At 36.4% G+C, this 68,332-nt stretch overlaps 5 protein-coding genes and 1 pseudogene across 10 annotated transcripts; 5 read left to right on the plus strand and 1 right to left on the minus strand.

Moving 5' to 3' along the window:
* The first annotated feature begins 4,467 nt into the window (after positions 1–4,467).
* On the plus strand, positions 4,468–6,376 carry LOC149018256 (caffeic acid 3-O-methyltransferase-like; annotated as a pseudogene). The gene is made up of 4 exons (XR_016173172.1): positions 4,468–4,877; positions 4,966–5,276; positions 5,771–5,835; positions 5,937–6,376. The product of XR_016173172.1 is annotated as a caffeic acid 3-O-methyltransferase-like (transcript).
* Positions 6,377–16,460: 10,084 nt separating this feature from the next.
* Positions 16,461–18,578, plus strand: LOC149018257 (caffeic acid 3-O-methyltransferase-like). Its single transcript, XM_089154323.1, has 4 exons — positions 16,461–17,155; positions 17,247–17,557; positions 17,996–18,060; positions 18,153–18,578. The coding sequence occupies exons 1-4, from the start codon at positions 16,752–16,754 to the stop codon at positions 18,453–18,455; spliced, it is 1,083 nt and encodes a 360-aa protein (XP_089010449.1). The 5' UTR covers positions 16,461–16,751; the 3' UTR covers positions 18,456–18,578.
* An 11,331-nt stretch (positions 18,579–29,909) lies between these two features.
* Positions 29,910–31,861, plus strand: LOC149018258 (caffeic acid 3-O-methyltransferase-like). Its single transcript, XM_089154324.1, has 4 exons — positions 29,910–30,377; positions 30,466–30,776; positions 31,267–31,331; positions 31,424–31,861. Exons 1-4 carry the CDS (start codon positions 29,974–29,976, stop codon positions 31,724–31,726), a joined length of 1,083 nt encoding a protein of 360 aa, XP_089010450.1. The 5' UTR covers positions 29,910–29,973; the 3' UTR covers positions 31,727–31,861.
* Positions 31,862–37,599: 5,738 nt separating this feature from the next.
* LOC149018259 (caffeic acid 3-O-methyltransferase-like) lies at positions 37,600–39,464 on the plus strand. Its single transcript, XM_089154325.1, has 4 exons — positions 37,600–38,079; positions 38,171–38,481; positions 38,960–39,024; positions 39,130–39,464. Exons 1-4 carry the CDS (start codon positions 37,676–37,678, stop codon positions 39,430–39,432), a joined length of 1,083 nt encoding a protein of 360 aa, XP_089010451.1. The 5' UTR covers positions 37,600–37,675; the 3' UTR covers positions 39,433–39,464.
* A 3,436-nt stretch (positions 39,465–42,900) lies between these two features.
* On the plus strand, positions 42,901–46,193 carry LOC149018260 (transcription factor bHLH80-like). Of its 5 annotated transcripts, none has more exons than XR_016172908.1 (5): positions 42,901–43,705; positions 43,786–43,929; positions 44,023–44,088; positions 44,242–45,205; positions 45,369–46,193. XR_016172908.1 is itself a non-coding variant. In XM_089152566.1 (5 exons), exons 1-4 carry the CDS (start codon positions 43,244–43,246, stop codon positions 44,264–44,266), a joined length of 714 nt encoding a protein of 237 aa, XP_089008692.1. In that variant the 5' UTR covers positions 42,902–43,243; the 3' UTR covers positions 44,267–44,310; positions 44,416–46,193. The 5 variants fall into 5 exon arrangements, 3 of the variants coding, with proteins under 3 accessions (XP_089008690.1, XP_089008692.1, XP_089008691.1); XR_016172909.1 differs by having other exon boundaries at positions 45,379–46,193; XM_089152566.1 differs by having other exon boundaries at positions 42,902–43,705; positions 44,225–44,310; positions 44,416–46,193.
* A 1,879-nt stretch (positions 46,194–48,072) lies between these two features.
* LOC149018261 (transmembrane 9 superfamily member 1) lies at positions 48,073–60,088 on the minus strand. The gene is made up of 12 exons (XM_089152567.1): positions 59,753–60,088; positions 56,111–56,303; positions 55,913–56,017; positions 55,739–55,756; positions 55,549–55,643; positions 55,297–55,449; positions 54,936–55,070; positions 54,584–54,750; positions 53,646–53,740; positions 53,085–53,458; positions 48,918–49,191; positions 48,073–48,608 (listed from the first exon to the last, which is right to left on the minus strand). The coding sequence occupies exons 1-12, from the start codon at positions 59,837–59,839 to the stop codon at positions 48,541–48,543; spliced, it is 1,764 nt and encodes a 587-aa protein (XP_089008693.1). The 5' UTR covers positions 59,840–60,088; the 3' UTR covers positions 48,073–48,540.
* Positions 60,089–68,332: the final 8,244 nt, after the last annotated feature.

Genomic DNA, 68,332 nt, shown 5'->3' on the forward strand with positions numbered 1-68,332 from the left:
ATCTCATTTCGCCCACCCTTTCGGTTCGCTGACTACCGACACACGCAAATTTCATTTCGCTGAAATTAAGTTCCTTGGATATAACTATAAGTCTCGACTTTGACCTTCAGTCATTTTGATCATATTAGACAATGAGTCACTTTTTATATTATTTTTAACATAATTTTTATTTTTCAAACTAAGTCATTTTTAGTTCCAAAAAATCATTGCTTTTTTTTTTTTGGACTAAGGCGAGATAATATATTATAAATAATAAAAGCTAGTATATAGAGAATTAACATCTAACAAATCTAGACCCCAACTTCTCATCATGAATATTGACATCTTTCTTTTGCCTCCGATGTGATATTTCAGAAGAAGGAGGGAAAAAATATATTAAGGACAAATAGCTATGTTTGTAACTAAAATATAATTTTCTTTAGGGATAATTACTGTTGCCCCCTTGTACTTTGATTTTATTACTAATAAAACCCTGTTCTTTATGAAATTACTGTTGCCCCCTTCCTTGTAACGGTGTTAAGTAGCCGTTAAATTTGAATATGTAATGTCTAATTTACCCTTCATTAAAATTAAGAAATCAAAAGACAATGATACCCCATTTATAAAAACCAAATTAAATGTCAATTTTACCCTAAACTTCATTTATTTTGAATTAATGAAATGGACAAAATCCAAATCCAATTTGGTTTCCCACCTTAACTAAACTTCATTTATTTTGAATTAAAGAAATAGGCAAAATCCAAATCCGATTTGGTTTCCCGCCTTCACTAAACTTCATTTATTTTTAATTAAAAAAATGAGCAAAATCCAAATCAAATTTGGTTTCCCACTTCACTAAACTTCATTTATTTTGAAAATATTTTAGGTGATATTCCAGTTTCCAATTTGAGTTGAATTCGATTTTCCTTCTTCCTTGGTTTTTATTTGAGTTATCATTCAATCATTTTTTCTTTATTTAGTGGTTTCTTTTTTAGAATAAAACGGATTATAGTTACTTTTTTCTCCACAATTAATTAAGGGTACTACTGTAACTTGACAAAAGGGTAAATAAATAAAGAGATAAATATAAGGGTATTTTGGGGTTTTTGAGAAAATATAAAGATGCCACATCATCAGAAAACTAATGGAACTTAATGGTAAGGGGGCAATAGAAATTATAGACAAAGTTAAAGGTTGGATTTGTAATTTTGAAAAGTACAGGGGATACAGTAGTAATAAAATCAAAGTAAAGGGGGGCAATAGTAATTATCCCTTTTCTTTAACTACGAAAAAAATATCAATACTAAATTATCGTTGATTTACTTATTAACAAAGTTTTGAATAAGATTTTTTTTTTTTTGTTGAATAAGGATATCAATGGGAGGGATTTTCAATTTCCATCACCAAAATAACGGGAGAGGTTTTCAATTTCCATCATCAAAGTAATGTGAGAGTTTTAGAGATCAATATAGAATTATGAAGTATGAATTTATTTATGTTTAAAGCAACATTATCAATTTATTGATTATTTTATCATTTTGTATGAGTTTGAATCATCTTATATTTCTATGAATTTTATTTTTAGTTTATTTATGATACTTTTATTTTTATTATTATTATATAATTTTTTATGAATTTACATTTGATATTTTAGATCCAAGGATAGGACCAATTAAGGCTTGGGCTAAGATAGGGTCAATCAGGCCAGAGACAAGGCTAATTAGGGTCAGGGCCAATCAGAGCTAATCAGGGCCAATCAAGGCTAGGGATAGGGCCAATTAGGGCTAATCAGGGTCAGGACCAATTAGGGTAAGAGACATGGCCAATTAGGGCTAATCAGGGCTAGGGACAGGGCTAATTAGGGTCAGGGCCAATTAGAGCCAATCAGGGCCAACCCATCCCAACCTGGCCCAATTAGGGCCGATTAGGGCGGGAATGGGCTTGGCTTGGCCCTGTAGGGCTTAGGGCCAAGGACAATAATCCTTGGCCTTGAACTAGGGTCAGGGCAGGAATGAGCTCAGATTAGAACATATAGGGCTGGGTTTGGGATTGCAAAAGCCCGGCCCAGTGTTGCACCTACTCTTCACCAGGAGGCACCTCAGAAGTAAATCTTTTTAAATAAAAATGGTTGTTGGTAGTTGGTTCTTCCCTTATACCGGCTGGGATTTGACTTCCCAATTGCTAGTTTTGCATGCCCTATGGCTATGTTCACGATATACTCAATATGTCAATCTAGTATGTTCACCATTTAGCATATGGTTGAGGCAAGCATACAATAATGGGAAATAAAGGATGTGTATCCTACTCTGCTACTCAAATGAAGGTTTTATCTGGTCTAAAATAAAGAATTTAGGGGCAGACTTTAGATAACCTTAGAAGTCATGAAAAAGAATATACATGGTGTAGACATCATGTCTAGTATGTTTACCAAAAAAAAAAAAAACATTATATCTAGTACGTATGACTTTAAATAGAGTTGATTGAAAAACAAGAATTCATGTAACTGACTTCGTTTAGTTGGGATGATATTTATTAACATTGTCATTGTTGTTGGTAGGATTGAAATGGTAAGGGAGTCAAAGACATATGGATCCCAACTCTGCTAGTAGGGTTTTAACAATCCTACCATTGATAGCCAAGTAAATGTAGGTTTTGTCACTCTTGTTTAAGGCAATATAGCCAAATTCCCCTAATTCACTCAAACCTTTGTGTTCAATGTCTTCTAGGTTTATTAGAGTTGTGATCATTCATTTTCACTGGTAGATGATTGTGCTTCCCTAATATTCTTTTGCCCCTATTCATTTATGAGGTAGACTAGGATTTTTTTTTTTTTGGGGGATGGGGGGGGGGGGAGTTCTTAAGGTTACCATGCTTCAGACGACAGTAGGCTTCATAGGTTTATCTCAAAGAAAGCAACCCATTAAATCAATCTCTGATAAAAGATCCAGAATTCCCTTAAGAGAGAAAGATGTGCTTTGAAAAACGGATAACTTCAATCCTAGCAAATACGTTAAGAATCCTACTAGGAAATAAAGGATGTGCATCCTACTCTTAGGATGAAGGTTTTATCGGGTCATTTAAACTAGAAAAGTTTAATTAACAAAGATGACTTTCAATTTGGGAAAAGTTCCTATCACTTTCTTTACACATTTTAAAATTTTTCTATACAATTACTTGTCACCTCATGACTTAAGTTTAAAAAATTATTTCTTTAATAATCTCGAGTAAATTTTTTTTTTATTTTTTAATAATCTCGAGTAACTTGACAACATCAATGACTGTATTTTAGAAAATAAACTTTCAATATAATCACTAGCGACAATCAATTGTCACATCATTACATGATTTTAGTTTAAAAAATTGATATCTTTTAATAATTTGGAGTGATTTCACAAGCAATGTAAGAGTGTCAATTGGTATGGTTTTGCTATGGTACCAACTTTGAATATCGAAAATTAGAACTGTACTGTGCCAAATTAATACAGAATGATACGGTTTCGGTATTTGTAAAAATGGTTCAGTACGATTTCTGTATTAAATCGATGCGGAAAAACGGTTTAAACATTGTATCTAACACAATACAATTTTGGTACAAATGAATCTATACCACTTTTATTAGTTCATTAAGATTCTAAAGAAATTGTTATCAAACAATCGATATAATTAAATATTAATAGAGACAAAACAAACAAATCTAATTAATATAGACAAAACAAGTAAATCAAAGAAGAGGGGTGAACAATGAAGGACGAAATGAAAAAAACAAAAATGAAACAGAGAATTAGAGATAGGATAAAGGGAAAGTGTTTTAATTGTAAAATTTTATTTATATCCTTTAATTTGGTACGGTACCAATCCGCTACGGTTTCGATACATACCGACAGTATGAGTACCTGAAACCGGAACAGTAGTGAAGAAATTCGGTTTCAATACGTACTGCACCAAATTTTGAATGGTGCAATATGATGCAGTTTTAGATAGCGCGGTTTCGTGTGGTTAAACGATTTTAATACACAATTGACACCCTTAAATCAATGGCTGTATTTTAAAAAGTTTTTAAAATTTTTTTTTTCAACATAATCACTAGCGACAATCACTTGTCACATCATTACATGAGAACAAGATTTCTTTAAAAGGTATAATAGTCTTTGCCATAATATAATTAATCATTCTATCATTCTGATAGAATATGACCTATGTATTTTACAAACGGGGAAAGTAGATTGCCTCTATTTTGGATTGCTGATGCAATTTCTTTGAAATGTAAAATAGTCTTTGCCATAATATAAAGTTTTATATTGAATCATCTTCCTCCAGTACCAAAGGTGATCACCCTTTGGCGATGATGTCAAAGAGAATGAGTAGATTTCATTAGTACATCTTAAGATAGAAAATGATGGAAACTTGTTTCGATCCACTATAAATAGGGTGTTCAGAACTTAAAGCCATTCAAGTCTCGTCTACAACTTCTATTCATTGCCATATTGCCCAAGGCTTGCGCTTCTCTGGATCCAGCAGTTCGCAGCCATGGATGAAATCTTTTTAGCATCAGAACTAGCAACTGGTTCCATAGTTCAAATGGTGTTGAAAGCTGCCATTGAGCTCAATTTGCTGGAGATCCTAGATAAAGCTGGCCCAGGAAAACAGCTTTCAGCTGTAGAGCTTGCTGCTCAGCTCCCTACAAAAAACCCAGATGCCCCTGAAATGCTTGATCGTATGTTGCGTCTCTTGGCCAGCTATTCCATACTCACTTGTTCTCAGATCACTACTGAAGATGATCGAGTTCAAAGGATCTATGGTTTAGCTCCTGTTTCCAAATACTTGATTCCAAACCAAGATGGAGTTTCATTATCTCCTTTGCTCCTCATGCTTCATCACAAGGCCTGCATGGATAGCTGGCGAGTTGATACAACTCTACTTAATTTGTTTTCCTTTTTTATTTTCTTCTCATGGCTTTTTATTAATATCTTGACCTGAAAGATGCAGGTACCACTTGAAAGATGCAGTTCTTGAAGGAGGTATTCCATTCAACAGGGCCCATGGAATGCCAATCTATGAGTACCTTGGAATGGATCCAAGGTTTAATGAAGTTTTCAACAAAACAATGGTTAACCTCTCCATCACATTGATGAAGGAAATACTTGAAATTTATGATGGGTTTGAGAAGGCAAATGTGGTGGTTGATGTGGGTGGTGGACTAGGAGAAAATATTGATTTAATCACTTCCAAGTACTCTAAGATTAAGGGCATTAACTTTGATTTGCCACATGTGATAGCTACTGCTCCTTCTTATAATGGTATTGTTCTAGATTTACTGGAAAGATATCTTTGGTGTTCTTAGACAAATGTTGGTGTTCATATTGAATGATGTTAGATTCCTTTATTTGTGTTTTATTTTCTTGGATTTTCGGATGGAGTTTTGGAGTTAGCTTGCCCTAGTGGGATTGCCACCGTTTGTCAACGTGTGTCACCCAAGGGATGAGGGCCATGATAACTTGACATCATCTTTACCTTTCTCTGGCCTATCATTGGCGATCTGTCTAAGGACTCAATGGTGGCAACTAAGCATGATAGTTGTGCTCGTTGTTGGATGTAACCCAACACCTTACTACATGAGTTGATAATAGCCATGCGCCACCTTGAATATTTTGGGGTGTTAGAACACCATACTCACACATAATAATTGATCAACATCAGCTTCTATCTTTCTATTTCAAGTTCTATTTTTTTTTTGGGTCAATATTTCAAGTTCTATATATTGACTGTGATAGGTTTACAACTTTTGTTTCAGGGGTGGAGCATCTTGCAGGAGATATGTTTCTGGGAGTTCCAAAAGGCTACATCATCTTGTTGAAGGTGAGTATCCCCAGTTCATGACTTAAACATTAAAATGAGAATCATTTAGGTTCACTATTTTTATTTCCTTTATCTAATTGTTGTTTCTTGAAACTTTGAAGATGATACTTCATAACTGGGGAGATGAGCACTGTGTGAGTTTATTGAAGAAATGCTATGAAGCACTACCAGAAGATGGAAAGGTGGTGGTTGTGGAGACTCTCCTTTCACCTGTGCCTGAAACTGATTTGTTGTCTAGAGCGGCTTTTCGAGCGGATTTGCTCATGATGGCTCAACACACTGGAGGAAAGGAGAGGACAGAGAAGGACTACGAGGCATTGGCAAAGGAAGCTGGCTTCAGTGGTTGCAATTCATATCTTGTGTTTTTACCTCCTCAATCTTGGAATTCCATAAAACAATTTGATATTTCTATTGGTTGTTCCTAATCAGCTACTAGCTAGAACGCATTTGTTGTTTTTCAGTTGCATCGTTTAATTCTTCTGGTTCAATGTTAACTCTTTCATCCAATGCAAGTAACTTTTTTAATGGAATAATCTTTTGAGAGCCGATAATATTTTTTTTGGAATACGCGACTTTGCATACTTGAACCACGATCCCTTCATTTGGAAGTGAGTCTAACCGGGTCGAGCTTCAGTGTGGCGCATTAACTGTGCAGCACTGTGAAGCCAATGGTTGAGATCGAGATCTCGGTCGAGATTTCGATCTTGACTGTCGGCTTCACATGCTGCACATAAATGCGTAGCATTGAAGTCACACTATGTCTAACCAGCCAAACAATCTTACATTGGTGAGAGCTGATAATATTTTTATACAAGGATATCAAAAGCAAGTGAGGAGCAAAAACAAGGAATCCACTATGGGTCCCACATGTGGTATTGACATAATTGACATATTCAAAGGGCCAAGCCAACGGTTTTAGGGACTTGTATGAAAATTGGTGTATGATTAATAAAACCTTGTGGGTCTCAACTCTCAAGCAAACCGACTTCAAATCTAGCTTGATTCAAAGGGTGGTTTGGGTTACAAATTAATTGGCCTAGCAAGGTCAAGTAAGGATCTGGTTTAACCATGTCTGACCCTATGGTAATTGAATTAAATAAAAAATTATATAAATTGAGCATAAATAGTTTACTAACCCACAAATACTCAAGAGCTAAAGTGCATGGACTATCCTAAACAAACATTTTTTTTCAAAACTCCAAGTACAAATGAATGAGTTAACGTGTATACACATTTTAATAATGACATAATGATATATTATTTGTGTTACAAATTCCTTTTTAATTCTTCAATGATAAACTATGAAGATATTAATCTTCTAAAGACAGTACTTTCCCTCAAAGCATCTAAATTTACTAATAAAGTGTCATAAATACACTTAAATGCATAACTTCTTCAGCCGGCTCATTTTATTAATTTTTTTTTACCAAAACAAAAAAAATAACGATTATATTAAATAAAAGAGTTTAGGTCAAAAGACCTATCCATCCAAGAGGAATTCACAATAAGCAAAGGTGGTATACCCACCAGGATTTATCCAGAGATAACTTGCGAGCATCCTTAGCAAGGAAATCCGCGAAGCCATTGTCAAGTCTAAAAATATAACTAAAAACCCTAGGAAAAATGACTCTTTCAAATATCTACAACTAACCGAACACATCCAATCTAGATGATTGAAGACCTTGGAGAGCACTAACACGGTACATCTAATGAATATACAAATCAACCGCTCCTAAAGAGGAGCCCAAAATGATGCCATCTCTAATGGCTTCAAGTTCAATTAAAGTTGTTGAAGCACTATGTCCACATCTGCTTTGAATTGCTACAAAATCACCATTATAGTCCCACATGATGCACCTTCACCTCCTTTGTGTGAAGTATTATCCTATGATCCATCAACAAAAATTTGAAAAAGAGCAAGTTCTTTAAAAAATAATATGATTAGGCCTTGGATAAAGTCTCCATGAACCCTTTGAAATTCTATAATATGAGATTTTATATCTACACATAGATAAGAAAAAGTAGTCATTGTATGAATTATGGAGGCATCAATCCTTCTAAAGAGTGCTGCATTCCTAGTATTCCATATATACTAAGCTAAGGCACTCCACATCTGATGCACTAGGGTTAACTTGTCATAATCATTAAACTTTATTTTGATAAAATTTATCCAATCAAATAAATTTGTCCCTAAAAAATTAGATGTATTAATACGTAGGTGGATAATCTCCAACACTATTTTGCATGATGCCAATTTAATTTTATTCATTGTTGTATTCTATTTTTCTTATAATTTACCATCAATTTTTTGAGGAAATTTTCGAGATCATATCTCATGACCATATATGCTTCGGTGTTCTTTTTCAGTACCATTCACAATACATACATCCCTACCTCATACTCTTCATCTATTCTACATGTTTAAATGTAATCCTATCATACTAGACTCTCCACTATATTTTGGAGTATCATTTTGTCGTTTACAGTCCCCTTCTAATGTGTGTGGAGAGACATTTGAATAGTTTTTTTTTCCTCGGGTGACATCTCTTCCTTTGTTTTTTGATAGTTTGTGTGGTGTTTTTGTGGGAATTGAAAAAACTAATATTACATTCTAAAAACTCACCCGGGGAGAGAACTTAAAATTTTACAATATCCATAGAAAATATTGGACTTGCTAGCTGGTGGAAAACCTTCCATATTGTCATGGAAAATAATATTTACTAAAGAGTGAAAGGGTAAATTGTCAAAAAAACCATGAAGACTAGGTATGACACATTTTAAACCTGGTTTATTAAAAATTAGGGGATCCATAAGGAAGAAAACATGGATAGGACAAGAATTAGATGAATATGGAAATAAGAGAATGATAGAGAGCCAGCTCTCTTTTTTTTATTTTTTTTTATTTGTTTATTTTTTATGTGGTGGTGATGGGGCTAAAAACAGATAGCCAGCCTTGGTTCTTCAGAAGCATTAGATGAAACCAAATACTAGAAAAGGTCAGAGAAAGTGGAACAAAGCGAAACCCCAGAACCCAGAAAAACAGGTGGACGGCTAGTCTAAAAATAGAAGAATTACAAGATTTCAATCATCATGCAAGAAAAGGCTTCATATATACCATGGAAAAAACCTTATCCTAAGAAAATTTTAATTCTTTCTTTGTAAAATAAAATTTTAATTCATGACATCATATTTATAAGATGTAGATCTTTGCCAAGTTTTCAACAAACACTATAAGTACTGAGATAGTGAGATATCTTCAAAATTTCTTGTCTTATGGAATCACCAATATTTTATTGTCCATCAGAATTTTGATTACACAAGAAGTTTAGAAACCCCTATCAGGAACCATTTTTGGACAATATTAATGGGAGTTGACATGAAACCATTTATGTGTTATTTTTTCTCTTTCAAATATGGTCCAACTTATTTTAATCTAGGGGTGTCAATGAAACCATGTTGACTCAAATCCGCCCAAACGTTCTCTGAACTTGGCCCATTTAAATTAATCAACCCGAAGGGCAAGCTTGGGTCACAAATTAATCAACTTGATAGGGTCGTGTTAGGTTCAGGTTTAGTCTTCGGTTGGCCTAGCCAAACCCGACCATTGTGTTAGTTTAATTTAATTAAAATTATTTAAATTAGTTTAAAAATTGAATATCCCTAACCCTAAATATCTAAATATATTCCCATAAATCCCACATTCCCACATCAATGATGTTGTATGTTCATCTTTTTTCCTGCTTTTCTCTATTACTTTTTCTCAAGACAAGGTGTTACAAACAATTCCATCATCATTTCTGTCGATAACTTTAGATGTATGATTATAGCTTTTGATATATTGGGCTCATACGTAATCTTCTAAATGAACCTGGTTATGAATGGTTTTTGCAAGTTTCATGTTAATAAGTAGAGTTTTTTGTAGGATATCCACTTAAGTGGGTCTATAATTTGTGATTGCCCACTTAAGTGGCTAATTGCGCGGCCACTTTCATCACTTTGAATAATTGCAAGTTACCCACCCTTAACAGTCAAAGCTTTGATGGTTAAGGTTTGTTGTTCATATGACTCATATACCCTTCTAGTGTAAAAAGACCTAGTTGCCCTCAGATTACTTTCCCTCCATTTTACCGTGTCTTCACGAAGAAGCTTCTTCAAATCAACTGCACCACCACATCCTCCTCCAACTGACTCCAGTGACCATATGGTAACAACCTTCAACAAACATCATCCACTACCGAATCGTCGTCCTCCTCCGACTATGGTGACCAACATCCATCATCATAGCCTACACAGCCTAACCTGCAAGTAACCCCCACTCTCCTTCACCATTACAACCTGCGACAAGAGAACAATCATTTTAGAACAGATAGGGGAAAGTGGGGCGGGGAAAGGAAAAGAACTGTATAGAACTCTTCCAGTATCGGAGGAGCGTCAGCGATAACCCTAACACCATTTTCTCTTCAACCTAACCTCTACAACTAAGTGCGCAACCTAACCCTTTGCTTGCAACTTTTTCAAACACCCATAGGGGCCTTCGATCAACACTCACCGTGAGCTACAACGTCTTTCATTGACGATAACAGGTATGGTAAAGGTTAGTTGGCATATCATCACACACACACACACCATTGATTGTTTGTGTAGGTTCCATTGTTTGGCTATGAAGCTTGCAGTACATTGTGCACACATTGTGCTCGACAATTTGCCTCTATGAGCAACTTGTGTGCACATGAGCACACCGTGCATGCAGGGCCCCCACGCAAGGCCCCAACCCCAACGCATGCCCATCACACAAACCCCCTCACCCCCTCGTGTGCGCCTAGTTGGCTAGCAACACACAATGCCACAACACAGGCACAATGGCCCTCCAACACCCCCCTCCCCATGCATGCCTAGCACACACCGCCAGCACCAAACCCCAACGCACCCCCAAGCCAGCACCATTAACTCAGTAGGGACTAGCAAGAGACCATCAATTGCCCCCATAAACTCAAGCCCCTCTACTGACCCTACAGATTTGGAGGAGGATGCGTCAACCCACCAACCCCCACCAGCTTCAAGTCCTCCACCTAGTCCATATGAATTCAAGATAAGTGACATATTTAAAGATGTCTACGCATTCATGGCAACTCTAACAAAATGTGTTGACCAAGAAGGCTTTAAAAGTCGTCTGATTAAGAATGAGAAGGGTAAGGTGCTTGCTGTTTGCAAGGCTCTGCAGATGCAGCTGAAGACCATATGCTTCAAGGACCAGTGTTAATGATCAAATTATTGCTGTGAAAATATACCACCTCTACATCTATGTCTGAGGAAAGTTATTCCCAGATTGACACTGAGAGGGGGGGGGTGAATCAGTGTCTTAAAAAATTCACTTCAATGTGAAGCTTCTTTAATCTCGAAACAAGATTAATTAGAACATTCTCGTAGCTATCAACTGCACAAGGACACGTCCACCACACACCACTATGTGGCTGGGTCTACCAAACAGTGTACCACCACTCTGCAATCAAGGCACTCCAATATGTGCAACAAAGAAAAATAAACAAAAAACGCAATGCACCAGAATTTACGTGGTTCGGCCAAATTGCCTACATCCACGGAGTAATACCCTACCTAGGGTTTCGTATATTACTCAATACACTCTTAGATATTTTGACTGCTACAACAGTCCAGGAACACCAATCCCTGCTATAGTCTAAAATGCAATTCAGACAAGGGCACCAACCCCAACCCCCTAGACAAGCTCCAACTTGCTAGGTCACAATGTAAACCAATAATTCAAGTTCCCCAAATTACATTCATGAGCTAGATTCTTCATCATTAAACATAACCTAGAAAATAATAGACAATCACTTGTGAATACGGGTTACCTCAACTTGTGTAAGATGCATGGTAACAATACTTGTTTCTCTTTTTCTCCAACTCTTTTTTTTTCTTTTCAATCTTTTTCAGTTTTCTCTCTTTAAAAAAACCATACAACCATGTTCCCTTCTTTTCTTCTGCTGCTTCTTCTTCCTTCTCTTTCACTTTCTTTCTTGTTCAGCAAAACAAAAGACTTCTTATTCCCAAGCTTCAGATCTCCAAAGCCAACCAACGTCTTCTGGTTTGACCTCCACGCTCTTCCCAAGCTCCTCAAAACGTCCTGCCTCTTCTGCTGGAGTTTGCTCTCCTTTTATAGATTAATTTAACTCAGAGTTTGAATCAAACTCAGAGTTCCTATCTGACTTAAACAAGGAGTGTTTTAACGTACAAATCGGACTAACTTAGAGATCTCCAATGAACAATCCCACCGTTGGATTTGAAGATCAAGAAGTCATGAAGCTCTCCTCCAAAAATCGGCTCAATCGGACACTGGATGACCATCCGATGAAGATGTTGATCAAAACTGGATAGAGACCCTCAAAAACGGGATTCTTGAGTTTTCTTTATTTGAATTGGATTCTTTCTCTCGGAACCTTTTTGTGTGTTGTTGTACCATATCAAAGCCCACTTAAGTTGCCAACAATGACAACACCTTCATTTTAGGCCAATGGAACAACAAAGAAGTACAAAAGTAGGTACCCAGAATGCCTTTATTTGTTTGCATTCACATCATGTATATGTTTTAACTTTCTGACTCAATTATGTATATCTATATATAGGGAATTCAAGTGGGTTGGGAGCCAGGGATGACTAGGGCATCAACTAGGAGGAGGGTTCCATGTCGAAATACTACTACCTTAAGTCAGCCACATAAATTAGAGTTCATAGTGGGAGATAGATTTAATGACGTGTATGCTTTTAGGGCTACATTTGAAAATGTCAAGCAAGAAGGTTTTCCAAAGGAATATGGTCCACAATGACAGACATAGGGTGGTGGCCATTTAATTGCAAGGCAAATGGTTGTCCTTGGAAGATCTATGCAGCAAAGATTGACAGAAACAACAAGTCTGAGTATAGAATGCAAGTGAGGGACTACAACAGAAGAATGGCTTCAAAATCACTTGATTTTGTTGATTATTTGTTGTAGGTCAGATGAATGGGGTGTTGATGCAGTGGAGGAGAAGATCCGACAGTTTTCTGGCAAAAAATCCGACAGAAAATGGATTCAAAGCAGCTAGGAAAGGAAAAAGATCGAGAGGGTCAAGATGAACAAGATAATCGTCTCGACTCAACGAGACCTCATACTTAAATGGAAGACTCGAATTGAGATTTCAGTTGAACCCAGATCTCAAACAGAGATCTCGGCTGAGATTGGGAATTCTTTGGGCTTTACATGCAGGAAAGAAATCAAGAAAAGGTTCAAAAGAGGAGGGTAAGCTATATATTCCACCAATTTATTTGAGATTTGAGTCCGGCGTTTAGTGCATAGAAAACTATAGGGTGGTCAGAGATATGGCTGTAGTCAAAAGGGTGTGACATCTACATCTCTTTTGCATAGGACGATATGCTCTCAGATCTTAAAAGAAATAAGTACCCTAAATCTTTTTCAGGCTGAAACTTTTTTTAGTTGTAGAACTAATAAAAGGTTTCTTCGCAATTATTTAAGCATAGTTGTCGAGGTGACTGCCTTTGCACCCAAGTGCTTTGACAACTAGGGTTGCCTTGTTATGTCTCTTTGCATCTAAACCTCTCCCAATACTTTAGGTCACTTAGATCCTGTGAGTAATATACAATTGTGATACTACAACAATGATCCTTTTGTAAAAACTACCTGTCCATCAGCTAAATTTATCTCAAAATTTTTAACGTTTTGATTATATACTTGCAAGGATGTACCACTTTACTTTTTTTATTTATTTTTTTTTTTCTTTTTAATTTTTATTGTATATTGTCTTACTTCTATTTGTTTTTGGATTGCAGCTTACTTGTTCAGTTTTGGTTGGTGTAGCTCTTATACAATGCCTCTGAATGTTATTGTCACTCAGGCTTGCCACTTTACAATGCCTGCTCTTGATGTCGATTTCTGATTGTCAGTTAAAATTGTAGTCCATAGAGATTAAAAAAATGGAAATGGGATTTCCAGCTTACAGACTTCCTTCTTCACAAAAGATGCTCTTCATGATGCTAAAGAGAGTGGCTGAAGTTGCTAATCTGGGTTCTCACAGCAAAAGAATGGTAGCATACTAGCATGGGGAGCAGTTTTTGGCCTTACGGATGTCCAAGCTACCATCATACTTCTCTTTATCCTATTTAACGAAAAATATAATCAGCCTATTTACCAGGCCCAACATATATACAGGTCTATGGGCTTTTAAGTAAAGTACATTGTTTGGAAACTAGTCCTTAAGTAATGTTCCACTTTTTTTTTTTTTTGGTAAAAAAGTAATGTTGCACTTGATCCCTAGCTCACCTTCTTGCTAGGGTCTGAGGGTCTCAATTTGGTACGTTAATTGTATTTGATATGATATGATACATGATACCAATTACTTTTTTTTTTTTGATAACGGATACTAATTACATTTACCCCATACCACTGCCATGAGGAGTTCCAAACAGTATAGTTATGTCATACTGTTACTATTAGATTCATTTAGTATAAAATCATGTCAGTATTCGGTATGGTATTGGTATCATATAGGTCATTTGTATCATTTTATCCATGCCAATATTGTATCATATATCAAGTAGACATGTATGTCATGCCAATATCATATCTTTTATATTTGGAATTATATGGTATGGTATAAGCATCATGGTTTTAGTTTTGGTAAGTTGTATGAAATAACACCCTCATTAGCGAGTCTAGATCCTCCACTTGCCAAGGTAAAGGTCTGTGCTTCCTTCACACTTCTCCATCACATAATAATGGTGAAACCTACCTATGAATGTTGACAAAATAAATTAGACGTTGGTCCCACGTGAACCTCCCTTCTAATATGTGGTAAAATAGTGTGAGGAGAGCACTCCTCACCAAGAGGCACCTTAAAATTAAATTTTTTTAAACAAAAAAGGTTTTTAGTAGTTGGTACTTCCCTTATATTGCTAGGGATCCAACTTCCCACTTGCTAGTTTTGCATGCCCTAGGGCTATGAGTTCACGATATACTCAATATGCCAATCTAGTGGTTGGTATGTTCACCATTTAGCATATGGTTGAGGTAAGCATACAATAATAGGAAATAAAGGACGTGTATCCTACTCCTAGAATGAAGGTTTTATCTGGTCATTTAAAATAGAGAACTTAGTGGTAGACCTTAAATAACCTTAGAAGTCGTGAAAAAAAAAATGCATTGTATAGATATCATATCTAGTATATTTCCAAAAAAAAAAAACATTATATCTAGTATGACCTTAAATAGAGTTGTTTAAATATAATAATTTATGTAACTGACCCTGTTTAGTGGGAATGATATTTATTAATATTGCCATTGTTGTTGGTAGGATTGAAATGGTAAGGGAGTCTGAGACATATGGTCCCAACTCTGCTAGTAGGGTTTTAACAATCCTACCATTGATAGCGAAGTAAATTTAGGTTTTATCACTCTTGTTTTAAGGCATTATAATCAAATTCCTCTAATTCAAACAAAACTTTGTGATTAATGTCTCCTAGGTTTATTAGAGTTGGGATCATCCATCTTCACGGGTAGAGGATTGTGCTCTAGAAAGAAGAAAAAAATTGGAGGGGGGGGGGTGTTTCTTAATTAGCTTGGTCTAATATTTTGAGTGATGCATCAACTTTCCCACTAGTCTTTTGATAGTAGCCTTAATCAGCTAGTTACAATCTTTATTCTTTAGTCGACAATAGGCTTCATAGGTTTATCACAGAGAAAGCAAGAGAAAGATTTGCTTTGAAGAATGGATAACCTCAATCCTAGCAAGTATGTTAAGATTCTTACTAGGAAATAAAGGATGTGTATCCTACTCCTAAGATGAAGGTTTTATTCAGTCATTTAAAGTAGAGAAGTTAAGGAGACTTTAGATAAGCTTAGAAGTCCTGAGAAAGAACATACGTGACGTGGGCATTATTTCTAAGTACGACCTCAAGTAGAGCTAATTAGAAGGCAAGAATTTGCATAGATAACCCCATTTAGTTGGGATGAGATTTATTAATATTGTTGTTGTTCTTAGTAGGATTGAAATGGTAAAGAATTTTAAGACATCTAGATCCCAACTCTGGCAATAGTGTTTTAACAATCCTACGAAGTCAAAGCAGGTTTGTCAATCTTGTTTAAGGCATCGATCATAGCTAGATTCCTTACCTTCACTCAGAACTTTATGTTCAATGTCTCATAGGTTTCTTAGAGTTGGGATTATTTATCTTCACGGTAGAAGATTGTGCTCTCCCAAATATTCCTTTTGCCACTATTCATTTTTGAGGTAGATATAAAGGGGGGGGGGGGGGGGGGGGGGGGGGGGGGGGGGGGGGAGAAGAGAAGAGGGGGGGGGGGGGGGGGGGGGGGGGGGGGGGGGGGGGGGGGGGGGGGGGGGGGGGGGGGGGGGGGGGGGGGGGGGGGGGGGGGGGATTAACCCCGGGGGGGGGGGGGGGGCCCAAAAAAACCGAAGGATATGTCAATGCCGTCGTGGGTAGAAGTTCCGGAATCAGCTCCTCACGTATTGAATTTCAATAAATTGTTTTTCTTCCGAAGTATTTTTATTAATTGGGACCGATTTAAGACAATGAGCCAGCCAGTTGTCCCTCTTGGAGACTTCTATACACAATTCAAAATCGTATCAAGAGGTTTCTTATGGTGGAGCTGACCCGTGCCCTTTTCCTTATTTCAGATGGAAGTTTTATATGAAATCATCTTCCTCCACCAGAGGTGGTCACCCCTTTGGCAAAGATATCAAAGAGCTCGAGTAGATTCCGTTATTCATCTCAAGATTTAAAATGATCGAACTTAAAGCAATGCAAGTCTTGTCTATATAAGTTTCTTTTGTTTGCCAAATTGCCGAAGGGTTACGCTTCTCTAAATCTTGAACCCATCCATCAGAACCATGCCTTCAACAATAACCCACCAGTTCTCAGCCATGGATGAAGTATTTTTTGCATCAGAGCTAGCAACTGGTTCCATAGTTCATATGGTGCTGAAAGCTGCTATAGAGCTCAATCTGCTAGAGATCCTGTCAAAAGCTGGCCCAGGAAAACAGCTTTCAGCTATAGAGCTTGCTGCTCAGCTCCCTACAAAAAACCCAGATGCCCCTGAAATGCTTGATCGTATGTTGCGTCTCTTGGCCAGCTATTCCATACTCACTTGTTCTCAGATCACTACTGAAGATGATCGAGTTCAAAGGATCTATGGTTTAGCTCCTGTTTCCAAATACTTGATTCCAAACCAAGATGGAGTTTCATTATCTCCTTTGCTCCTCATGGTTCATCACAAGGCCTACATGGATAGCTGGCGAGTTGATACAACTCTACTTGAATTGTTTTCCTTTTTTATTTTCTTCTCATGGCTTCTTATTAATACCTTGACCTGAAAGATAATGCAGGTACCACTTGAAAGATGCAGTTCTTGAAGGAGGTATTCCATTCAACAGGGCCCATGGAATGCAAATCTATGAATACCTTGGAATGGATCCAAGGTTTAATGAAGTTTTCAACAAAACAATGGTTAACCTCTCCATCTCAGTGATGAAGGGAATACTTGAAATTTATAATGGGTTTGAGAAGGCAAATGTGGTGGTTGACGTGGGTGGTGGACTAGGAGAAAATATCAATTTAATCACTTCCAAGTACGCTAAGATTAAGGGCATTAACTTTGATTTGCCACATGTGATAGCTGCTGCTTCTGCTTATACTGGTATTGTTCTAGATTACTGAATCATGTTACATCCCTTCATTGGTGTTCTAATATTTCCTTGGATTTCCTGCTGGCTTTTTGGAGTTACCTTGCCCTCGTTGGATCACCAGTACCCTTTGTCCCTGTCCATCGCACCACCTGTGTTGCTCAGGCATGAGGGGCATGATGACTTGACATCATTTTCACCTTTCTCTGGCTTATCATTGGTGATCTGTTCAGGGACTCTACAATGGCAACTAAGCACTACAGTTGTGCTTGTTGCAGGATTTAACCCAACACTTTATGGCATGATGGAACTGAAAACAGCCATGCACCACCCTGAATATTTTGGGGAGTGTTAGAATGCCATCCTCAACACAAAATAATTGATCAAGATCAGCTTCTATCTTTCTATTTCAAGTTCTATTGATTGTGATAGGTTCACAACTTCTATTTTAGGGGTGGAGCATGTTGCAGGAGATATGTTTCTGGGTGTTCCAAAAGGCGACATCATCATATTGAAGGTGAGTTTGCCTAGTTAAACATTAAAATGAGAATCATTTAGGTTCACTATTTTTACTTCCTTTATCTAATTGTTGTTTCGTGAACTTTGAAGATGATACTTCATAACTGGGGAGATGACCACTGCGTGAGTTTATTGAAGAAGTGCTATGAAGCACTACCAGAAGATGGAAAAGTGGTGGTTGTGGAGATTCTCCTTTCACCAAAGCTTGAAACTGATTTATTGACCAGAGAGGCTTTTCGAGCAGATTTGCTCATGATGACTCAACACATTGGAGGAAAGGAGAGAACGGAGATGGACTATAAGGCCTTGGCAAAGGAAGCTGGCTTCAGTGGTTGCAGATTCATATCTCGTGTCTTTTCCTCCTCAGTCCTGGAATTCCATAAAACAATTTGATATTTCTATCAGTTGTTCCTCATCAGCTACTAGCTAGAACCACATTTGTTGTTCTTCAATTGTACCATTTAATTCTTCTGGGTAAGATGTTAACTCTTTCATGCAATGCAAGCAATTTCTTTAATGGGTTAATCTTTTGAGAGCTGATCATATTTTCGTACAAGGATATTAAAAGCACTTTGGGTCAACAAACATGGCATCCACTGTGGGTCCCACATGTTCCCTTGTCGTAAGTTACACATTCACTGGGGACAAAGGTTTTATAGGGATTTTTATTTGCGGCAGCAGCTGCCTGCTGCTGCCGATGGTGAGGATTATGCCACGTAAACATGAGTAAATCGAACGGTTGTAAACTAAAAGGGAGGGTATGTATGTAAATACAAAAATTTACTTTTACATTTGAAGGTTTGAAAATGTTGAAATTTACAAAATGACATCCCTACCTTTACCGATGAATCCCCAATTCTTCGTACACCTTTCATTTTTAATGGTAGCTAAGATGAAACCAGTCACCAACACCGTTCCTAAACGCATCCCTGAAAGCTCCGGCATTCTTTTGATGTTCTTTATGGATCACTTTGACGGAACCCCACTTTCAACCCAGAGAGGATTCGATGAAACCTTTCTGGAGATGGCGTCACTGGTGGTGCCGGAGATCAGTTTTCCCTTGAAATGTTTGCACTAATGGCGTCTTTCGGGGATAAATCCGGTTGTTCGGGATCGAGATTCGCCGGAGTCTTCGAACTCGCCCCATGATTTCGGAATTCGACTAAACCCTTGGTACCGGCGGGAGAAACCTCGAGCTCGCGAATCATATCAAGAGCAAACTCGGTCCGATTCGTTTCTCCGGAATCGGATGGCCGAACTCAAGAATTGGGGGAGAAGTGAAGGAGGGCCCCTATAACGGCCGATCGCATGATAAGAAGATTATATGGTCGAGAATGCCGATGATTTTGTAACTCGGTTGATGTATTGACATGATAACAATACTTCCGCTCTGAGCGATTCGTTGAAGAACCTTCACAACCATGTAAGCAGTCGTTGAGTCCAAACCCGAAGTGGGTTCGTCGAGGAACAAGATGATGGGATCGTGAATCATGTCGGTTCCAATCGAAACACGGTGGCGCTCTCCGCCAGAGACGCCTCTATGTCCTTCATCGCCGACCACCGTCCTTGCCGCGTTTCTCAGACCAAGCTGGTTGATGAGAGCTTGAACCCTAGTTTTCTTCTTTGATTTTGACACAGAATGAGGCAGCCTGAACTCGGCGGAGAACATAAGCGTCTCTTCCACAGTTAGCATCGGATTCGTCGAATAGAACTAGGGATGTCATTTTGTAAATTTCAACATTTCCAAACCTTCAAATGTAAAAGTAACTTTTTCGCCTTTTAGTTTACAACCGTTGGATTTACTCATGCGTACGTGGCCTAATCCTCACCATTGGCAGCGGCAGCTGCTGCCGCAAATAAAAATCCGTTTTATAGTGGAGATCCTCTCAACCCATCCATGGACACCCCGACTCACGTTTGTATGGGACCACCCACACGCACATGAGAGTGGGTCAGTAGTGTGGGTCCCACACTAATGGGAGTCTGGGTGAATGAATGGAGTGTTAGGCTAGGGTGGAGAGGTTTTGACTCAAGGTTTCAGGGGTAGTCCCAAAAACATTGTATGATCAGAGTCAAAGGATTTCAATAAAACTTTGTGGGTCTCAAACCACCCAAACTGACTTCCAGCTTGAAATTGAAAATATGTTTTCGACTCAATAGGCGGTTTGGGTCACAAATTAACTAGCCATGGCAAGGTCAAGTGGAGTTTTGGTTTAGCATCAAGCAAGGTTATCCACTTGTTACTATCTATCTCTTGGAGCCCCATTAGACATATAATCTGTTCAATTATTAAAGTTAAAAAGGGTGAATTAGAGGATGCAATTGCACAAATAATTATAACAACGTAGATAAAATGTGTCTAAGGGAGAGAGGGAATTTAAATTTGGGGTATTGTGTGGTGTGTCTCATTACAACTTGAAAGAAAATTTTATGAGATAGTTGAACAACCAATATTTCATGTATGGAGCTGAATGTGGCCAGTAAAGACAATATATAAGCAAAGTTGTGTGGTTGGATGAGAATGTTAAGATCTAAGTGGGAATAATAGTGTCAAATAAGTACTATGCAAATTAAATCTAATAATGGAGTATTTATCATGATATATTTAACTTAATTTCTTTTCCATCCACATATATGGAGGTGTAATATCAGTATGTTATTAAGGAGTGTCGCTAATTTTGATTATAATTATTGTCTTCATATTGAAATAGAATAGATGAAAACAAATTAAAAAAATATGGAAATTTGTTAATAATGTCCAACAAATAAGAAATGTTACTCTAAATAACCTCATAAACTTCTAGAAGTCCTATTTATGCTTATGCATTTATGAAATATATATATATATATATTAGTAACAACAATAAGCTCGTTCCTTGGTGTATTGGGAACTGGAGGATAGAGCACTAATTGAAGCCTAGCATAAATATTAAAGCAGATGGCTTTCCACATTTTGTCATAGGATCTAGTTCTACCATCTATAGTAGTGTGACGTATACTACTCAAAGTCTGAGAAGCATGTTGAATAACATGGTTTGAGATCTCGGTCTTGACCTAGATCTCGGCTTGCCAAGGAACTGAGTTTTCAGCTGAGTTTACCAAATCCTGCTTAACTCAAGTGCATCTTGAGGGGTTTTAGGGCTTAGGTGGGGTTGAAACTTTCTATTCAGCCTATTTTAGGTGTTCTAAACATAATGATGGCCTTAGATTTGTAAGAACACAAATATATATATAAAAGTTCCAACTCGACCCTAACTTTAAAACTGAAATGCTGAAGGGATGAACATACAGACTTATAAAACATGAAATACCACACCATTAATTGATATAAATGAAAATGTAAAGATTGAATGTGATAATTGACATCAAACATGTTTAGCTGTTCACCATTCCACACTATGACATTACAACATGAGAGTGTAAGGCTACAAGCATCTTGAGTACAAGGATGAAGTTAAATAATTGACTAAGTGACTAAGTAGCTTCTCCTCCTCCAACTCTTGCTCCAACAGCACCAGCACCAGCTCCACCAGCTTTAGGTCCTATAAGTCCTCTATGTTGTTTAACAAACTCAGTCAAGTTATCAAGAATAACAACCCTTACATGAGGGGAAGCAAAGCACTTGGGTGTATCCATATAATACACAATCAAGTGCCACTTGAACCTTAATTTTCATTATTTATTAATTTTAATTTCTTACAAAAATATTTTTTTTAATTTCAAAAAGTACAAAAAATAATAATAAAAATAAAGAAAAGAAAAAAAAAATTTGTTCCATGAAAGTGTAGATTGGACAATGATACGCAACATACATTTAATCCACACTCAAACACCTGATGTAGAAAATATTACTTGAAAAAAAATTAAACTATAGAAGAAACTCACCTTCTTTGAATAATGGCTTGAAAATCACTTGATTCTTGTCAATTAGTGGTTGTTGATGAGCTGAATACAGTGTTCATGCAGTGTATGGGAAGATCCGACAGTTTTCTTGCAAAGCACTTGAAGCAGCTCGGGAAGAAAAGATGTTAAGAAGGTCAAGATGAGACGGGATATTTTGTCTCAACTCAAAGAGACCTCATATTTGAAAAGGGAAAACTTGAACTCAAATCCCGAGAACCCAGATCTAAAACCGAGACTTGGCTGAGATGGAAACTCCTTGGGTCTTGCAAAAGAACTTGACTTGGTTTTGCAAAATATTGAGATCTCGCGAGACCTCAAACCATGTTGAGTAATAGTTGGAGCCCTTTCTCAATCTAGCTCATTAGTGATCATACAACCATAAAGCTCCCTACCCTTAGTCACAACCCAAAAAATAAAATAAAATAAAATAAAACAAAACAAAATAGAAGAAGAAGAAAAATTTAAAAAAAAAAAAAGAAGAAGAAGAAGAAAATATAGTTTTTTGAGCAAGATTGTAGTATGATTTAACTAGTAATGTATGTACATTCCTTTCTTCCCTCTCAACTCAAGAGATAGGGAGCTATAGTTCTTGAGCAGATCTTAAAGGAAATTGGTACTCTAAATTTTTTTCAATGTTGAAACTTCTTTTAGTTTTAGGACTAATAAAATGTTTCTTTGCAATTATCTTTAAGCATGGTTGTCAAGGTGGACTGCCTTTGCACCCAAGTGCTTGGACAAGTAGGGTCCCCTTGTTATGTCTCTTTGCATCTAGACCTCTCCCAATATCTTAAGTCACTTAGATCCTGTAGCATATAACTGTGATACCAAAACTGTGATCTTTATGTGAAAACTATCGGTCCACCAGCTAAGTTTATCTCAAGGTACAGTTTTTAATGTTTTGATAATACACCTGCAAGGATGTACCTTTTTTTATTTTTATTTTTTATTGCATATTGTATTACTTTTATTTGTTTTGGGATTGCAGGTTGCTTGTTTAGTTTTGGTGTAGCTCTTATACAGTGCCTCTTATTTTTTTTTTTTGATTTTTTTTGATGAGAAGATTTCAAACTAGAGATCAAATCTATGGGTTATTTTATATTGTTTGGTGTGGGGGTCCTCTATTTTGCGCGGTTTGGGGTGGTTTTGTCTGTTCCTCCTCTGTTGTTTGGGGGATCCATTAAGCTACTTAACACAGTGATATGGGTTTGTTTGTGATATATTTGTGATATAAAGGGCTCTATGGAGTTAATAGACACTTCTAGTGCTAGTTTAACAATCCAATATTGTTGGAGCAAGGGGGAAGGGGACATAAAATTTGCATTGCTGTCGCAACATCTACCAAAATAGTTACTGCATGTATAGGCCAAGCCTTGGTTGTGGGTTTTAGCAAGAGAGTTGGTATATCAAGGTGATTACTCCAAATCTCTCAGATTTCCAACCCTTATTGTGTTGCCTTGACAATGTCTGCCTTCAAGCCAAAAAGAGTTGCCTCTAGATCATTAGTTATATTTAATTTTCCATAGTTAACAAACTAGACATGTCCTTCCTAATATATTCCTATGCTCCATTCCATGCTCTCTAGCCGTTTGTTATGTATTCCTGCACATAGCAAGACATGATCATTAGTATTCATTAGATAATTATAAATATTACCTATAAATTGTTGGGATTCTTTTAAAGGGTGTTGCTTAGATGTTGCCTCTGAACCAATACTACCACCATCTCTCAAACCTTTTAATGTTATTGTCACTCAGGTTTGCCACTTTATGATGTATACTCCTGATGTTATTTTATGATTGTCAATTAAAACTGTAGCCCATAGAGATCTAAAACTAGAAAGAAAAAAGAAATGGGATTTCCTGAGCTTGATTATCCTATCCTCAATTTATTCCATGTGTGACATGCATCATGAGATAAAGAAATGTGTAAGCAACCTGACGAAATATTGGTATAATGTTCTCATAACAGCTAGTAGTTTTCAATGCTTTAGTATCCAATAAGACGTCCCATCTTTTTTCATAATAAAAGAAGAGAAAATCACAGCAGTGACCCCCTCTAGCTTATTCACTATGTAATTAGAACCTTAAAATATCCTTGTGGGATATATAATTCAACACTCCCCTTAAAGTTAGGTGCATATATATCAAGTGTGCCCAACTTGCACAAAATAGGATTAAATAACTACCCAACCAACCCTTACCATGAACAATTAACCAACTCAGCATCTATCTTCACAAAGCGCATACTAATCTTTCAAATCTCCTCCTACATGGTTTGGTCATACTTCTCTAGATCATAGACAATACTAATCACAACTTTGTTATCACAATACTAGTATACAACATCAAAGGGAGATGAAGAAAACCATAAGATCTTGGAGTTAGCTTCGAAGTCACAGTGACTCACAAACACCCATATGTCATGCCATAGCTTGAAGTTTTGTTTTAGTGCTATACCTTGTTACAACTTACAACACTTCGTTTCTTGCTGTGCCAAGTGACAAGGTTACCTCCTATACATGTACAATATCCTAAAGAATATCCACCTACAAAGGCTTCAATATAGAGATGATTATGCAGTTACAAAATGACCCCTTGTCATGGGTTGACTTCAACTCATGGGAATACAGTGTAGAGCCACAATATAAGTGGAATGGTGATCATGCATACTGTTAATACAACCTAGAGGGGGGTTGAATAGATTGCAACTAGTGGACTTGCCCAATTTCTTGGTTTGATTGTGATTTCAAGATAAATTGAAAATTCAAATGATTTTTAAATAATGCAATCAATCCACAAGACAAATATTTATAGTGGTTCAACTTTACAAGTCTACATTTACTCCTCTCTTGGCCTCAAAAGAGTATTTCACAAGTGATTCTCTTTCAATACAAGGGGTAGAGATCAAATCCTTTACAATCTATGTTTATTAGGGCAAGAGAACCTTTTACAATCTTTATTCTAAGTAGGGCAAGAGCACCCTTTACAATCTTTGTTCTAAATAAGGCAGGAGCACCCTCTACCAATTCTAATTCAACCCATACTATAATTGAACAATCAATACAACTTGAAGAAGTAAAGGATATTACCTAATAAGGGAGTGATACTTTACCCCTTGTGTAAATGTGATGCAATGAGGAATGTATGCTCAAGATAATGAAATGCACCACCAAGAAGTCCCAATGGCCTTCAATAACTCCAAGCTTGACAGCTTTGGAATGTCCTTCAAAGTTGAATGGGGTTGGAAGGCAAGTAATCAATGCTAATTCACCAAATGATAGCTTTGAGAGTTGTGAGGGAGTAATAGCTCAATAGACAAGGTAGGAACTCTCAAATGAGGGTAGTTGGGTTTATAAAGAAGTCATTCAATTGCTTGGCCCAACCTCCCAACGAATATAAAATTTCAGTGAAATATTGCTCCAAACGGACGGCTGTCTGGTCAGACGGAGCTCCTTTTTCAAATTTTATTCTTTAAAATATACCCGTTAGGCTTATGTCAGGACCAGACAGACGACCATCTAGTCAAATGGAGCTTTGTCTCAAAAATTTTATCCATTAAAATATACCCATTAGGCTTATGTCAAGACCAGACGGACGACCGTTTGGTTAGACAGTTGTCTGTTTGGCTTAGACAAGCCAGATGAAGCATCGTCTGACTTAGACAAGCCAGACAAAGCACCATCTGGCTTAGACAAGCTAGAAGAAAGCTATCCTTCCTTCAACGATGTTCTTGCAGATAAGGATCAAGAAACTGCAAGGCACGATAATGGGAGATTGATCCTAGCTTTGTTAGCCACATCAAGAATGTATTGCCCGGTGATGTGGTTTTACAGTAATCCTTGAAACGGGTGCAACTTTTGATCTGGGAAGAATTATGGAACCTAAAACATATCAAAATAAACGGTTTGTCGAGCACTACAGCCTCCCTACCTGGGTTTACATGGTAAGCAACATTTTGACCACCGTATTCCATCGTTTAATGGGTTTTTGGGGCATTTTTAGTGTCCTAGTTAGATTTGGATTTCTAATTTTAGTCATTTTAGCTTTATTTTGTTTTACCCTAGTATTTTTAGGGTTTTGTAGTTATAGATAAGTCTTACTATTATCTTGTATGGGGATTCACATTTTGAATAATAATTCTCATTTTATCAGAGTTCTTATAATTCTTTATTATACGCTATACTCTGCATCACTGGGGCCTTGGAATTTTTTCAAGCTTTATAGTGAAAGTAGCTTGCCTTAGTAAATTGTCATTGCTGTTATCCCTTCATGTCCAGCATTGGCTCCAAAGAGCCTGGATATTAACATTGCAAAACGATCCAGAGCTTCTTACAGACTTCCTTCTCACAAAGATGCTCTTCATGATGCTAGAGAGAGTGGCTGAAGTTGCTAATGTGAGTTCTCACAGAAAAAGAATGCTAGCATGGGGAGTAGTGTTTGGCCTTACGGATGTCCAAGCTACCATCATAGTTCTCTGTATCCTATTTAACGAAAAATATAATCAGCCTATTTACGAGGCCCAACATATCAGGTCTATGGGCTTTAACTAAAGTACATTGTTTGGAAACTAGTCCTTAAGTAATGTTCCACTTGCTCACCTTCTTGCCAGGGTCTGAGGGTCTCAATTTGGTAAAAGGTAAAAATGGTATTTGATATGAAACATGATACCAATTACGTTTTTTGGGGATAACGGATACCAATCACATTTACCCCATACCACGAACAGTATAGTTATGTCATACCATTACTATCAGTTTCAGTTGGTATAAAATCACATCAGTATTCGGTATGGTATTGGTACCATAGAGTTCATTTGTATCATTTTATCCATGCCAATATCGTATCATATATCAAATGAACATGTATGTCATGCCAATATCATATCTTATATATTTGAAATTATATGGTATGCTATAAGCATCATGGTTTCAGTTTTGGTAAGCTGTATGAACTAACACCCTCATTAGTAAGTCTAGATGTTCCACTTGCTAAGGTAGAGGTTGGTGCTCCTTTCACACTTCTTCACCACATAATAGTTGTGGGGCCTACTTCTATATGTTGACAAAATAAATAAAAAGTAAGTCCCATTTAGACCTCCTTTAATCTAATATGTGATGAACAGAGCACTCTTCACTAGGGGGCACCTTAAAAGTAAAATCTTTGTTAAACAAAAAAAATGTTGTTTGGTAGTTGGTACTTCCCTTATACTGTTGGGGATCCGATTTCCCACTTGATAGTTTTGCATGCCCTATGCCTATGAGTTCACGATATACTCAATATGCCAATCTAGTGGTTGGTAAGTTCACCATTTAGCATATGGTTGAGGCAAGCATACAATAACAGGAAATAAAGGACGTGTATCCTACTCCAAGAATGAAGGTTTTATCTGGTCATTTAAAATAGAGAACTATTAGTGGCATACCTTAAATAACCTTAGAAGTCGTGAAAAAGGAATATGCATAGTGTAGACATTATATCTAGTATGACCTTAAATAGAGCTAATTTAAAGACAAGAATTCATGTAACTGACCTCGTTTAGTTGGGATGATATTTATTAGGGTAAATATCACTTACCTCCCCTCTTAGCTGGACAAATAGCACTTACACCCCCTCTTAGCTGGATAATATCATTTACCTCCCCTCTTATCTAGTAAATATATCAAACACCTCCCCTCGGTTTACTTTCTCGGTTAAATTTAACTTTTACCGTTAAATATTTTTCTAAAACCCCATACTACCCTTGGCTAAAAATATTTTTTTATTTTAAACCCTAAATTATTATAATCATCCTAACAGTTAAAATACTAAATTACCCTCAATTAAAATAATTATTAAAAACTAAAACATCATAGTTAAAACCCAAATTATCTTTAATTATTTAAAACCCAACATACCCTTCTTTTTTTTATAAATTTATCAAACAATTAAAAAAAAAAACGTACTACTATCAAGTAAATTAAAAATCCAATTAAAAAAAAAGGTATATTGATATAAAATTTTAAAAAAAAACCCAAAATAGTAGTACGTGTTTAATTTTATCAACATACCCTTTTTTTTTATTGTATTTTACTTGATAGTAATACGTGATTTTTTAATTGTTTGATAATTAAAAAAAAAAAAGGTACATTGGGCTTTTAATAATTAAAGATAATTAGGTTTCAACTATGGTGTTTTGGTTTTTAATAATTATTTTAATTGAGGGTAATTTAGTATTTTAACTGTTAAGGTGATTATGATAATTCAAGGTTTAAAATAAAAATTATTTTTAACCAAGGGTAGTATGGGGTTTTAGAAAAATATTTAACGGTAAAAGTTAAATTTAACCAAGAAAGTAACCAGAGGGGAGGTGTTTGATATATTTACTAGGTGAGGGGGGTAGTGATATTATCCAACTAAGAAGGGGTGTAAGTGCTATTTGTCCAGCTAAGAGGGGAGGTAAGTGATATTTACCCTATTTATTAATATTATCATTGTTGTTGGTAGGATTGAAATGGTAAGGGAGTTAGAGACATATGGATCTCAACTCTGCTAGTAGGGTTTTAACGATCCTACCATTGATAGCCAAGTAAATGTAGGTTTTGTTACTCTTGTGTAAGGCATTATAGCCAAATTCCCTTAATTCACTCAAAACTTTGTGTTAAATGTCTCCTAGGTTTATTAGAGTTGGGTCATCGATCTTCACCGGTAGAGGATTGTGCTCCCCAAATGTTCCTTTGCACACTATTCATTTATGAGCTAGACTAGAAGTGTTTGTTTCCCCCTTTTTTTTTTTTTTTTTTTTTTTTTTTTTTTTTTGGGTGGGGGAGTGTTTCTTAATCAGCTTGGCCTAATATTTTGAGTGATGCATTAACTTTCCCACTAGTCTTTTGATAGCAGCCTTAATCAGCTGGTTACCATCTTTATTCTTCAGTCAACAATAGGCTTCATAGGTTTATCACATAGAAAGCAACCCATTAAAATCAATCCCAGATAAAAGATCCATAGTTCCCATGAGACAGAAATATGTGCTTTGAAGAATGGATAACCTCAATCCTAGCCAGTACACTAAGATTCCTACTCCTAGGATGAAAGTTTTATCCAGTCATTTAAACTAGAGAAGTCAAGAAGACCTTAGATAAGCTTAGAAGCTTTGAGAAAAAAATACATGACGTAGGCATTATTGATTGAAAGGTAATAATTCGCATAGTTGATCTCATTTACTTGGGATGAGATTTATTAATATGGTTGTTGTTGTTGGTAGGATTGAAATGGTAAGGAATTTTAAAACATCCAGATCCCAACTCTGTAACAGTGTTTTACTAATCCTACAATTGATAGCCTAGTCAAAGCAAGGCCTGTCAATTGAGGCATCATCATAGCCAGATTCTCCACTTCACTGAGAACTTTGTGTTCAAACGTCTCATAGCGTTTCTTAGAATTGGGATCATCAATCTTCACCGATAGAAAATTGTGTTCCCTAAATATTCCTTTGCCAGTATTCATTTATGAGGTAGATATAAATGGAATGGATAGAGTTCTGAAATAAGTTGCTCACGTGTTCACTCTCAATAAAATCTTTTCCATCCGAAATAATTTTATTTATTTTTAAGCCAATGAGCTAGCCAGTTGTCCCTCTTGGAGATTTCTATACACAATTTAAAATCGTGTCAAGAGGTTCCTTAATGGTAGAGCTGATCCCGTGCCTTTCTCTTTATTTGAGATGAAGTTTTATATGATATCTTTTCCCTTCCACCGTGGCTGATCATGTGCTTTTCTGAGTTCAGGTGAAGTTTTAAATGATATCATCTTCCTCCACCAGAGGTGATCACCGTTTGGCGATGATATCTAAGAGCACCGAGTGGATTCCGTTAATTCATCTCAAGATTTAAAATGATCCAACCTTGTTTCTTTCCACTATAAATAGTGTCTTACGAACTTAAAGCAATGCAAGTCTTGTCTACAAGTTTTTTTGTTTGCCAAATTGCCGAAGGATTGGGCAGCTCTAAATCTTGAACCCATCCATCAGAACCATGCCTTCAACAATAACCCACCAGTTCGCAGCCATGGATGAAGTCTTTTTTGCATCAGAACTAGCAACTGGTTCCATAGTTCATATGGTGTTGAAAGCTGCTATAGAGCTCAATCTGCTAGAGATCCTGTCAAAAGCTGGCCCAGGAAAACAGCTTTCAGCTGTAGAGCTTGCTGCTCAGCTACCTACAAAAAACCCAGATGCCCCTGAAATGCTTGATCGTATGTTGCGTCTCTTGGCCAGCTATTCCATACTCACTTGTTCTCAGATCACTACTGAAGACGATCGAGTTCAAAGGATCTATGGTTTAGCTCCTGTTTCCAAATACTTGATTCCAAACCAAGATGGAGTTTCATTATCTCCTTTGCTCCTCATGCTTCATCACAAGGCCTGCATGGATAGCTGGCGAGTTGATACAACTCTACTTAAATTGTTTTCCTTTTTTATTTTCTTGTCATGGCTTCTTATTAATATCTAGACCTGAAAGATGCAGGTACCACTTGAAAGATGCAGTTCTTGAAGGAGGTATTCCATTCAACAGGGCCCATCGAATGCCAATCTATGAGTACCTTGGAATGGATCCGAGGTTTAATGAAGTTTTCAACAAAACAATGGTTAACCTCTCCATCTTAGTCATGAAGGGAATACTTGAAATTTATAATGGGTTTGAGAAGGCAAATGTGGTGGTTGACGTGGGTGGTGGACTCGGAGAAAATATCAATTTAATCACTTCCAAGTACCCTAAGATTAAGGGCATTAACTTTGATTTGCCACATGTGATAGCTGCTGCTCCTGCTTATACTGGTATTGTTCTAGATTACCGAAAATATATCTTTGATATTCTTAGATAAATGTAGGTATTCATTTTGAATCATGTTACATCCCTTCATTGGTGTTTTATTATTTCCTTGGATTTCCGGCTGGGTTTTTGGAGTTACCTTGCCCTCGTTGGATCACCACCCTTTGTCCTTGTCCATTACACCACTTGTGTTGCTTAGGGCATGATGACTTGACATCATCCTCACTTTTCTCTGGCTTATCATTGGTGATCTGTTTAAGGACTCTACCATAGTAACAAAGCACTAGAGTTGTGCTTTTTGCAGGATTTAACCCAACACTTTAACACTTTATGGCATGATCGAGCTGAAAACAGGCCTGCACCTCCCTGATATTGACATATATATATATATATGTTAGAACGCTATACTCAACACAAAATAGTTGATCAAGATCAGCTGCTATCTTTCTATTTCAAGTTCTATTGACTGTGATAGGTTCACAACTTCTATTTCAGGGGTGGAGCATGTTGCAGGAGATATGTTTCTGGGTGTTCCAAAAGGCGACATCATCATATTGAAGGTGAGTTTACCCAGTTAAACATTAAAATGAGAATCGTTCAGGTTCACTATTTTTACTTCCTTTATCTAATTGTTGTTCGTGAAACTTTGAAGATGATACTTCATAACTGGGGAGATGAGCACTGTGTGAGTTTATTGAAGAAGTGCTATGAAGCACTCCCAGAAGATGGAAAGGTGGTGGTTGTGGAGATTCTCCTTTCACCAGTGCCTGAAACTGATTTGTTGACAAGAGAGGCTTTTCGAGCGGATTTGCTCATGATGAGTCAACACATTGGAGGAAAGGAGAGAACAGAGAAGGACTATAAGACATTGGCAAAGGAAGCTGGCTTCAGCGGTTGCAGATTCATATCTCGTGTTTTTTCCTTCTCAATCTTGGAATTCCATAAAACAATTTAATATTTCTATCAGTTGTTCCTCATCAGCTACTAGCTAGAACGCATTTGTTGTTTTTCAATTGCACATTTAATTCTTCTGGGTAAGATGGTTAACTCTTTCATGCAATGCAAGTAATTTCTTTAATGGAATAATCTTTTAAGAGCTTATCATATTTTTGTACAAGGGTATTAAAAACACTTCATGACCACAAACATGGAATCCTTGGAATAATTTACACATTCATTGGACAAAGGTTTTATAGTAGATATCTTCTCAACCCATTCACCCAGACTCACATTAGTGTGGGACCACCCACACACATGATTGTGGTCAATACTGTGGATTCCACACTAATGTGAGTCTGGGTGGAGTGGCAAGCTAGGTGGAGAGGTTTGGACAAGGTTTTCGGGGTATAGTACCAAAAATGGTGTATGATTAGAGTCAAGGGGTTTCAATAAAACTTTGCGGGTCTTAAACCGCCCAAACTGATTTCCAACTTTGAGATTGAAAATATGTTTTCGACTCCAAGGGCGGTTTGGGTCACAAATTTATTGGCCATGGCAAGGTCAAGTGGAGTTTTTGTTTAGCATCAAGCAAGGCTATCCACTTTGTTACTATCTATCTCTTGGGCCCCATTAGGCATGTAAGCAATTGCACAATGAATTGCACAATGAATTATAACAACATAGATGAAATCTCTCTAAGGGAGAGAGAGAATTTACATTTGGAGTATTGTGTGGTGTGTCTCATTACAACATGAAAGAAAATTTTATGAGACAGTTGAACAACCAACATTTCAATTTTATGAGACAGTTGAACAATCAACATTTCATGTATGGAGCTGAGCTGAATGTGGCCGGTAAAGACAATATATAAATAAAGTTGTGTTGTTGGATGAGAATGTTAATATCTAAGTGGGAATAACAGTGTCAAATAAGTAATATGCAAATTAGATCTAATAATGGAGTATTTATCATGATATATTTAACTTAATTTCTTTTCTGTCCACACATATGGTGGCATAATATCAATATGTTATTAAGGAGTGTCGCTAATTTTGATTATAATTATTGTCTTCATATTGAAATAGATTAATAGATGAGAACAACTAAAAAAATATGAAATGTTACTCTAAATAACCTCATAAACTTCTAGAAGTCCTATTTATGTTTTGCTTTTTTTATATGTATTTTTTATGAATAAATTATCATTACTAAAACCCCAAGAAGAGGAAAAGGAGAGAACGTACAATAGAAGATGACTACAGAGTTGATGCAGTGTATGGGAAGATCTGATAATTTTCTTGCAAAAAACCTAAAGCAGCCAGGGAAGAAAAGAGGTCAAAAAGGTCTAGACTCAACGAGATATCTTTTCTTGACTTGACGGGACCTCATATTTAAAAGCGAAGACATGAACTCAAATCCAAGAAACCCAGATCTAAAAGCAAGATCTCGGCTGAGATGGGAACTCCCTGGGTCTTGCAAAGGAACTCGACTCAGTTTTGCAAAATATCGAGATCTCGTGAGACCTCAAACCATGTTGAGTAGTAGTTGGAGTCCTTTCTCAATCCAGCTCATTAGTAATCATACAACATTAAGCTCCCTACCCTTAGTCACAACCCAAAAAATTAAATTAAATTAAATTAATATATATAGTTTTCTGAGCAAGATTGTAGTATGATTTAACCAGTAGTGTAAATGAATCTCTTCCCTCTCTTTTGGGTTGGGAGCTAATGCTCTTAGATCCTAAAGGATATGAGTGCCCTAAATCTTTTTCAATGCTGAAACTTCTTTTAGTTTTAGGACTAATAAAACAGTTTCTTTGCAATTATATTTAAGCATGTTTGTCAATGTGGACTACCTTTGCACCTGGGTACGTGCTTTGACAACTAGGTCGCCTTGTTATGTCTCTTTGCATCTATACATCTTCCAATACTTTGGTTCACTTAGATCCTATGAGTAATATACAACTGTGATACCAGAACAATGATCTTTTTGTGAAAACTACTAGTCCACCAACTAAATTCATCTCAAGATTTTTTATGTTCTGATAATACACCTGCAAGGATGTACATTTTCTTTTTTTCTTTTTTTATCCTTTTTATTTTTATTGTATATTGTATTACTTTTGTTTGATTTTGATAGCAGGTTACTTTTCAGTTATGGTGTAGCTTTTATACTGTGACTCTTAATGTTGTGTATGTGTGTGTTTTTGTTTTGTGCCTTTTTCTTTTTTCTTCTTCTTTTTTCTTCTTCTTTTTTTTTTTTCTTTTTTTTTTTTTTTCTTCTTTTTTTTTTTATATGAAAAGAAAAGATCCATTAGCTACTTAGCACAGTGACATGGGTTTGTCTGTGATGTAAAGGGCCCTGTGGGGTTAATAAATGCTTCTTGTGCTAGTTTAACAAGCCATTGTTGGAGGATGGGGGAAGGGAACATACAATAGCTAGAATTTTATGTTGATGTTGCAAGATCTACCAAAATAGTTACTACATGTAGAGGCCAAGCCTATGTTGTGGGTTTTCGCAAGAGAGTTGGTATATCAAGGTGGTTGCTCAAAATCTCTCGAATTTCCAGTCCTTCTTGTGTTGCCTTGACAATACCTGCCTTCAAGACAAAAAGAGTTGCCTCTAGATCATCAGTTATATTTAATCTATGATAGTTGACAAACTGAACATGTCCTTCCTTATATATTCCCACGTTCCATCCCGTGCACATAATAAGACATGATATTACCTATAAATTGTTGGATTCTTCTAAAGGTTGTTGCTTAGATGTTGCCTCTGAACCAGTATTGCCACCATCTCTCAAACCTTTTTAATGTTATTGTCACTCATGTTTGCCACTTTATGTTGCCTACTCTGATGTTATTTTCTGATTGTCAGTTAAAATTGTAGCCCATAGAGATTAAAAAAAATGAAATGGGATTTCCTGAGCTTGATTATCCTATCCTCATTGTATTCCATGTGTTACATGCATCATGAGAAAAAGAAACGTGTTGCAACCTGATGAAATATTGGTATAATGTTCTCATAACAGCTAGTAAATCAATGCTTCAATTTCTAATAAGATGTCCCATCTTTTATTCATAATAAAAGAAGAAAAAATCACAGCAATGACCCCCTCTAGCTTGATTCACTGTGAAAGTAGAACCTTTAAATAACCTTTTGGGATACATAATTCAACACTCTCCTTAAAGTTGCAGCATATATGTCATGTGGGCCCAACTCACACAAAATAGAATGAAATTATTACCCAACCAACACTTACGATAAAGAATTAACCAACTGAGCATCCGTCTTCACAAAAGGCATACAAATCTTTCAAATCTCCTCCTACATGGTTTGGTTATACTGCTTTAGATCATAGACAATACTAATCACAGCTTTGTTATCACAATACTAGTATACAACATCAAAGGGAGATGAAGAAAACCAATAAGCTCTTGGAGTTAGCTTCGAAGTCACAGTAACTCATAAGTCATACCATTCATTAGCTTGAAGTTTTGTTTTGGTGATATAACTTCTCACAACACATTGCTTCTTGTTGTGCCAAGTGAAGAATAGGTTACCTCCTAAAGATGTACAATATCCAGAAGTGTATCCACCAAGAAAGAAAAGGCTTCGATACAGAGATGATTGTGTGGTTACAAAACGACCCCTTGTCTTGGGGTCGACTTCGACTCATGGGAATGCAGTGTGGAGCCCCAATATAAGTGGAATGGTGATCATTAATGTTTTGACTGGTCAAATTCATAGCAAACACAATGTCTGGTCTAGTATTTTGAGTGATGTGTCAACTTTCTCACTAATCTTTTGATAACAGCCTTAATTGGCTGGTTACCATCTTTATTCTTCAGTCGACAGTAGGCTTCATAGGTTTATCACAAAGAAAGCAACTCCTTAAATCAGTCTCTGATAAAAGATCCATAGTTCCCTTGAGAGAGAAAGATGTGCTTTGAAGAATGGATGACCTCAATCCTAGCAAGTACGTTAAGATTCCTACTAGCTAGGAAATAAAGGATGTGTACCCTACTCCTAATTGAAGGTTTTATCTGGTCATTTAAACTAGAAAAGTTAAGGAGACTTTAGATAAGCTTACAAGTCCAGAGAAGAAGAATAAGCTCACAGTTTTGGGTGGTTTTCCAGAAATATCTCTAATAAGAAGAAGGATAATGGAGTTTCTCTCATGTCTAACAATATAAGAGATTTTTTTTTCTTCTTTTTAAATGTGAGATGTGGAAAGGGGATACTGCAAAAAGAAATTGTGGTCTAGATGACTTAGATCATTTACACGTAAAATTCCAGGAGTCGTGTCTAACAAAGTCTCTTTCGTAGAAAAACCCAAGTGGAAAGTATGTTATATGAGCATGGTAGAGTATTTTCATCTCACGCAACATTCAATTTATTGATTCATTTTTCATGGAGATGCCCCATGATGGTGATTACATGATGGATCTTGAGCCCAAGAAAAATCTTCAAGAAAGTAAGGCATTCAATCCCTACCGACCAGAGTGACGGGTCATTCCAGGTGAGGATTAAAGTCAAATGAATGGAGCTTAAGACCTTTGTTATGTTGAAAAAGTCTTAAAAAAGTTTGGAATTTTTTTTTTTTTTTTTTTTTTTAGGAAAAAGGAAATTGCATTAATATTACGTCAAAAAATAGTTACAGATATTGAAAATAGTTCTTTTACGTTCATCTTGTAAGGTTGCTGCCGTTCTAGCATACCCCTCAAAATACATCTGGAGCACTGGCTTGTGAAAGGTTTGTATTCCGACCTTTTTGTCGTTGTTGCCAACTCTAGTATAATTGGCAGTTCCCGAAGAGTCTATTTTTTTCTTGAAGGCCATGGTAGGATATCTGCGATGTCAGGATTGTTTGTCCAAATTTCATCTACTTTAAACCCACTCTTGTCTGCACTTTCGATCTCCTGTTGCAGACCTCTTAGCATATTCTCCAAGATCTCGTTTTCGTTTCCTCTTCCAAAACTGATGGACGTTAAATGTCCGTCTCTGCACACTCCAGTGCCATCCAACCGCTCCTATTTGCTGATTAAAAATCCTTGCACATAGAATAATATTCTTGTTAGTCTGTGGCATTTTTGTACACCAATTTTCTCCTCTTTTAATATGATCTGTATTATTAAAAGGAACAGATAATTTGATGTTTTCTCCCTCTGTCTACAGCTTTAAATCTTTTATCTATTTCTAGATATTCCCTAGCACCATAAACGGGTTAGGTGTATTTAGATTAAAAAGTTTATTATTCCTCTCTTTCCAAATAAAATAGCACGAGATTATGAAAGTTAACATAAACTATCTGCTTTTGGAAGTTGTGTCACTCTTATTTGCTGGAGCTCTCAAGTTTTCTTGGACATGATTTGTTAGCTGAATTTTAAATGGATGAGGAAAAAAATATACTTTTCAAATACAACAGTGGGATGGAAAAGTGGACTAGAATGGTCAATGAAGATAAAAGATTTTTCTTAAATGCCAAATGTGGAATGCAGTAAGAGAATAAGAAATTATACATGATCCAGATTAGTCGCATATAAATATTAAAGTTATATTTCATCGAATTGCATTTCTAGAAGAATCCTATTAGTGGGAACGTGTTGAACTTGGTAACCCAATTTAACAAAACGTGTTGGACTGGTTTCAATTTTGGCGGCTATTTTCCATGAAGAGGTCAAATGATGGTGATTCCATGACCTATTTTATGGGATGAAATCCATGAAACTTCAAGAAAATAATTGAGCCATCCAGTTAATATTGACTGAGTGATAGGAGTTCGTATCATATTTTTCCATCACATATATCTCAAGATAGAAAATGATTTAGTCTTGTTTCTTTCCACTATAAATTGGGTTTTCAAAACTTGAAGCCATACAAATCTCATCTCCAAGTTTTTCTTTGCTGAAGTGCCAAGGCTTGCGCTTCTCTAACTCCTTAGCCCGGCCATCCACTCAGAACCATGCCTTCAACAGTAACCCAGCAGTTCTCAGCCATGGATGAAGTCTTTTTAGCATCAGAACTAGTAACTGGTTCCATAGTTCCTATGGTGCTGAAAGCTGCCATAGAGCTCAATCTGCTAGAGATCCTGTCAAAAGCTGGCCCAGGAAAACAGCTTTCAGCTATTGAGCTTGCTGCTCAGCTCCCTACAAAAAACCCAGATGCCCCTGACATGCTTGATCGTATGTTGAGTCTCTTGGCCAGCTATTCCATACTCACTTGTTCTCAGATCACTACTGAAGATGACCGAGTTCAAAGGATCTATGGTTTAGCTCCTATTTCCAAATACTTAATTCCAAACGAAGATGGAGTTTCATTATCTCCTTTTCTCCTAATGATTCATCACAAGGCCTACATGGATAGCTGGCGAGTTCATACAACTCTACTAGCTTGAATTGTTTTTTTTTTCCTTTTCTTTTCATGGCTTCTTATTAATATCTTGACCCAAAAAATGCAGGTATCACTTGAAAGATGCAGTTCTTGAAGGAGGAATTCCATTCAACAGGGCTCATGGAATGCAAATATATGAGTACCTTGGAATGGATCCAAGCTTTAATGAGGTTTTCAACAAAACAATGGTTAACCTTTCCATCTCATTGATGAAGGGAATACTAGAAATTTATACTGGGTTTGAGAAGGCAAATGTGGTGGTCGATGTAGGTGGTGGACTTGGAGAAAATATCAATTTAATCACTTCCAAGTACTCTAAGATTAAGGGCATTAACTTTGATTTGCCACATGTGATAGCTGCCGCTCCTGCTTATAATGGTATATATTATTCTAGATCTACTGAGAAGATATCTTTGATGTTCTTAGACAAATGAAGATATTCATATTGAGTCATGTTAAATTCCTTCAATTGTGTTCTATTATTTTCTTGATATCCGGACGGTTGTTTGGAGTTTACTTGCCCTAGTTGGATTGTGACCTTTTGTCCCGTCCATCGTAGCACATTTTTTGTCCACGATTTGAGAGGCATGATGTCATCCTCACATTTATGTGGTTTATGTATCACCAGCAGTCTATTCAGGGTTCAGGGTTCTAAACTCAAGGTGGCAGCTAAACACGAGGATTGCACTCGTTACAAGACTTAACCCAACACCTTATGACATAGCTGATGACAGCCATGCACCACATCAAATATTTTGGGTTTTTAGAACGTACACTATACTCAAACACAGAATAATTGATCAAAATCAGCTTCTATCTTTCTATTTCAAGTCTTATATATGAACTTCTGTTTCAGGGGTGGAGCATGTTGCAGGAGATATGTTTCTGGGTGTTCCAAAAGGCGACATCATCATAATGAAGGTGAGTATCCCAAGTTCATGACTTAAACATTAAAATGAGAATCATTTAGGTTCACCATTTTTATTTCCTTTATATAATTAATTGTTGTTTCTTGAAACTTTGAAGATGATACTTCATAACTGGGGAGATGAGCATTGTGTGAGTTTATTGAAGAGGTGTTACGAAGCACTACCAGAAGATGGAAAGGTGGTGGTTGTGGAGATTCTCCTTTCACCTGTGCCTGACACTGATTTTTTGACTAGAGAGGCTTTTCGAGCGGATTTGCTCATGATGACTCAACACATTGGAGGAAAGGAGAGGACAGAGAAGGACTATGGGGCATTGGCAAAGGAAGCTGGCTTCAGTGGTTGCAGAGTCATATCTCGTGTTTTTACCTCCTCAATCCTGGAATTCCATAAAACAATTTGATATTTCTATTGATTGTTCCTCATCAGCTACTAGCTAGAACACATTTGTTGTTTTTCAGTTGTATCGTTTAATTCTTCTGGGTTCAATGTTAACTCTTTCATCCAATGCAAGTAATTTTTTTAATGAAGTAATCTTTTGAGAGTCGATAATACTTTCTTGGAACAGACCATTTTGCATACTTGAACCCACGATCTCTTCACTCTGTGTTTGACCAACCAAACAACCTACAATGGTGAGAGCTGATAATATTTTTTTACAAGGATATTAAAAGCAATTGAGGAGCACAAACACTGAATCAACTATGGGTCCACATATGTCATTGATATAATTGACATATTCATAAGGGCCCAAAGGTTTTAGGGCATTGTACGAAAATTGGTGTATGATCAATAAAACCTTTATGGGTTTCAAGCAAACCGACTTCAAATCTAGCTTGACTCAAAGGGTGGTTTGGATTACGAATTAATTGGCCTAGCAGGCTCAAGTAGGGTTCAGGTTTAACCATGTCGGACCCTGTGGTAATTGAATTAAATAAAATAAATTATATAAATTGAGCATAAATAGTATACAAACCCACAAATCCTCAAGAGCTAAAGTGCATGAGCATCCCAAACAAACAGTTTTTTTCCAAGTAAAAATGAATGGGTATTCTTCAATGATAAACTATGAAGATATCAATCTTCTAAAGACAATACTTTCCCTCAAAACATCTAAATTTACTAATCAAAGATTTCATCCATGCACTTAAAAAAAATTATTTATAACTTAGAGAGACTTTAGGTCTGATTATAACTTTAGTTTTCTAGGTAATTATTTCTATTTCTCTCTGTTTTTCGTCATAAACTTAGCTTTAAAAACCTGAACTTTGAAAATTTCTGTGTCTGGAATTTGGATTCTTTTTATGATTTCCATATCTTATTTGTTCCATTTTCGAAAGGGCTATTGGTACATATAATAAAATTCTAGCTGATGAAATAATCAATTTTTTGTTGCTAATAAAAATCAACCATGTTGCTGCAACTAGATGTACTTCTCTATCGTATCATAAATGCAAAACTTCTTCAGCCAGCTCTCTTTTTTCATTGTTGTATTCTAGTTTTCTTATAATTTACCATCCAATTTATTCAAGGAAATTTCCAGAGATCATATCTCAATGAACCATATATGCTTCGGTAAGGTTCTTTTTCAACTGCCATTCAATGATACATAGATAACCTAAAAATATTTGAACAAAAAAAAAATAGATAACTTACAAATTACTCTGTGACAATCATATTCAAAACAATGTTCAAATGAGTAATCCTATTATGACCCTCTGCCACTATATATTTAAAAAGTGTCTATTTTGTCAGTGTTTAGAAGCAGAATTCCATTCCTGAATGTATGGTGGAGAAGGCATTTGAATAGAATTATTTTTTATCCTCAAGGGCAGACAATCCCGATTCTGTGGGTTGTTTTTTTGACAGTAATTTTTGTAGGCAGGAAATTTGTGTGGGAATTATAAAAAAAAAAATAATATTGCATTTTAAAAACTCACCTCATGTGGATAGAGAAGTATAAATCTTACAATATCCATAGAAAATATTGGACTAGCTAGCCTGTGGAAAACCTTCCATATAGTCATGGCAAATACTATTAACAAATAGAGTAAAACGGTAAATTGTAAAAATAAAAAAATTAAAAAATTAAAAAAAAAAAAAAAAAAACCATGAAGATTTGGCAGGACACATTTTAAACTTGGTTATTAAAAATTAGGGGATCCAAAAGGAAGAAAACATGGATAGGACAAGATTTAGATGAATATGTACGTAAAGAGAATGATAGATAGCCAGCCTTGGTTCTTCCTTCTATTGATTTCGTGCAAAGTGGAGTGATGGTGGGTGATTCCTAGCAGGTAGGGTGAAGGAAGGAAATGGGTAGAGGCAGAACGACATAGCGGCCGGGACCCCCACCCCAAAAAAAAATTTGAAAAGCTTGAAAAACCTCAAAATTTAGGAGTTTATTCTTAAATCTTCTCCACAATTATGTAATTTCTCTCTCTTGATTTTTTTTGTTAAACTAAATTAAATAATTGAATAACCCACTAACGTTAAAAGCTAGAGTGAGTCATAACAAACATCATTTTCAAGTGAAAATGAATGATTTATGAATACATCTTATAACGTGTCCTATGGATAGATACATCTCATGTTAGGTTCATCATATGAGGATATGTATTTCGTTAGGTTTATGTAACACGACTTCTTCTTTGATTTTTTTCTCGTCATATGAGGATATGTACTTCGTTAGGTTTATGTAAACACGACGTTTTTTTGACATCATACTAGGTTGTTACGGCTGTTAAGAGATAGACTTCTTTCCTAGATACGTAGAGAAAATAACATTAACATAAAGATATTTTCTACCATAAAGACAGAGAACGACAGCTATATAAATTCCAAATTTGCATTCTGCAGCAATTGACAACCCCCAACCCCCAACCCCCAACCCCTTCCCCCCCCCCCCCCCCCCAAAAAAAAAATCTACTTTAAGACTTTTTACATGATAGTAACTTGGCCAAAAAAAACTTGAGAGTAGGTGGGTGGGGATTGAAAAACACTAATATTTCATTTCAAAATCCAACCCGTACTTGTACTTCAAAATCTCACCCCATGTGGGTAGAGTATAGAGCCCATAGACCCCACAATACCCATATAGAAGTGTTGGACCAGCAGGTGGAGGACCTTCCATATCATCGCATTAAATAATAAAAGCAAACAAAATAGAAGGGCAAATGGTCAAAGAAACCATGAAGATTCGGCAAGACACATTGTAAACTTGGTTTGTTGAAGGAAACACAGTTAGCAGAAGCATTAGATGAACATGATTGTAAGAAAATGATAGAAAGCAATCTTTTTCTTTAGGACCACAGATGAAACCAAACCCTAGACAAAGACAGAAAATGACAGAAAGTTAAATACACCAAAACCCCAAAATCAAGAAAGACAGATGGACGGCTAGTCTGAAAACAGGAGAACTGGAAGATGTCAATCATCTTCTTTATATATATTTATCAACGAAAAACTTCAACCCAACAAAAATTTTACTCATGACATTGTAGATCTTTGCTAATTTTTCAACAGAGACTATAAATATTGGGAATTTCTTCAAAATCTCCTCATGGAACCACTCAACCACCAATGTTTTTTTTTCACAAGAATTCTGATAACATGAGAAGTTTAAAAGTCTCTATCAGATGCATTCTTGATTAATACATATTACTGTTTTAGAACCGACATAAAACCATTTATGGGTATTCTTTCTCTTTCACATATGGTCCAATTCATCTAATCTCTCCAGAATTAAGAAAATTAAACCTTAGAAAATATTTATAAAACTCAAGAAATCAATGATTTGGCCAGCTTTAACGTGTTCTCTGGTTTCTTTAAATTTGTTCTCCCACAGGAAATTCCAAAATTATCGATCTCTCATCTCTCATGATCACAGTGATACCCAGGATCTTGTATTTAAAATGACAATATTGTTGTGATTCTGATGGAAAATATTAAGTATTTGATAAAAAGGAGTGTTATCGAATCATATAAATACTTTACATGCTTGGAAAATGACCACCTTAGACTCCCATAAAGAGGATTTTCCATGAAATCCAACCCAATTGAATAAACTGCTTAACAACTCATAGTAAAGAGAGCACAAACTGTGTAGCTCTTCTTAATCTTTGAGGAGAATTGAAAAGTGTGAAACAGTAGAGAAAGGCTACAGTTTCTCTGTTCGGATATCTGGAAATTTGAACAGTTACTGCACCTCAGAGATGCAGATACAACAGCAGATGGAAATTAGCGGCGTCGGAGGTGGTGGCGCCGGTGGGTTTGAACCCACAAGGCTCTCTAGGTTCCGGTCAGCTCCGGCGACGTGGTTCGACTCTGTGATTCAAGATGATGACCTTCTTCAGCAGACCCGACGCCTCTCTCAAGCTCCTGTGAACAATTCAACGATACCCAATTTCAGAAACTCGGGGAATTTCGGCTCTACTGAGGCTGATCCCAATCTTTTGCAGACAACCATGGTTACACCTGGTCAGAGCTTCTTCAGACAGAATAGTTCACCGGCGGAATTTCTTGCTCAGTTGAATTCACCTTCAGGTATTGGATGCGATGAGTTCATGTCAAGCTTTATGAGTAGCCAAGAGTTTCCTCCGTTGCCTGATATCCCAACTAATAAGCGTCCCAGAGAAAGAAATTTTGAACAAGAGGCATCTACTTTGCCTCAAGTGGTAACAATCTGAGCCGGATTTTGATGAATCTATGGCTTTTGTTGCTTATTCTGATGGGGGTTTTTTCCGTGAAATTGTAGAAAGTTGAACAGAGTGGCAATTTACAAGGTAGTGGGTCTGGGTTCTTGGATTCAGAGATGGATAAGCTTTTGGGGGATTCTGTTCCTTTCCGAGTTAGAGCAAAGCGTGGATTTGCTACCCATCCTCGCAGCATCGCAGAGCGGGTAATTAAGTTAATAGCTTTGCAATTCTGAGCTCTTTTTAATCTTTGCATAAGTGTTTCTGCTTCTTTGCATGATAGTTTGTTCCTTGATTAGGTTCGTAGGACTAAAATCAGTGACCGGATTAGGAAGCTTCAGGAACTGGTTCCCAACATGGACAGGGTAAATTTCCTTCCCTAGTTGAATCTGATATATAGTTAGAACTTGGGTTTAGTGAAAATTCTCTCAGTATCTGAATTTATCATCCAAAGACATAAATTTGAGGTTGGTGCTTTGTAATCAAGATTTCATTGTTTAGGGGGTTGTTACTTGCAGCAAACAAATACTGCAGACATGTTAGAGGAAGCAGTTGAATATATCAAGCAATTACAGAAACAGATTCAGGTATCCCATTGCATAACTCTGTTAAAGGTGAAATGGGATTCATCGTTAGATATTGATGCTATCAAAAATCAGATTTTGATCCATTGAAAACCCTGAACTTGGTAGGAACTCTCTGAGCATCAGAAACAATGCAAATGCTCTGTTGGGGAGTAGTCAGAGGAGACATAGAGCAGTGCTTGTATATACTCTATTCCAGATGTCTGAGGTTCTGATCTGGATTATGAATCCTCAAAGACAATGGACTTAAGTCTTCCCAAGTCCGTCGTCCTTTCATGGGACTTCCAATCATCTGTATGGAATTCTTCCCCAGTTGTTGATATTGGTTTGTCCGAAGTTCATGATAAGCTAAAGTTACTTGTTAAAGAGCTGCTAAGAACTTAATATTCTAGAAGCTACAGTTTTAGAATTTCTGGATCTTTATGAATGTAAATTATTTCCCATGTATCTTCTTTAAATTGATTAATAGGGTCTTATTGTCCTTTATGAATGTAAATATTTTGCATCTGTTCAGGTCTGAAATAACTAACTATATCTTCTCTTCCAATGTTGATTAAGTAATTAATAACTTGAGCATTGCTTAACTTGTGCATGAGTAGTTATCTGTTGTTTGTTGAGGTTTTTTTTTATTTTTTGCCTTTTCTTTGGATTGTTACATAATTTAGCCCTGCATGAAGTTAAGAGAACAGAAGTATGCTGTAATGGAGCAATCTTACTAATCTACCAACATTATTTTCTCAATCAGAGGGCCAGCCTCTCTACAATGGTAAAGTTGTTCCATTGCAACCTGGTGGTCACAGGTTCAATTCGGGGAACAGCCTTTCCGTGGAGTGGGGTTAAGGCTCCATAGTATCTGCCCCTCACCAGAATCCGCAGTGGTGGGAGCCTCGTCCAACCGGTATGTCTTTTTTACATTTTTTTCTCAATAAAAGAATTGATAAATACTGATGTGTAATGGATCCTTACAAAATGTTCAAGCAAAAACAAGTAACTTCTTCTGAGAAATTATTTATACAGGCTTTACTGCCATAATTTTATAGCAAGTTGATAAAACTCAACAGATCCAAACAGGTACAAGCGAAAAACACTGAATGGCAGTGACATGCCAATATAGCAACATTCTTCTAACGATACTCGATCAAAGTATGCAATGCACTTCTTTTGGACAGTAGGTTGTGATGTTGGTACCATGAACTATCCAAAGAAATCATGAACAATAAACAGAACTAGGTATCACTTTCTTGGTTGTAAGAATGGCTGAAATAGGTAAACTTCAGACCAGATCAAATGACAAATGCACCACAAAGAAAATTCCTAAGCCATGACATTTCCATGGTCTTGGGGACCACTACACTGAGGTCAGACTCCTAGTATGAAGAAATCTTCTGCAGGGTCCAATGCTGGAGAATCAAGTATGATTTACGGGGAAGACTTACTGGCTCTTGGTTTGTCAAGAGGTTCTTTGTTCATGTTGTAATTTGAATTCTTCTATATATAATGCATTCAGTTGTTTTCTTCTTTATAAGTGGATGTGAAAATGGGGATGGTATTACAAATATGTTATGCAATCAGTTTATGGACAGAACTGGTGACTTAGAAGATTTGAGGTGTTAAAGAGGGAAAGAAAGAAGCACTAATGTTAGCTTGGGATGTGAACATACCAAGATGGATAAGAAGAAAATATAACAGCAGCAGCAGCACAGGGTTTTACAATAGAAGATATTTCAAAAAGAAAAATTCTCAGCTAGTTCTTTTTAATTGTGGGGAAGCTTCAGTGTGGGAGACTTTACGGAATTGAGATTTGTAATTTTTAACTTTACTGCTCAAATTGGGTTTCAGGGTTAGGTTATCAACTTGTAACCCCGATTGACAACATGTTGGCAAAGCTTAAGCACCATTAGACTACAATACGAAGAAGAACTCAATAGTTATCAAGAGAATCCCTTCTCTTATGGATCCTCTCCTTGGAGGACTAGTTCTTGGAATAGAGAGATTTTTTTATTTTTTTTTGGGGGTGGGGGGGGGGTGTACTGGTGTGGTTATCATCAGGGTCCAAAGCCCAAGGGAAGGAAAAGAGGAAACATGTTGAGAGACAAAGATCTTTTTAGATTTCCTATCTTTACATAAAAGATAAAAGGCTATCACCATTATATTTCAAGCACATCCATAAACTCCTGTCAATAATTGCTACCTGTGCTCATTAAATTTAATGCAATAAATTAGATGTGTGTGTTTGTGCCAACAAGATAAAGATAGAAAAAGAAAATAACATGGATGGGTCATATGGTGCTTGGCAAGATTTCTTTCTCCTAACCCAACGCTCCACCCAAAAAGGAATAAGATAAAAAGATATGCCTCTCATGGTCACATTTAAAGGTTGTGCATGTTATGTACCTAACTAGGGTATGACCCATATAATAGCCAACTATATGCATTTCCTTTTTCCTTTTTGGGTGAATAAATAAATATATTAAAACATTTTGAAGTGAAACAACTTACAAGAGAGAGGGGAGGAAAGCAAAAGGGTTTACCCTAGCTAAATAGGCTTGAGATGTGCAAATGAGAAGTATCCGAATCTCAGGTTATGATAATGTGCATGTTCATCAATATTGGATTACCTACAAGAAGTTTGGAAGCCAAGAGGAAGAAATTGGAGGTTACATTCTTACAAATGGCTTTCTCCTTATCTAATCTGGGGATCTAGATTATGAGTCCATTTGTGAATGTTACACTTCATTCAAATATGGGAAACACTATGGGAGAACTTCCCACAGTGTTTAGTGTTCGAAGATCCGCTAAAAGTGGAGGCTATTGAGGTCTCAGATGCAAAGGGCTGAAGACATATTGATGGAGCAGCAGGTGAATGCAAGAATCCAGATGGGTTCAGAAAAGAGGCAACCAAAAACGAATTGTAAGTATAATTTTGACTTCAATATAAAAGAGGCTAGCTGAGTTATTTTTTATGTTACTGTGAAAGAGAAAAGGATGGGTTCCAAGTGGTAAAGTAGTAGGAGCAAAGGGAGGTAAAAAATTCTCTATGCAGTGCAGTGAGTCCCCGACGGCTTGGGTGAGGTGTAGACTCCCACCCACCACAGCCAAGTGTGCAATCCGGGTCGAACACCGAATTAATCAGGGCAAAGCCTTGAAAACCGGGATTGGCAACAAAAATAAATAAAAAATAGAAGGCTAGTTGAGTTATTTTTTTCAGTTATCTCCCCATGAAAGAGAACCCAAGGGTTGCTCAACCACAAGAAATAAATAGAAAGAGAAAAGGGAGGAGTTTGTTCTTAGTAGAATTAAAATGTCTTTTTACAGTGGACGGCTTGAGGTGGACACCAAGGCACCTAAAGGAGACTCTTGGATGTAGCTTTTACATCATGAAGTGGACCCAAACCCAATTCGTTCAACCTGAATTAATTCTCTCTATCATAATCTTGTCATCCATCAACCTCAACATCGTACTATAGACTGTGGCACACAAAATTATCTATATGAACATAGTGCCGATTTGCCCACAATTCTGAACCACGAAAATTTTCATTCTGAACCATATCCATCACTCAGTGTTCTCAAAAAACCAAGTATGGCCACAGAGAAGGTTCTCCACTAAACCATGCGAGGCACAGACAAAATCATAAATCTCTTTCAACATGTTCCAAACCAAACAGAAACTTTCCAACATATCAGCTGTGACAGATCCTTTGTTCATACCACAATTTCAGACTCAAGAGCATCTCCATGCAGATACTCAAATGGAAGCAAACATATGGAACATAAGACTGATTTGCTTGTATTAATTCAGGGCATCTAACTTTGAGATGACCATTAGAAGGATTTCTTTTTTTTTTTTTTTTTTTCTGTTTTTGGGCCAACATTAGAAGGGATTTCATTTGTGTGGAAAAACGGAGAATTTGAGATCAGTGCAATGGCATAGGTAAATAAAATTTAAAGAAAAGATTAATATTGTGGAGTTGATTGTTCTAACTTCTAAAATATGACACAATCCCTGTACTCTTGAATTAAAGGCTTTCTCAATTACAGCCGGAGAAGGGAAAGAAAATGCAAAGCCTTTCCCCAAGTCCTGAGACAAAAAGAGACACATCCTTCTGACTCTCTGATTTCCATCTGTAAACATCGCTGGGAGCAAGTGACAGTGCTTCCACTTCAATAATTGTGCCTCAGTGAATGAGACTCTAAAGATTACTAACAGGCCTATTTGTCCTTGAAGCATCACTAGTCACACTTGATGTTCCTGTAAATCCTCCTTACGAAGAGAGTAGAGCCAAGGTAACCCACAGCCCCTGCATTTCAGAACAGCATTGATGAATCAGAAGCAAGGAACAGCAAAACAGGTAATATGAGAACCAGAACCATCTAACTGGTAGGAACCGAGCAGAGCATCATAATGCACAGAAGAGCACCAAGTTTTCTAGAAACCACATGCATCAAACAAAGATGAGTTTTCAAAATGCACCAACCAATTGGAATTCTCTGTAATTATGAGAACCTAATGCCCAGATAAGAGTTTCCGTCTAACATTGATCTAGAAAAGAAGCAGCCAACCAGAGACTTTACATAGTACCAAACATAAATATGAAGCGTAAACTTACCACAGAGAATTCCCAAACCGAGACAAAACATCAGAGTATATCCAAAGTAGAAGCTAGTTTGGAAGAACCCTGACATCTTAGTCTTCACATAGAAGTAATATATAGAGTAAAGGAACACATAGACCGCAGTTGATGCAGCTGAGAAGAATGAGGTCCACTGCCAGTGATAATTCTCAGCATTTAGCAAGAAATATGTCCCCACAATTGTGACACAAACAGTAACAATAATGAGAATCAGGAAGACCAGCAACATAAAGCCATAGACATAGTACACCTGTCAAGGAAGCAGCAAAGTAGACATGCAAGGTCAGCACCATTAAAAAGTAAAATTATTACTAGAATCTAGAACAACAAAATTTACATTCTTGACACTTCTAGTATGGAAAAGATCAAAAGGTTTTAAGTACATCATTTTCCAAATTATTTAACCTCTATAATATTGTTATAAACCAGGACACCATGATGGGGAATTTCTCTCCCCCCCCCCCCCTCAATTCCATTTTGGGAGCGGTTTTCCTGGATGGACATCAATTTTAGAATCAGTGGACAACACAAAATGTCATCAATGTCACAGGTCAAACATGAAATTTTCTGGACAGGCACAGAGTCTGCTGCTCATGTGCCATGCATCCATCCAAGCAGATGTGGCAAGTGGCAAACTATAACTACGAAAATCCAGTTGAAAATATGGAACTTATCTAAAAGACTAGAAAGATGAAAATACAGGGGACATGTGCTGAAACATGTAGGTATGTGTATGAAATTCAGCATGTAGCGAATACACCAAACTTCAGGGTTAGGATACACCAAGATGGAAATACAGGGACAGATGCTGAAACATTTACGTATGTGTATGAAATTCAACATATAGCCACTACCAAACTTCACAGCCAGGATAAACCCAACTGACAGCAAACTTTTGCTTTCCTTCGTTTCCAAATTCCAATAAGGTTTTTTTTTTTTAAATGGTACACAATAAAGAATTATATTTATTGCCATATAAATTTTTATACTAACGAATTATAATACTCTATGACTCAATAAATCTAAGGATTACCTTTCTGAATCTTTTATGTCACAAAACATGGCACCATCTTTGAATATATAACATACACTATGATGTGACCACGAGTTTGACCCCTGGCCGAAGCCCTATGTGTGACTCTTTAGATGGCTCCAAGAAGCCTCTATAGGTTGCTGAACCCCCTAGGAGGAGGGTATTTAGGGCTTTTTCAGCCCTCTTTTATTGCTGGAATTAATTCCAAATTTAGTCCTACAGTCCAACTTGCATTTTACTTCTTAATTTGAGTTGGAAAAGTTGTAGACAAGATAAGACTCTCTCTACAATAAGGGTTCCCATCTTAAGGAGTTTGTGTTTTAATGGAGTTTATCTTTATAAGTGATTGAGGTAGTAGTTAGTAGTTGAGTGTCCTAAGGAGTTATTTTTCAATTGAACTTCCTTAGATAGAGTTTTAAGTTATTTACTCTTTATTTTCAGCATGTGCCTAAAGGAATCCCACTTAGAGTCTAGTTCTTTTAATAGGTTATAAATAGCCTATTGTTTCTTTGTAATTCTTCAAGTCGGATTATTGAATGAAAATTAATTAATCTCTTTGTATGATGGTTCGGTGACTAGTGTTAGAACAATGGGGGGACAAAGTAATGAATTCCCGATAACAGTTGGGCTACATCAAATGTCAAGTTTAAGCCCATATCTATTTGCACTGATAATTGATGAATTAACCAAAGACATTCAAATGAGGTCCCCTGGTGTATGCTTTTTGCGGATGATATTGTGTTGATTAATGAGACCCAAGTGGGGATTAATACCAAATTAGAATCATGAAGAGTAGCTTTGGAATCAAAAGGCTTTAAACTTAGTAGATCGAAGACAGAATATCTAGTTTATAACTTTATTCATGATCGGGCAGATAATGAGGTGGTGATACTTGACGATAAAGAGATTCCTCAGCGTGATTTTTTTAGGTACCTAGGTTCAATCATAAGTAAAAGAGGTGATTTAGAGGATGAGGTTTCCCAAAGAATTAAAATAGGGTGGATGAAGTGGAGAGGTGCGTCCGGGGTCTTATGTGATCGGCATATTCCATTAAAGCTTAAAATAAAATTTTATAGGACCATTGTTCAACCAGCTATGATGTACGGTACAGAGTGTTGGGCTGTTAAAAAGAATCATATAGATAAACTCAGTGTAGCAGAAATGAAGATGCTAAGATGGATGAGTTGCAAAACTAGGATGGACAAGATAATAAATTATCATATTAGAGTTGGTCTGGGAGTTGCTCCCATAAGTGATAAGCTTCGAGAAAGTAGTTTGAGGTGGCACAGCCACGTTCAACAGAGACCTATAAATGCCCCTGTACGGAGAAGTGATATAATCCATATTGAAGGAACTAGAAGAGCTAGGGGTAGACCTAAGATAACCTTAGGAGAACTAGTGAGAAAGGATATGTATAGCTTAGGCCTTGTATCTAGCATGGCCTCGAACATAACTGATTGGAGGGCAAGAATCCATGTAACTGACCCCATTTAGTTGGGACAAGGCTTATTGTTGTTGTTGTTGTTGTTGTTGTTGTTGTTGTTGTTGTTGTTGTTGTTGTGGACCCGGGTTCCTGTTGAGGGAGCCTCGGCAGATTTTTAGTAAGTTCTTCTTCAGTATTCAGCATCCTTCTTCAAGCTACTTCAAGTCTTCCAATTCTCTACAGTCTTCAAAACTTTCAGCAATCATTAATGGCAACAGCAGTCAAGAATCTTAGCCTCCCTACCCAAGCTTTTCTTATTAGCCATCACATCACAATGAACCCTAACTGTATCCTTTGCTGGAATGGTTCAAAGGCCCTTGAGCACATCTTTTTCACCTGCCCCTTCTCCCGCCTCCTTGGGGAAAAGCCCTAGCCTCCATTAGGTCCAGTTCGAGACACTCCTTGGTTTCACTCGAGATTGGCCTTGAATTTTTAGAAATTTCATGGGCTCTATTATTTGTGACCGGGTCACTAAGCTGGTCTTTAGTGCCACTATCCATCACCTAGGGTGGGAGCGCAACCTTAGGGGATGGACTTCCAAATTTCGATCCCTAGACACGATTTAGAATGCCATTTGCTTTGATGTTTCTACTAGGCTCCACTATTTTCTCCATCCCCTGGTTGTTAATACCCCAAGGAACAAGTTCATTGTTGTCTCCTAGGATCTTGCTTCCACTCTCCGGCCTCCCTCTTGAAGGCTAGCCCCTCCCCCTCTTTGTACTTGTTCACGTCGTTTTATTTTAATTTTTTAGTCATCCCAAAAAAAACAGCAGTCAAGAATCAAGTAAGTACAGCCACCCACCCCACCCCCATCCCCTCCCAACCCCATCGCAGCCCTAGGCAGCCCCTCCCCCTCATCCCCACGACAATTCTAACCCCACCCATGCCCTTCCCCTGTTCTGCACACACCTGTACCCCCCATCGCCCTTGCTGCTACAACACAGAAGCAGCCCTCCCACCCCTGCAGCACCCCTTTAGCCCCTGTCCTCACCCCTACGACCCTCCCCATCCCCACTCTCCCTGCCAGTAAACTATCCCATCCTGAGTTTTGACAAAACCCTAATTTTTCCCATTTCTTCAAAAAGCTTTCCCACATGATTTAGGATTAACCCTTGTCACTCCTTATCCCTCCTAAGAGATTCCAAGAACCTGCTCGGTTACTTGTAAGCATTACATAGTATTTTTAATTTATTTGCTGGAAGAATCTGGGTGGATCCTTAATTCTAGGGAATCTTGTCTAGAAACCCTAACCCTAGAATTAGATTCACATCACAATGTTTCCCAACAACAAACATACAATAAATTAAAATAATTTCACCAAGCACTATCTTTTTAGAGAGTGTAGGCCTTATTGCAATGGTAAAGGTTGCTCCACTGTGATCAACTAGTGTAGAGTCTCATAGTAATTCGAGAAAACAAGCATGCACTGGGTGCACTCCTTTTTAGTATTTTTCAGAAAAGAATATATAATGCAAAGGAAAACAAGGTATCAGTGATATATCATCTCAAATGAGGGGGGAAATATCAGGGAAAATTAAATTAAAACAGTATGTAAAATACATAGTCTTGACAATGGCTCCAAGTATATTCCATCAAACTCATCTAAGTAAAATGCAGTAACATTTACCTTATAATTCCAGAAGGATGTGAAGACAAAGTACATTTCAATGAAGATGCTGCCGAATGGAAGCAATCCTCCCATCATAGATACAACTGAAGGTGTGAGATACCATTTCTTCTCAGGGATGGGACGAGGAATAGTCTTGACACGACAAGGATTGTTCGGTGCACCACTCCAATTTCTTCCTACGACTGTCCCAAGAAGTGCTAGAGGGAAGGAGATGAAAGCCCAAATGACAAACACAACCACCATTGTCCCAAAGGGAATGGCAGCTAGTGAACCATAGAATATAGCAATTGTGTTTAGGATGAAGCCAATGCCAAAACACATAAAGGGGAAAAGAGATGCTGTGAGGATCATCGATTTTATCCAGTTTTTACCTGAAAAATTGTAAAAAAACATAAATTAGTTCTAGATTGCTCAATTTTGAGATAGCAATGAAAATTATACAAATAAAATATGCTACAGGAAAGAAGTATCCATACATCTGTGGGAGTAAAATAGCCAGTCAACCAAAAAAAGGGGGAAAAAAAGAAAAGAGAAAGGAACATCGGTGAAAAAGCATACCACCACTGCGTGAATACAATCCACCACTCACGTAACCCGAAATGAATGACGTAAGAGCATAGCACACAATAAACGTCGTGACAATTTGCCCTCGTCTGAGACATATAACCATAGAAGAAATTATAAGACAAAACAAGGACAATAAGATTGGCAACATAAAATTATTTAAAAGGAAGAAAGAGACTTTGAAATGGCTGGGACAATGAAAGTATCAACTAGATCAATAGAATAGCCACCATAATAAACAAATAAGGATCCTAACCAGTTTGACACTTCAATTCTTTCCGACTCCAACCCCAAGAAAAGTGACCCCAAAAAAAAAGTAACTAAAAGAAGTATAAAGGGAACAGTGACTGAAAAACCTGACCTAAGCCAACATCCACTCTGAACATAACCAAAGTCTAATTTGCTATAGTCAATGTATACAAAGTAAAAAAATGTCTCCATGCTCAAAGTACTAATTCCACTAAAAATATCTTTTTATTCCTGAAAATATAAGATACAGCGGCATAAGGGACAATGACTGTAATAACCAACACTACAAGGGAAATCATAAAAAATTAAAAAGAATGACAGTTTTAAATGTTAGGCTTTTCCAAATTCAGCTCTCCTTGGGGCCTACCTAATCAACAGATTTAGTAATAGACATAATTTAAAAATTAAAAAAATAGCCAAAAAGCCTTGCTGGTTAACAGAACACCATTTTGGGAGACCAGCTTGCCAGGGCCAGGTAACCAACATAGGCCAGGAAGTCTCAAAGGCTTGATACTTGCAAATATACAGTACAACCTGGTTTACATGCAGCATCAGGGTTGGCCAGAGCAGAGGGAATAGAGAAGTATAATGCACAAAATGAAGACATGAAATTCTTAATAGAACATAAAGTAACCATTAAACAAGATAGGGGTATAGTCATCAGGGTCAGAAATGAAACGTACCCGACATACAACATTCCAATGATAGCCAATAGGATAACAAGGAGAACAAGCATCGCAAGTTGAGCACCTGTGCCAACAAGAGCAGAAAGTAGAACCAAATTGCGGGAAGGCCGGAAAACATCACCATGGACAAGTTTCCAACCAGATTCCTCACTCACATCCCTTTCCTGGTCATGAAACGTTTGGAGAGGAAAATTTTTAATTCTTGGGCTATTGGCATCAACTAAGAACTAGCAGCTAAAACCCATCCAAGTTGGAAAGAGGGAAGAAAGAAGAAAAATGATTGCCGTAAAACCAGTACTGAAAAAAATAGGGGATAAAAAGAGGGCAAGCAAAGTTAAGATATTATCACCAAAGTCTCTAGATCATCATCTTCCCGTGCATATTTTGCATAATCATTTCTCAGAGTTCGCATTAAAATCATTGAGACCAAGCCAGTAAGGAAGATAACCATCATAAAAGAATTGAAAATAGAGAACCAATGAATCTGCACACCAAAGAACAAAATCAAGCTTTTAAATAATCAAATCCTAATTTAAAGGCAAAGACAATAATAAGTAACCAGCAATATCCTGCCCTCCCAATTCCCCCCCCCCCTTCCTTGCTCTGGCAATTTAAGAGAGAAAAAAGAGACCAAAAGCAGCAATTTAAATATCAGTAAACTTCCAGTACTGGTATCAAATTAGAAAATCAATAAATGGATGATTATTCACCTGGTGCTCAAAGAAAGGATAGTCCAGATAAATATCAAAACGCCGTGCAAAAGTGACATTTGTTGAAATCCATTTGACAGAATACGTCATATCCAGTACCTTCCCCACTTCCAAAGGTCTAGGGTTGTCCTGAGTGAGATTAACATGAATAATCTGCAAGAATGGAAAAAAAAATTCAAACAATCATGTAGGACTTAAAATCTGAATGAAGTGATTCAATATATTACGAACACAGATATGTAAGTCACAGACCTGATCTCCATTGTACTTGACAAAAATACTCTTGTGTGTATAAAGCAAATGTTTGTTATCACTGTTTCTGTCAGGATGGAGCTCACCAACAAAACCTGATCATAAAGAATATGGTTAAACAGGTCAATGATATCCAGTTTCAACAATCATTTAGGACATAAAATCTGAACAAAGTGAGAAGAGTGCATACCCCACAAAGGTAGATCATCTGGAATCGGATTTGTCACGTTCCAGTAGCATATAATGACAGTCCAACAACCAAGAAACATAAAGCCCCAAAAAAGAAAACCAGAAACCATTACACTCAGACATACTGAACTTAAACATCGTTAAATTGGAGTCTCATTGTTAGAAGTAACATTACCCATGAAGAATTCAAACCAATAAGTATTTTCAATTGCATCCTTGAATTGTTTAACCTTTGCTGCATCAAGTTCAAGTTCACATATGGAAGCCTTATCCACATTTTCTGCCAGAACAAATTGCAAGATGACTTTCTGCTTTGATTTTTTCAACCAACATCCAGAACGAAAATAACCACAAAAGACAAGACATTACATACTCTGAAACTTTATTTCAATCTGACTGTCGATAAGCTCGTTTCCACCAAGAACCTCACCAAGTCCACCCCATTTATGAGCAGCATTGCCAACTGGCTGGCAAAATGGAAGGCTATTGTAGTTGTATGTTTCTTGTGGATTATTGTAGGGTCCAACCTTGTTTACCCAAAGGGTCACCGGGTCTTCTAGTTGATACTACAGGCAGAATCCAAAACTTGTCAGAAAAATCCAGCACAAAATGAATTAAAAAGCTGCAAGAAAACTCAAAGACTCTGAATACACCATGACAATGGAAAAACCAATGCCTGCTGGAGTTCATGGATCAATGCAGCCAACCCTATTTACTTTGAACGAGTCTGAAGCATTGTAATTCTAGAAATGGGAACTAGATTTACTGTGGCATTCATATCCCTTCTGCCAGCAGAATATTGAAACCAGGACAGTTACAGACCTAGAATTTTGCTCAAGTTATTTCAAGATCAACTCAGTGCCTAAAAAGGTAATGTCATGACAAATTAGTAGAAATTCCATAACCAAGCAACATAAACCATTGGAGACAACTGAAGGAAAAGCGAACTTTGTTCCAAGTCAGACCTCAGCAACCAATGGTATACTGTATACCATTTTATAAGCTTATAACATGCCAAGCTAAAACATAAGTATTCAATTTGGCATTATAGAGCACAAAAAGCATTTTCAAGGGGATAACATGCTCAAAAGCATTTGAGCATAGTCCCACAGTGAGGGAAAAAGATGATCATCTTCTCAGGAGGAAGAAAAGAAAAGAGAAATAATCAGGTATAAAATACCAATGTGTATGTACTGCTAACAGCACCAAACTCCTTTAGAGACCTCAGATTCTACTACTTGCATCATCCCAAATTGATGAGGGTCATATTACACATGAAACAACTTTCTAAATTGATGCATAAAACGACTCCCAAGTACATTCACAAACTCAAAACAATCTAGTGTTCTAATCTAACTCAAATACTTAACTGTTAATCCTATGTACTTAGTTCCCAGTTTACGGGCTTAAAAACTAAACCGATTACAATGAAACACAAAATTAAGAGATCCGACCAACAATATAACTAAACAAAAGTAAATTTCAGCCAAGTGGACCACAACAAACTCCTTCTGGACATCCTAGTTGCCCATAGGCCTCATATGGTATTAACGTCTAATGCAACTGCATCAAGTTCCCCTCATCCCTAAGTTTTGCGGAGTTGAGGAATGAGCTTTTTATGATGTACATCACGCTTCAGCCCATAATAAAACTCTGGAAACTCATGGATTTTCTGATTGAAGTCTTTATGATGTGTATGTTCATGAAATCCTCTGAAAATATATTAGTTTTCTACTTTAGAGCCTACGAAATTTTAGTATTTTGTCCCCTTTCAAGTCATGCTGTAGCTGCATTGAGGGTGTCAATTCAACCAGCTTTATAGACCCATCAGGTGGCAAACCTTTCAAAACAGAAGTCCATTGTCGACGCAAGGGCTTTTATCTAGATATATTTGCTTCATGATTGGGAACACCAAATCAAACTATTAACCACTGTCAACCAACTATGATAATGTATTCCAAAGAATCAAACAGCTTGGAATAAGTACCAAAAGATACAAGAAAAATTGGAAATTTAACAAAGATACCTACTTCCAATTCAATATGGTTTCATTGGTCTTTGGTAGCATCTCTACCATAAATCCTGAAGCGAAATGTTCACTTTGCACCTCATCTATGAATAAAAAATCAATCACTTCAGGTAATGGTGCCTTAATTTCCTTTCCCAACGTCCTCCCTCCACTCCACTCCCCCCGCCCCCAGACGCACCCACTCTCCCAGATCACTTGATTTCACAAAATCTTGCAGTTCATTTTTTCCCAAACAGCTTGGATTTGAGTGATGGCTTTTTCCACAAATCAAAATTCTGGGAAGATTAACACAGATAATGTTTGGCAGAAAATGTCACGTGATACATATGAGCTGCATAAGGAGAGGCATCACCATATCTTTACTGGTGTTAGAATGATAGATTATACAAGGCCAAGAAAATATATGTATTGAGTGTTGTATACTTGTGCTTCCCTAACCTAATATATGTCTTATCGTTTTAATTGCATATATACAATTTGTAGTAACTAAGTTATATGTAATGAGAGTTTATAAGGGGTTAGTGTACAGCAACATGCAGCATACACTAGCAAACTTGGGTCCAAATGTTAGTGAACTTTTAGTCAAACTAATCCATAAAATATTTGTAAAATGATTAAATATAATGGCAGAACAAAAAAAAAAAACTTACCAGATACCCATTTCATGGGCCTCAAAACTTAGCTTTGATTTATCCCAGAAAAATCCCAACATTCAGTTGAATCCTGGGATATCTCGGTTTCAGCCACAGATGAAACCAGCTCAGAACTAAAAACTCTACCCTTGATTACACAAAACACTCAAGTTAACAATAAATATTGTGCTCCAAGCCTCCAACCACATCCCCCCATATATATATAAGGTCCATTACAATTAAATCCAACAAAAAAAAATAAAGGCAAATCTATAACTACCCAAAAGTCAATTTCAGCCCATTGAACTGCCAGTAGCACCAAATGGACCTCCCAAGCTTATGAAAAAGCCTCCATATGGGATTAACATGAGATTAACGTCTAACGTGACTGCATCACCGCACCCCATCCCACCACCCTTCCAGGCCAAAATTAACGATAAAAAATGAACCTTAGATTGCACTAAGCATATTAATGGGATTGACAGATTGTGAATCCCAGCACTTAAAACTTGTAACCTTGCTCCTAAATTGTAGTAGGATTTTTGAAAGCTTCAGTTGAAATAGATTATCAACCCCAGAGTAAAACAGTCAAATATGGTGCTAAACCGAAAGCAAAGACAATGCATCAAACCCAGCTAACCTGTATACGACGCACACCAAGAAAAGGAATGTCTTTTCCAAAGCAAAACAGATAGATTATCCCCAGAAAGAAAAGTCACATATTATTTTTTATGAGCTACAAAATAGTCGTTATCAAATAAGCAGCATGAAATTCACACAAGGATCTTTAGATAATGAATCCCACCCCAGTCAAAGTCAATCAAACGATGGAACGTGGACAGTGGATCACACCAAAGATCCCAAACTATGAAATAATACGTGAAATTCTTCCTGTCCAATCAGAGATCCAAAGTAAAATAGGAAGACAACAAACGCGTCTTCCAGATCTAAGCTCAACAGTGATAGTCTCCATTCCATAAACAAATGACTTCACTTAAATGAATCCTCAAAGTGAGACCTCAATAGAGGTAACTAACACAAAGACCTGAATCAGAAGCACCAAACACCAAGAGTGTCTCCAAACCCATGAAGCCGCAATTTTTAACTAATGAACGAACGATAAACACCTACAATAGTTCGTAATCAGTCACACAAAACAGGAACGCCTAGAGTATACCAAAGAGATGACAAATTCAATACTCCGCACAAAAATGACACTCCAGATCTAAATGGGAAAAACCCAGTTGCAGAAATACCAAATCAGACAAAAAGATCAACGACCCACGAAGGGAATTGCCTCGGCGAATCAGCTAATTGGGGTTAAATGTGAACTTGAGTTTAAGTGTTACATTACCTTGTGATCAGAATCGGAAGCAAAAGCCGGAGAGACGACGAGAACGAAAGCTAATAAGAGAGAGAAGGATCTGACGGTGGAAAGCATCGCTAGGCTGTCTGATCTGACCAGTAGAAACTGCAAAGGCCCTTATTTCTTGCTTGTCTGCTTCGTTTTCTCTTCTTCCTCCTGAAGTTCTTCTTGCCTTCGTTCTTCCGCGTTGGTGACGCCTCAAGCTTCAAGCGCGCGAAGGAAGAGAGAGAGACCCTGATCTCACTCGCTGTTCTTAATTAAGATTTACCAAAGGAACGGCTCATACGAACATGAGCGAATCAGAGAATGGATTTCTCGTTATAAAACCATTTTATCTTAAGTTGGTCTTTGCTTTGGTGATTGTCATTCGTGACCTGTTTCTGGTCTTCGCTTTTTGGTCAGCAAATGACATTACGGTTCGGTTGAGGCCTGGTCAATCACAAGCCAAAACCCGGCCTCATTGCTGTAGAGTATGTTTGGTTGCAACGGAAAGTGAAGGGGAAGTGAATTCTTTTTCTCTCTGGTATCATTTGGCTGCAAATGGAGTAAGGTGAAATTTATTTTACCAAGATGTTTGGTTGGCTGTAAAATTAATGTAAAATTAATGTAATTTAATATAAAGTATAAATAAATAGAATAAAACCTTAGAATTATTTTTGAATTTTTAAATAAATAAAGCCATATTATCACTTAAAAAAACAGAATTTAACAGTAGGAGCACCAGTAATTACAAATAAAGTTTAAGATTGGATTAATAATTTCATAAAGTTTAGGAGAAAAAGTATTAATTAAGTTATAGTAATGAAGGACAATCGTAATTATCCATTTTCTTAATTTTAAATCTATAGATTAATCTTTTTTATTATGAGTACTGTGATTATAGTATTCTATATTCCCCAACACATAATTTCTAGCATAGTGTATTGCATTAGAAACATCACATGCCTTTATCAATATATATACACTTTTGCATATATATTGATAATAGCACCACAAACATTCATGTTCATGGTCATTTGCTCATCATGTACAAATGCATGGATGCTCTAATCCTCTGATGTTTGTAAGTTTAGGCTTGCGAAGTGTAACCGTAAGGGAGAGATGCCAATAGGTTGGTTTTTTGACTACGAATGCACTCATTGAAGACTGAGATTGAGATTTGAGTGTCAAGATTTCCAGAGTTTTTTTAACTTGTGTTTTTTATAAGTAAGTTCAAGTTAAATTTTCATTTGAAAAGTGAAAATTATTCTACTTAAAAAAAATATTCAGTTAAATTATTTATCCTGAAAAAATAAAATTTTACTTCATATCAAACTATTTGCATTTTCTTGACAACAAAACAACGTTGTAGAATTATGCAATTTGGGCTCATTGTTTTGATTGATTTAGCTTATGGTTAAGATAAAGTTAACCCAAAGGGCCAAAATCCTAATTCCTAATTAGAAGCTTGTTTGATTTTTCGGTAATTTTATTTAGAATAAATGACAATTACCTCCTCTCTCTGTAAGGGTTGAACCCATGACCTTTCTATTGAGAAATATGAATCTTACTACCCTACCAACCCAGCATTAACATGATTACAAATAATTATTAGAACAACATCGACCTCCATGATAAAAATGGGTGAAATTGTATAATTTTTAGGTATTTATTCTTTTGGCCAACTCATTGCTTTCAACTTTAAAATATAAAGAAATATTATTTTTAATATACTGTCATGTTATATTCCCTATCTCAACGGAAAAAAAAATAAGAGTCATGTTATATATTCCCTTAAATCAAGCAGTTGATCGAATCACTGGATTTATTAAATATTCATTGTTCAATTGTTTGCTCTAAAATAGATGGCGTATAACTAAATAATTAGTTACACTGCATGTCAAACTTGCTGTATAATTTTTCTTTCTGGTTAAATTAAGATTTTGAACGTGGACAATAGGGCATATATTTCATCTTTATTCTTTTTTATTGGGATTCTTAACATTTTTTCTTTTGCGTACAAATGATAGATAATACTTTTCGCGAATTGTGGGTTAGTTGAGTGGTTAAAAGCCCAAATTCTCATGAGGAGGTCTTGGATTCGCACTCATCCGGTGGCACAAAAAAGATAGATAATACTTTTCTGGGTCTCCATGGTTGTTTAATATAATGTGTTATGACTAAAATACCCTTTACTCATTCACAATATATATATATTACATGTGGGTCTCGATCCTTAGTAAACTATAAACTAACATTGGATCCTCTTAGTGCAATATATTACGTGTGGGTCCCAACCAGACTAACATTGTTAGCTACTGTTAAGTGTATTCAAATTTCAAACTTAGAGGAACTAAAATACCCTCTAGGTTATTTAATACAATGTGTTATGACTAAAATGCCATATGACTATTCACAATTTATATTTTTTTAAACTACATATTAATTAATGCTTAATGACAAAAAAATTTATTTAATTAATATATCTACCAAAAAATATTAATTAATATATAATTTAAAAAAATATATATTGTAAATAGTTAGAGGGTATTTTAGTCATAACATGTTATATTAAATCATCTAAGGGTATTTTGGTCCTTCCAAGTTTGAAATTTAAATACACTTAATGGCAATATTGTTAGTCTTGTTGGGACCCACAAGTAATATATTGTACTTAGGGGACCCAACATTATTTTATGGTCCACTAAGGGAATCCACACGTAAAATCTCTTATATTAAAACTATGTATTAATTAATGCTTAACGATCAAATACCCCCATTATAGATCTTATTTTCTTTATAATACCAACTATCACACACTATTGGTTGCTTCTCTCAATGGCGGAACTACGAATCAACATTGAGGGGGTTGAAGAATGAAAGTCTAGTTCACCTTTTTGTTGGAGAAGCATTTGATGTTTTTTCGTCACATATATTGTGTGGGCCCTTATAAGACCCACATCTGAATTATTTTATTATATAAGGCATATGCCCACATATTTTTTGTGCGGCTATACATATTTGAAAAAAAATAGATAGATTATTGATAATGGTTTTATTTATGACAAAATATTGGTAAATTAAAGCAACATTACATAAAATAATGACACATACACTTCACAATATAAAATCAAGGGATAATTACTATTGCCCCCCTGTACTTTGATTTTATTACTAATGCATCCTCTGTATTTTGTAAAATTACTAATCCAACCTTTAACTTTGTCTATAATTACTAATGCCCCCTACTGTTAAGTTCCGTTAGTTTACTGATGATGTGGCATCTTCATATTTGTTAAAAATCCCAAAATACCCTTTTTCTTTACTTATTTCCCTTTTGTCAACCTTATTTAATTGTAGAGAAAAAATAATCATAATGCTTTCTAAAGAAATAATAATTGAATAAAATTAAAATAGAAACCGAAGAGGAGGGAAGATGAATTCAACTCAAGTTTGGAAATTTCCTTTTTTGTTAATTTCTCAAATTTTGTTTAAAAAGAAAATTTTCTAAACTCCCAGGGGAGGTGTTACGATATTAAGGGAAAAAATAAATCACCAAAAGAAAGAATTTTTGCAATAAATTAATTTTGAAAATTCAATAAAATTAAAAAGTGGATAAAACAATATGTTTTTTTAAAAAATAAATTTGTGGTAAGTTCTAAAACGATCTGAAGATAGAATTTTTATAAATCAATAGTTTTTTTTTTTGGTAGAATAAATCAATAGTTGCTACCATGACTTCTAAGTCCGCCATGTCTTCTAAATGAATTTACCCAAAAAAAAAAAAAAAAAGTCTTTTAAATGGAACTGCTTAGAAAAAACAGAAACCGAACAAATAAAAAGAATAAAATAAAATAAAAAGGGGAGGGGGGGAGAGAAAAAAAAATTGGGAAGGAGGGAATTTTTTTTTTTGGGGGGGGGTTTTTTTTTAAAATTTTTCTTAACCCACTTGTGGAAGGGAAGAAAATAAATAGTAAGAAAAGAGGAAAGAATTTATAGGTTACGTTTTGATATAAGGTTAAGTGCTTTCATGAGGTCCTCTCTAAAACGATCTTTTTTTTTTTTTTGTGGTAAGTTCTAAAACGATCTGTCAATACGGAAGTAATACTTTATAAATCAATAGTTGCTACCATGACTTCTAAGTCTGCCATGTCTTCTAAATGAGCTTACCAAAAAAAAAAAAAAAAATCTTTTAAATGGAACTGCTTAGAAAAAACAGAAACCGAACAAACTATAAAAATAAAAACCCACTTGATTCTTACCAAAATCAAAGAATGGTTGACGGTTCCATAAAAGAAAAAAAAAAAAAATTTTTTCTTCGTACAAGTGATTATCTAAACCTAGAATCACCAACTTGAGGACGGGAAAAACACCCCTTTCAGGGATGAAAACCTAACAAACTATTTTGTAGTTGGTGGGAACGTTGGGAAATCTTAGTTCATAGTCACAACAAAGAGCGGTTTTCAATCTTGTCTTTAGTCAAACTATAGTTCCTTCAGATCTATATTGGTTGGTGACAAATCTCTGAGAGATTGTGATGCATCATCGCCTTTGAATTGTTGGTTGGTCTTAAACGGTGGAGATAATCTGGAGATGGTGGTGGAGGGATACATAATAACATAATTAATATAATGATTAAATTTTTTTTAGGTTTAAGCATTGATTAATATACGGTTTTAAAGTCCACATTCCCCGCCAAACTCTCTCTAACTCTCCGAGAGACCTCATTGTTTGGATCCCTTCCCCTTCTTAAACCTTCTCCTCCTTCTCTGCGCCGGAACCTCATCGATCCCATAACCCAAAGCCTCACTGCCCTCCTCTGATTTGGTTCAAAGGCCACATTTTCCGCGAGTCCGGATCAGCTCCCCCGACGGTGAAAAACACTTTTTGGAAAAACACAAAAAAAAAAAAAAATTAATTTTACCCGCGGGCCCCACGTTTTGTGTGGTCAGGAACCCGTCGGGGAGCACTCTGTGCTACCCCAACGGGGTGAGGATCCAAATTACTCTTTGGAGAGCCCTCAACCTAGCCCTCCCCACCCAATCTTTTCTTATTGACCGCCATATCCATTCTAATCCCAATTGCATTCTTTGTTGGAACGGTTTAGAGAACCTTGAGCACCTTTTCTTTTCTTACCCCTTCTCCAGATCTATCTGAGGAAAAGCTATTTCTTCTATTTGGCCCCGTTTGAGGTGATCCTAAGGGTTTTTTCGAAATTGGTCTTGGATTTTGAGAATCTTTTCAGGCACTTCCATTTGCGATCGGATTGGTAAGCTAGTGTATTGTGCCTTGATCCATCATCTTTGGTGGGAGCGCAATCTTAGGAGATGGACTTCCAAATCTCGATCCATAGATAGGATTGGAGTGCCATCTATTTTGATGTTTTTTCTAAGTTGATAGTTATTTTCCACCCCCTGTTAATGATACCCCAAGGAACAGGCTTATTGTTGTCTCATGGGGTCTTAGTTCTGCATTTCGGTCTTCTTCTTAAAAACCTTGTTGTCTTGCTTTCGTTTCTTTTATATATATAAAAGGTTTTAAAAGAGATAATTTTGGTTATTTCAGTTAATTAATATATGGTTTAAGAAAACATATATTGTGCATGACAAAGAGGTATTTTAATCATAACACATTGAATTAAACAACTTGATGGGTATTTTGGTCTCCCCAGGTTTGAATTTGAAAATACTTAACGATGATTAACGGTGTTATTTGGATTAGGACCCACATGTAATAATTATACTAAGGGGACCCAACATTAGTTTATGATCTATTAAAGAGACCACACATAAAAAATTCTAATATATATAAATAAGAGGAAATTACATTGACAAAAAAAAAAAAAATGGAGGTCTTAAAACACTAACACCCCACTTTATGCTTGACAAATACAAACATCTCAAAATTGAATTTTCGTTAGACACATTAGAACTATCCGCTAGAACTATTTTCCAAAATCATTGCTAGTTGCATCCTCATATTTTAGTCTATAGTTTTATGTATTTGTTTGTTTGAGATTATCACAAAGATTTTGGTGAATCGAATAACGGCTTTTAAGATGATTTTGTTTCCACTTTCCTTGGTGCATTTATGTAAAAGACAGGTATAACTCTATAATATTGAGGCTCACGAGAACAGTGTTCATTTTAGACAGTTTTAGTATTTTCTTAGAACAGAAACAACCAACAATCATTATTAGGGCAAAGAGATCACCACAATCATTAGATCTTGAAAATATCACTTACCATGATCAGAGAATCCCATTAGATAAACAAACTTTCATGAATTAATGCCATCTAAAATAAGTCTGCTAAGATCTGTCAAACTTTGTTAGGTCTGATAATAAAGAGTGACCATCCAAGCTTTGCTTTTCCACTTTAGAACAGTTGGGTCAATGCAATATGACATACAAGTAAATGTCCACAACTTTTGGCCAAACATCTGATACCTTAGATTGACAAATCTCAATTAATAATACTATGGTCAGTGAAATCATAAACCATAAATGTAGGAAGAGAAGAAATATGAGCCACTTTGGGTATTATATTCAAAGTTGATGTATGGAAATCAAGAATGTTATCATCAAGAGAGAGGCAACCCCTAATGGCCTTTTAGGCATCAATTCTGATTCTCATTTTCTGGAGTGTCTTTTTTATTTTATTTTTATGTTTTTATTTTATTTGACATGTATTTTAAGTTCTATTTTTAATTAAAAGAATAGAAATACTCTCAAAATCAATAATAGACTTTTCGTCTATTAAAAGTCTATTATGGATTCTAGGTACAAAACTCAATTCTATTCATTTTTGAGTTTCGCACAAGCTAGTTAAAATCCAAATCCAAATTGAAAGTATAATAGTAAATATACATTCTTTTATAAAAATCCTATTGCTTCTCTTTTTTCTCACTCGCAAGCCTGACTATCTGTTCTCAATTTTCATTTTCAAATTTATAATAATTTTTCATTGTTACATCAAACTTATTTTTCATTATGTAATTTATTTTGGACAAAAGTTATTAAACCATTTTCATTTTTAAATAGGCAAAATAGAGAATGAAATTGATACCAAAAAGACCTTAAATCTAGTCTCCGATCCATGGAAGTTAAATCTGTTATCATGAATCTCATCCTGGATACTGGATATTGTTCGCAAAACTTATTGCCAATTAACCTGGGATAGTACTTTTCTTTTAAAACACGAAGATCTGGCATTAATGTTGCAGTTTTGCAACATACATTAACACTTATCAGGCAGCCTCAATCCGTGTGAACTGAAACCCTCATATCAAATATCTTCAAGGGAACATGCCTACAGAGGTCTCATCACCCTTGAATCCACCCATGACACCTTTCCATAGAAGAACTATGAAAAACTCAAACCCCACCCAACCCAAAGAAGAAAAGTTTGAGATGTCCTTTTCTCAAACTAATTCTCAAAGGGTATGGGAAGCTTTGCCTTTGAGAGAGAGAACTAAACTTAAGCCAGCATAGTCTGTCAAGGATGTGGAACAGAACATCATGCTATCTCTATCTTTACCCAAAAAGGATAATGGCTTGGTAGTATCAGTAACAGGTGCTGCCTGTGGGCTTTACTTACATTTGGATAATAAGAAATTAAGCAATCACAAAGAACCCTTGCCACATTATCAACATGCTCAATTACTGGAGTAGTAGCAGAGTAATATCAGGTCAATATAAGAGTGCCATTGAAGTGAAGTCAAAGGTACAAGATGTGTTATGCAGATGGAAGCAGAAAAAGACTAGAGGAACTGAGATTATATCTGATTACTTTGAAGCTGTAAACCTTTTGACAGATGAACAATTTGAGGGATGCCAATAGAACTTTGATTTTAGTACTAGGTGCAACTTTGAATCAAACAATTGGATGCCTATAATGTTAAATGCAAAAGCATGTCATCAAAGTGCACATTTATGTCTCTTCAATTTCAGAAGAGTTCTTCATTAAAAAAGATAAGTTTCTGAAGAAGGGTGCTTCACCACCTCGCCAAAGTGAAACTCCATAACGGTAAACCTGGCCAAAGTTTATCTCTAAAGCATTCTGTGATTCAGTGACATGAATGCAGGAAAGAAGCTAGACATAAATCCAGGGCAACATACAGAACAAACTTCAGTGCTAAAGACAGCAAATGCAAATTCTAAACTTAAAAAAGACAAGATCCTCATACATACCACTAAAAGATTCGCTCCTAGATGGATATGGGAGAGACTGATCCAAATGGCCAGACAACAGAGCAAGTAAGTGAACTTCAAAGTGGACCCATTGAGCAAATAGTGCATTATTACCCATAGCCCCCTACCACACCTGGCAGAGGTGGCTCCTCTGTGTTTCTGGGTCCATTCATAGTTGGTTTACAGCCATCCTCAGCCCTAGCAGATGGAGAGCTTTCTGAATCTGATAGGGATATTAATGGATTGCACAGTAGCAAAGCATTCTGTTGAGAGAGTTGTTTATGGTAGAATGGCTTGAATGAATCAATGTGATTCCCAAGCCCTTTATTTATATTGATATGAAGAATACAATGTTAATTAAATACCCTTACTTAGGCAACAAGAAAATAATAAACTGA

The sequence above is a fragment of the Hakea prostrata genome, chromosome 4 (assembly GCF_041222555.1).
Source record: "Hakea prostrata isolate BN-2017 chromosome 4, UWA_Hpros_2, whole genome shotgun sequence".
Lineage (NCBI taxonomy): Eukaryota > Viridiplantae > Streptophyta > Magnoliopsida > Proteales > Proteaceae > Hakea > Hakea prostrata.

What these genes read in the sequence shown, in the direction of transcription:
- LOC149018257 (XM_089154323.1), top strand. Translation starts at nt 16,752, where the DNA reads ATGCCTTCAACAATAACCCACCAGTTCTCAGCCATGGATGAAGTATTT. An exon ending in AAGGCCTACATGGATAGCTG is followed by an intron (nt 17,156 to 17,246) that starts GCGAGTTGATAC and finishes AAGATAATGCAG; the next exon opens with GTACCACTTGAAAGATGCAG. An exon ending in GCGACATCATCATATTGAAG is followed by an intron (nt 18,061 to 18,152) that starts GTGAGTTTGCCT and finishes TGAACTTTGAAG; the next exon opens with ATGATACTTCATAACTGGGG.
- LOC149018261 (XM_089152567.1), bottom strand. Translation starts at nt 59,839, where the DNA reads ATGCTTTCCACCGTCAGATCCTTCTCTCTCTTATTAGCTTTCGTTCTC. An exon ending in ATCCTTTCTTTGAGCACCAG is followed by an intron (nt 55,071 to 55,296) that starts GTGAATAATCAT and finishes TTTGGTGTGCAG; the next exon opens with ATTCATTGGTTCTCTATTTT. An exon ending in CATCCTTCTGGAATTATAAG is followed by an intron (nt 49,192 to 53,084) that starts GTAAATGTTACT and finishes CTTCCTTGACAG; the next exon opens with GTGTACTATGTCTATGGCTT.
- LOC149018259 (XM_089154325.1), top strand. Translation starts at nt 37,676, where the DNA reads ATGCCTTCAACAGTAACCCAGCAGTTCTCAGCCATGGATGAAGTCTTT. An exon ending in AAGGCCTACATGGATAGCTG is followed by an intron (nt 38,080 to 38,170) that starts GCGAGTTCATAC and finishes CAAAAAATGCAG; the next exon opens with GTATCACTTGAAAGATGCAG. An exon ending in GCGACATCATCATAATGAAG is followed by an intron (nt 39,025 to 39,129) that starts GTGAGTATCCCA and finishes GAAACTTTGAAG; the next exon opens with ATGATACTTCATAACTGGGG.
- LOC149018258 (XM_089154324.1), top strand. Translation starts at nt 29,974, where the DNA reads ATGCCTTCAACAATAACCCACCAGTTCGCAGCCATGGATGAAGTCTTT. An exon ending in AAGGCCTGCATGGATAGCTG is followed by an intron (nt 30,378 to 30,465) that starts GCGAGTTGATAC and finishes TGAAAGATGCAG; the next exon opens with GTACCACTTGAAAGATGCAG. An exon ending in GCGACATCATCATATTGAAG is followed by an intron (nt 31,332 to 31,423) that starts GTGAGTTTACCC and finishes GAAACTTTGAAG; the next exon opens with ATGATACTTCATAACTGGGG.
- LOC149018260 (XM_089152564.1), top strand. Translation starts at nt 43,244, where the DNA reads ATGCAGATACAACAGCAGATGGAAATTAGCGGCGTCGGAGGTGGTGGC. An exon ending in CATCTACTTTGCCTCAAGTG is followed by an intron (nt 43,706 to 43,785) that starts GTAACAATCTGA and finishes GTGAAATTGTAG; the next exon opens with AAAGTTGAACAGAGTGGCAA. An exon ending in CTCGCAGCATCGCAGAGCGG is followed by an intron (nt 43,930 to 44,022) that starts GTAATTAAGTTA and finishes TTCCTTGATTAG; the next exon opens with GTTCGTAGGACTAAAATCAG.